We start from the raw sequence: 72,089 nt of genomic DNA, 5'->3' as shown, positions 1-72,089 counted from the left end.
AAGAATATAATTTTTTTTAGCATACATGTAACATCCACAGAAATAGACCTTGTATTAAGCCATAAAGGAAACCTCAATAAATTTGTTCATTCAGTCATTCTTTCAGTCAACAAATATTTGTTGAGCACCTACCATGTGACTTGGCATTCTTCTAGCCGTAGGAATACAGTCAAGGCGCTATGTGGCACAAGTTCTAGGACAACCCTTCACACAGTGGTCTAACAGGAGTACAGCCAGGAATGCCACATAGCACCACACCAGGGCTTGGTGGTATCAGAAGGGATACCTGGAAGTTTTGCAGTGCACAGCCTACATGCCATTAATGACAGTCTTGAGTACAACAGTGAATAAAATAGACAAAAATCCTACCCTCCTGGAACTTATATTCTAATAGACTCAGAAAATGAACAAAATAAATAAGGAATGTGTCTAGTATTATAGAAGGTGGTAAGTGATATGAACAAGAATAAAGCAGACAATGAAGATACAAGTACCAGAAATCAGAGGTGAGGAAGGAGTAGTAATTTTAAACAGAGTGGTCAGGATAGGTCTACTGAGAAGGTTTCATTTGAGCAAAGATTTAAATGAGGAAAAGAAGTGAGACATCTGGAGAAAAGCATACCAGGCAGAGGGAACAGCCATTGAAAAGGCTCAGGCGTGGGACTTTACCTGGCATATTTAAGTAAAAGCAAAAAAGTCGCTGAGTTCAGAGAAGGAGAGAGAAAGCAGTAGGTGACAAGGTCAGGAAAGTAAAATTGGCCAGATGGCGTTGACCCTTATCAGACATTGTATGGACACTGGCTTTTACACTGAAGGAGACTGGGGGCCTCTAGAGAATTTTTAATAGAGGAATGACATCATCTGACATGTTTTAAATGATCACTTGGGCTGCAGTGTTGAGAACAGATTGTAGGGACACAAGGTTACCCAAAAAGAAACCTTAGGAGGCTGTTGTGATAATAGAGATGAAGGTGGTTTTGATCAAGGATGAAGGAGGTTGCAGTGTAGATGGTAAAAATGGTCAAATTCTGGATCTATTTTGAAGGTAGACCCAAAATTACTTTCTTTTTCTTTTCTTTTTTTAACAGGGTTGAATGCTCAAGTTACAAAGTTGTTTTTGGTTTTGTTGTTTTTGGTGAGGAGATTGGCCCTGAGCTAACATCTGCTGTCAACCTTCCTCTTTTTCTTTCCTCCCCAAAGCCCCAGTAGGTAGTCGTATACCCTAGTTGTAGGTAAAATTACTTTCTGACATTGAATGTGGAATGTGGGAGACAGAACGAAATCTTAGGTGACCCCCAAGGATTTTTATCTGGGAACTGAAACACTGAAGTTGTCATTAACTGAGATGCAGAAGACTGAGAGTAAAGGAGGTTTTCCCGCAGAAGAATTGTTCCGAGCACGTTAAATTTAAAATGTCTGTTAGACATCCAAGTAGAGAGATTTATGCTGGCTCTTGGATATACAAATATGCAGTTCAGGGCAGAGGTCTACACAGGAAATAAAACCTGTGAGTCACCAGTATAGAGATTGTATTTTAATACACGAACTGGAAAATCATGAAGAGGGTGAGTATGAAAGAGGAGAGGTCCAAGGACTGAGTTCTGGGGTGCCCCGGCATCCAGAGGTTGGACATTGAAAGGACACTGAAGAAAAGTCAGTGAGGCTGGAAACAAATCAGACTGTGGGGTTCTGGAAATCAAGTGGGAAAAAAAAAAGCACTTCAAGGGGGATGCCGATAATAGATTGAGTAAGACAAAGACGAAAACTGACCATAGGATTCAGAAAATAATTTCTTATACTGCCTTCTTGTTAACTGGTTTAGGAGAGAATGGGAGGAGAGAAATGAAGAGAGTACAGAAAAACTATTTCAAGGAGTTTTGCCGTTCAGGGAATCCGAGAAATGGGGCTATATCTGAAGGGCGAACGGGGGTCAAAAGAAGGTTTGAAAACCAACCCGCTTGTATGCTAAGGAGAATGATCCAGGGACAGAATCATGAGGATGTCGGAGCTGGACTGGAAAGGAAGGAGAAGCTCAGAAGCAGCCGCCGAGCAGCAGCGAGGAGACAGCTAGACCGCGCCCGCGGCCACGGTTAGGAGCCCGAGAAGCAACGCGAGTCACAGGGAGGAGGATGACGGAGCAGAAGGGGCCAGCAGGAGGGTGGCTGTGGCCGTGGGTGCAGGAGTTCTCCTCCAGTTGCTTCAGTTGTCTCACAGACAGGAAGGGAGGCCTTTAACTCAGTGTGAGGAGGCAGTGGCGCAGGTTGCAGCATGGAGCTAACAAGGACAGGCAGGGCACCGGCCGAGGGGAGGTGCGGTGGCGGCCCGCGCGGCCCTCAGGCCCGGCCCTGCCGAGCTGGAGCCGGAGCCGGAGCAGTCGACGCTGCCCGCACGTTACCGCCGCTTATTCACGACGATGCCCCCCTCCGCGCAGAGAACGGGATCCCCGGCTCCACCGAGCGCGGCCGCAGGCCCTCACCGCACAGGCCGCGGCCGCCCCTCACGGGCCGCGCGCTTCCGGTCGGACGTCCCGGTGAGGCCCGCGCGGCTCCGGGAAGTACCAGCGGAGGACGCTGTGTGCTGGCAAGTCTGGCCCTCCGCACCCGCCGTCCACCTCAGAAGATGAGGACTCTGTACGCGACCCGGCCGACTCACCTCCACTCGGCTCCACAGCCATTCCAACGTGGCGCCCGGGCTCGACCGGTGCACTCAGGTCTCGTCCACCTCAGCCTCGAGTCCTCCACCTCGGCTCCCCAAAGGGAGACCCCGCCCTCGAGGCAGCGGCCCACGGAGACCTGCCCCCGCCGCTCCGGCCGCGCCCACGGGCCCGGCGGGCGCTCGCACTGGGGCGGCCGCGGCTGCTGGCGTCGGGGCGTTCCCGGGGTTCCCCACGGCACCGCGGCTGGGGAGCGCACCTGTCTGTCTCCTGAAACAGCGGGGCGCAGGGTCTCCTCAGGTCTGGAACATCACTTCAGGGTGTTCGCTGTAGCAACCCTGAGCCAGTCATCGGTTCTCATCGTTCAGCGCCATAAAGTGAGAGCAGTGTGTGCAGTGAGCGCTGTTGCAGAAAGCGTCACGTGGAGGAATAATCCGGAGTATCTGTGGAATTGGTCAGACTGGGACAAGGAGAGTAGGGAGAAAACCTCCGCCTTTAAGTTCGATGCAAAAGGAGTTTGGATCTACAATACAGTAGCAAAATGAGAAGCCGTGGGAAGGTTCTTTATTTGGGCTCAGTGTGGCCGAATGAGCAGGCCGCAGTGAGAGTGCGCCCCCGCGCCTGGGACACAACAGTCCCCTGCGCGCTCCAGCCTCGGCAGCCTGCCAAGCGGGTACCACAGCAGTCATGCTTTCCAGTGTGCAGGCCCACAGATGTCAGCGTGATTTTCAGTTTATACCATTTTCTTTTGAAACAGTTTCCAAGGCTTTTTACCAAAATCATGTGAAATTTTATTTCCAGTGTACCCAATTTAAATTGTAGAAAAATCCAGAGGATCTCAGATCTAAGACTTTAACGTGTATTTCAATACTCCTAAGCAGTAGGTCAAATTTTATCAAGGTCTTGCAGCTCTTAGTCCAGATGCAAAAGGAAAATACTGAGTGAACATGAAGCAGGCTTTACGTTGGTTAGATAGATTTTTAAATTTGATTTATTACCCTTTATGTTTAAAAAAATTTACAGCCTAGTTGAGGTATAGTTGACATGTAATCAACTGCACATATTTAAGGTGTAAAATTTTATGTTTTAAGATATGTGTTCATCCATGACACCATCCGTACAATCAAGATAGTGAACAAAGCCAGCATTTCTAAAAGTTTCCTCCTGTCCTTTGTAATACCTCCCTTCTCCCCTTTTGGCTTCCCCCCGAACCCTCAGGCAACCACTGATTTACTTTCTGACCCTATAGGTTAGTTTGTACTTTCTAGAATTTTATATAAATAGAATCATACAGTATGTACTCTGTGTTGTCTGGCTTCTACCACTCTGCCTAATTATTTTGAAATTCATTCATGTTCATGCATGCATCAATAGTTCATTCCTGTTATTGATGAGTAGTATTTCATTGTATGAATGCACCACAGTTTATCCATTTACCTATTGATGGATATTTTGGTTGTTTCCAGTTTTGGATTATTATAAATAAAGCTGCTATGAATATTCTTTTAAAATGTTAGTAATAGAAAAATATGAACAAAATATCGCCTATGAAAGTGGAAGACAGCAAATGGACTATGAAAGTATAGCAGGACTGCTGAGCGGGAGCACCAACTCTGTTGAAGTTTGTAGTATTGAATTTAGAGTTAGACCAATCAGCATGGTTTTGTGTGTTTTTCAAGCCATCTTTGGCTGCATGAGTACAGACTTAGAGAAGACAGAGAATTACATTTAACATGGTTAGAGTTTTGCTCTGAAAATACCGCAAAGCAAAAGAGAGGCAAGATATTTGAGAGTACAGGCAAGAGAATAAGAAGGCTGATTGGCCATGAAGTTTGCAGAAGGGCGTGAGGGAGGTGAGTCAGCTAAGGCTGATTGTGTTTGTGTTTGAGTGTATGTATAAATGTGTAGGTAATTTTGTAATTATAATCTCAGTAAATATAGATGATGAATTCTTTTCCTCTTAAGATTTCAATCCTTTTCTGTACCAAACTGCTATCCTAAGAAACTCCCAGCTCATGCTAAAAGAGAGAAATGAAGAAAAGAGAATGGGTGGTTTATTTGCGGCCTCTGGGGGCATTCCAGAGAGGCTGTTCAAACATAGTTGAAGGGGATTCGGCAAAGAAATAAAAGGGATTCACTCGCATTCACCCTTTGTCAGCCACTCTCCACCACTCATCCCCAGGCTGTAAGAGAATGGGTTTGTGTGTGCTTTTGCACTGTTAACACACACTAGGGGGACCTGTTTGTGTTTGAACTAAGTATATTTCCACAATCAAAAGTCACAGCAGATCCAAATATGGATACAGTCTGCATGGAATACTAGAAGGAGCACTGGTCCCTTGAGCAAGTAAACCTAGGTTCAGGTCCTAGTTCACCATACACTAGCAGGCAAGTCTTCTAACCTTGCTGAGCTATTCATTCCCCATCTGGAAAATGGGGTCATATTTGATCTGCCCACTTCACAGAGTTGTAATGATGACTGTAAGCTCTAGGAAAGCAGAGGGATGTCTATCTCGTTCCTTATTTGAACCCCTGCATCTTGCACAGTGCTGGACTCATAGTAAACTCAACCCACATTGATGGTTAAATGACAGCTCAAATGATGTATGTGAAAGAACTTTTTTAAACTAGCAAGTACTACACAAATGTTAAAGACAATCTATCTTCCCTTTCTGACTCATGCACCCTCCTTTCCCCACACTGTTATTGCTCCAGCAATGCCCCTGGAACAAGCTGACCTTTCAACCTAAAAGTTTCCTCCAGGCCTCCTCAGCCAATATGGTATCCCCGAATAGTCAACCAACCCATAGTCAACGACCACAGTGGTTCCAACATCCCCCAGCACAGTGAAGATCTCCTAGACCACCTAACTCACAGTACTCCCTTTAGTCTACCAGCATCTCCCAGGGCCACCTCTCACAGAGAAGCCTCCCCTTTGCAGGCCTCTGGGAATATCTAAAAGGGCTGATCTCACAAAAGCCCTCCACAGTCAGACAAGTATCACTCAAGATCTCACCTTCTCCGGCTTCTCCAGCTCAGCCCAGATCCTCAGCCCCTTTCAGCCCAGGACTCAAATCTCTTCAGACAACCCCTACTTCGCACTCCTAGCAGATGGTGGAGGAAGAAGTGGAACCTGGTGGGCAGCAGGCAAATCATTAGTCCCTTCACCTTTGCCTTTTAGCAGACTCTAAATCTGATGTCATGGGGTAACCTACGAGTAAACCAGGATGAATTCGGCAGAATACTATCCTTGCCAACACTCATCAGGTGAATGTAACAAAGGGGGGGAAAAAAGGTAGATGAATTCAAAACCTGACAAGCTCCCATTTTACCACCTATAAAGTACGGATTATAGTGCCTTCTGCACAGGGTTATTGGAGGGCAGCCAACATTTCAGTACCTAGCACAGTACTTGGCACTTTATACACTAGTAAATGTCCATTCCCCTCTTCCTCTGACTCAGTGCATCCAGTTTCAGCCATGACCCCCAAACTCACATAGAAGTCTTTCTCCTGATACTCCACATGTGGACCCTCTTTCCTTCATCACTGCAGGAAGGAAACTAACATTTCCCGGGCACTTTCCTCTTGCCTGGCCCTTCTTGGAATCACCCTGGGATGACCCCCTTTTTCACAGGGGCTCAGAGATATCAGGTGACTTTCTCAAGGTCACATAGCTCCTACAAGGCTTAGCTGAGATTCAATCCTAATTCTCTGAAACTCCAAAGTCTACTTTTTATGCTTCCCACAGCATCCTCCTTCTAAAGGATGCATATGAATCAAAATCACAAACTGGCTAAAATGATTATACAACATCAAGAAAAGAAAGTCATCATCCAGGAAGGGCAGTTTACTCAGGGGACATCTTTATCATATTTTCGAATCTCCTTCTGTCCTTGAGTCTCCTGCTCTCATCTGATTTTCCCTCTCACTCCACAAGGTGGCAATATTCAACAAAGTTAGGTGTAAAGCAACTCTAGCAGGGATGACTGAGGGTGTCAACCACTCAGCCTTATTCATGCCCCTGCAAGGAGACACTCAGGGATAAGGACCCTGAATAGCTGGGCAGAACAAACATGAGAATCACTACAGAAGAGCATCCTTCAACTCCCCTACCCCCTGAGGACAAAAAGGTATACTCTCAGGGGCTTCCCTGATACTTTCTTCCTACATTAAAAGGCAAGTCAGAAAAACAAAAAGAAATAAAGAGTGAAAATGGGAAAAGAAGAAAAGGAAAGAAGGAAAAGAAAGACAAAAGAAAAGGGCAAATAATAAGGAATAGGGCCGGGGTTAATGGTAAAGGAAAGCAAGAAGGAAAGAGAAAAGAATGTTCTGAATTTGAGGACCCTACATTTTTAGCAACCCAGGTCAGAGTATGTAGGAAATCAGGATCAGAGAGAGACAGTCACTTGGCCAGGGTTACACAGCAGTCAGGGCAGAGTCATCATTTGGGCCGAACTACCTTTCAGCCACTAGGCACCACTGGGGTACTGAATCCATGATTAACTCCACAGGGCCCCAGGGTCAGAGACTCATATATTGCTAGAATTAAAACTGACCCCTTCTGAACTACCACTTCTAGGAAGATGGAGTAGACATATTTTTCCCTTTTTCCTGCTAAGTACAGATAAAAACCCTAGACTTTAAAATAAAAGTTAGAAGAAGGCAGACAGACTAAGGACCAAAGGACCCAAGAAACTACACAAGGGTGAGTTATCTGAGTTTTCTTTTTTGCTCAAGACTGAGTGCTGGTGGCCGGCCCCGTGGCCGAGTGGTTAATTTCACGCACTAGCTTTGGCAGCCCAGGGTTTTGCAGGTTCGGATCCAGGACGCGGACATGGCATAGCTCATCAGGTCATGCTGAGGCGGCGTCCCACATGCCACAACTAGAAGGACCCACAACTAAATATACAACTATGTACCGGGGGGATTTGGGGAGAAAAAGAAAAAAAATAAAGAAGATTGGCAACAGTTGTTAGCTCAGGTGCCAATCTTAAAAAAAAAAAAAAAGACTGAGTGCAAGAGAAGTTGGCAACCTGGAAATGCCAATAAGCACAGCCAAAAAAAGAAAAGAGCTCCAAGAAAAGTTCTGTTTTCTCTCACCAAAGGATCAGGAGAGGGACAGTCCAAAAAACAGAAAAGCTTTACACAAAAACTACTCAACTCTGGACAAATATCACAAAAGAAGTTGCAGCCCCACACCTACTAGTAAAGGCTAAACAGAGGGAGCCCAGATTTTTTCTTGTGCCAGGCTGTAGTAAGTCATTCTCATTTCCCTTCCCCCCAAAACCCCAACTGGTGTGGTGACAGAGAAGGCAAATTGGGAAGCTGGGATTTTCATTCTTGTTTATCAATAACCAGTGCCCCGTGACCACGTGGAGTGGTCAGTGGAGATCACAAGGGAGTCCTGGATTTCTACCTCCACCAGGTGGTAGCAAGGCACCAGCCCTGTCCCTGCTGGGGTGAGGTTAGAGCATCAGAGGAAGCCCAGGGGAGAGCTGGGACTTACACCACCACTCAGTGATAATGAGCCAACATTTACCCCACATCCCCACAGTGTCATTGGGCACCACGTGGGGAACTTTAACTCCCACCACTGCGCAGCAGTAATAAGGAGTCTCTCTCCCCCGCAGGTATCCACTGAGGCCCAGAGGAGAAATTGAACTTCCATCCCCACCTGGCAATAACAAGGCAATGTCCCCCTTCCTCCATCAAAGCAGTGTCAGAGAAGACCTGCCAGCACACAATATTTCAATATGATCCAGAGTCTCATAACATAATACTCAAAATGTCCTAGTTTCAATCAAAAGTTATTCAACATACCAAGAACCAGGAAGATCTCAACTTAATTGAGAAAAGACACTCAACAGATACCAACACCAAGATGACACCAATAAAGATATTAAACCAGTCATTATAAAAATCCAGATAGTGTTGGAGCTGAATTAGAACCTACCTCTGTTGCCTTTGCCTGAAGGAAGAGCTTTCACACTGGGAGAAAGAGCTGACTTATCAGAAAGGCTACTGCTCTATTCCTTTACTTTGTTTTTATGAGAATAGGAGGTTGTGATCAAAGTCATGCTTCTCATCCACAAGTTAATTTTATAAATATCTGTACAAGCTAAATTGGCACCCCGAGCAATAAATTGCCTTAGTCTGAAGAACTTTGAATTGATTTGGAATTAAAAAATAAAATAGACAACCTTCATAGAAATGTTTCCTTTCTAGAAAAAAATGTAAGGGATCTTTGGCCTAATCCAACCTAAACTTTCTCCTGAACCATTAGCCTATGAAATAGCTATGATTAAAATATTATTTCTTTAATCCACTTCACTGCCTGAAGAATAGTCCATTTTCCTTCAAAGTAAAACAGCATCCAAAAGACCAAAATTTAATACTTATTTTAATGCAGTTTGCTTCCTACAGATATACATTGTAGCTTAAGACAAGTAAAAATACAAGTATATACATTTGTAAGAACAAAATAATTGCCTGATTTTTATCTTTACAACTAAAAATATCAACTTGGGCCAGCCTCAGTGGCCTAGTGGTTAAGTTCGGCACACTCTGCTTTGGCCACCCAGGTTGTGTTCCCAAGCACGGACCTACACTGCTCTGTTAGTGGCCATGCTATGCTGTCAGCCCACTAATAAAAAACAGAGGAAGATTGGCACAGATGTTAGCTCAGGGAGAATCTTCCTCAGGAAAAAAAAAAAAAAGATAATATAGGGGACATGACACCAAAGCATAAAATTACATTACAAATTGGAAGACTCTAGTTTATCAATCTCTGTTTCCAATCAGGTTGACCCCTGAGAAAATCTCTTTCTATGTTTCTGTCTCCTCATCTATGAAATGGAGAAAATAATTATTCTCTACTTTTCTCAGAAGGTTGTTGTTTCAAAGGAACGATGTGCATGAAAGTGCAAGATGCACAGAATGTTACATTAATGTTATTTCGTTTCCTTATTTATGCTGCCCTTATTCTACAAAGGAAGAACTAATATTAAATATTTGCTGCTTCAAAGTTTATTGAATAAATCTTCCTTCTTAAAGAAAGTCTATCAGAGAAAGTATGCCAGTCAGTAAGATGTTTCCTTTCACCTTCAAACTCGTCTTTCTTTCCTGCTTTGTGATGCTGGGGCTGGGACTCTGCTTTGCCATTAGTCTCTGGTAGTGCGGGACTCCAGAGGGAATCTGCAAGACTGGGGGAGGAGAAGACCCCTCCTTCCTGGCTGCTTCTTGTTTGTGTGAGCATCACCCTGCCGTGCTTCTCCCAAGGGCAGCAGCAATTACCTGCAATAGCTGCAGCTGAATCCAGTTTGCAGCGCTTCCAGCACTTGGAGAACCAGCCTCGTCACGCTGCCTCAGAGACACCAGCACCGGCCAGCGGCACACCCTTCTCAGAGATGTGGGTCCTGGGTCCATGGGGCAGCGCCTCCGAGCTCAGAGACACCAGCACCAGTTGAGCAGTGCCCCTTCCTCTAAGCTTCTCAATTTTAATCATCCTTCTCTTTTCAGTTTTTGTCTCCCTTCTCTTGCCCCCAAGACTGAAGAGTGATAAGTCCTCCCTCCGTGTTTATACCCTTTTTCCTTTTCAGTTCTTTTATACCTAGTAAATAATTATTCATAATAAACGTTCTCTCTTAAATGAACTGGTGTAGTTTCATCTCTTGACAAACCAATACTGCAAGTTCCACATTGGATGCCTTGAGACCTCCTAGCCTTCCACCAGCTCTGTGTGGTTGTCACTAACGTGCCTGGGCCCCATTAGGAGCTAGGAGGCACCCTTAAGACACCATGGGATGAGAGCCTTACAAGCAATCAGTTCAAAGAAAGTTCACCTGAGCAAGGCAGCAGGTGGTGATCTGGCCCTTGTTCAGACCCCCTTCCACCTGGCTGTGCTGTCTCTGGGTCCTGCTGCCTGCCTGGCTCTGGATTATGAAATTCCTTCTCAAAGCCTCCGGGTGAACTCCTTTTCGGGCTCTTGCTACTCACACCTGATCTTTCCTCCAATCATGGTCTGGCCCTGCCTGTTATGTGACGCATGCCTGCTGTGAACCCTAGGTTTCCTTTCTGCCCACCTGCCATGTTGGAATGAGTAGAGCATATACATCACTTGGGAATTCTGTATGTTGTTTTCTTTTTGTATCCATGTCTACCGTGATAACCGTTAGTGTTGTATTTCAAGTTCTCCTCCTGCCTGGCACACAGTAGGATTATAGGTCCCTGTCCCTCATATGACTCATTTTGGTCAGTAAAATGTGATTGAAAATGATGTGTGTCATTTCCAAGTGGAAGCATTTAAGAGTTGGTGCACAATTCTCCATTTTCCCACTTTCCTTGCTGCTGGCAACCAGGGATGCTCCAGAAGTTCAAGCTTCCATCCACCTTGTCCCTGAGGGAAGTGACATGGAACAGAAGCCCCCACCAACTTCAGTGAACAAGAAACAAAAGCAAAAAATAAACCTTTGCTTTAAATCACTGGAATTTTGGTCTTTTTTGTTTTTAACTGTAGCACAGCCCAGCCTATCCTAACTAATACTTAAGATGGCTGAGAGCACTCATGTCTTACTAGTAATTTAGAGTTTGATGCTTTCTAGTTAAATTCAGCTTTGAAGATTAGGGGATGGTTAAACACTACTTTCATGAGATGGTCCATACCAGTACAGTGTGATGGCACCTCTGGGAAAACGACGCTCCCCTGGGAAACGAGTTAATGCTCTTGTAGGCTTGAGGAGGCGATAATGAGGCTTCTCAGAACTTGGATAGGGTAGTAACTTCCCCCTTCCAGAGTTAAAGTGTAAACCAACACATGATAAATAGGAGCAGAGATAAGCAGTCACCTTAAAAGACAGAATGACTCCTGAGACAGAAAAACTAGTACTATCATTTGTTTTATTCCATTAGCATGCCTAAGGAAAGAATGTAAATTGAAAAAGGAGTGTTCAGAAAAGGGAGCGTAGAAAGGAGAGTCAGAGAGACAACCCCATTCAACAAATCTTTATTAAGCACTCACCTGCTTCGCCCACCACTAGATGCTAAGGATATGGCAGTGAGGTTGACATTCAAGGCCCTAGCCTTCAAGGGGCTTACAGTCAGAAGAGAAGACAATGCTTTCACGTGTACTTTAAAGCAAGTAAATGTAATAAAGTAGGACATTGACCATAACAGAGAAGTACTGAAAGCTGGAGAGGGATAGGAGGTAAACAAGATGAGTGGGATGGGCTCAGGGGATCCAGATATAAAGTTTCAGTCATGCAACATGAATAAGTTCCAGAGATCTGCTGTACGACATTGTGCCCATAGTTAAAAAATATCATATTGTGTGCTTAAAAACTTGAGGGTAAATCTCATGTTAAGTGTACTTATCACAATAAAGTAAAAAAACGGAAATACATATGTGTGAAAAAAGAAGAGTGTTCTAAGCAGAGAGACCAGTATGTTCAAACTTTCAAAGACTAAACACAACAGTTCCAAAAATGGCAAGACAGGGAATTCAGCATGACCAACGCCTCGGCTGTGAGAGGAGAGCGGCTGGAGGAAAGGCTGAGACACAAGAAAGGTCCCGATCTTGCATGGTTTGGAAAGCTGGATTAGGAAGTTTGGACTTTGAAGTAACAGAGTCAGATTTACTTTTGAAAATAGTTAATCTGACCATTGGGAGGAGAACTGACCAGAGGTGACCAGGTAGGAGATATAGGAACAACATCTCTCTTAGGAGAGAGATGATGGGTAGTAACAGCTGGCTGGAAATAAGTGATAAATAGGCAATGGAGATGGCAGGACTTGGTGACTGATTGATAAGGGAGAAGAAAGACATAAGCATGATTCCCAGGTAGATGGCGATGCCAAATGTTGAATTGGGGAACCCAGGAGGAGGAGGAGGCTGGGTATAGATAATGAGTTCTGATTCAGGTGTGATGACTTTGAGGTTCTTGCAAGATACCCAAGTGGCTCTATGGGTCCAGAGCTCAAGAGAGGGGTCTGAGCTCACTTAAGCACTGCCCAGATAAGAAGGTGCCCAATTTAGACAGAAACAAAATCCAGTCTGCAGGTGTTGCAACTGTGATTGTCTTGGTCAGCTTGGGCTGCCATAACAAAATACCATAGGCTGGGTGGCTTAAACAACCGACATTTATTTCTCACAGATCTGAAGGCTGGAAGCCCAAGATCAGGGTGCCAGCATGATCGAATTCTGGTGAGGATTCTCTTCCTGGCTTGCAGGTGGCTGCCTTGTTGCTGTGTCCTCACATGGCAGAGCAAAGGTGAAAGACAGAGATCTTCCTCTTCTCATAAGGCCGTATTCCTGTTGGATGAGGACCGCACTCTAATGACCTCATTTAACCTTAATTACCTCTTAAAGACGCTATCTCCAGATACAGTCACATTGGGATTGGGGGTTATGACTTTGACATATAAATTGGGGGATGGGAGAGTGCACACTTCAATCCATAGCAGTGATAGAATGGTGGATTGTGTTATCTCAGCCTAATATCATTCAGCATTCAAATGAGACAACTAGTTTTCTGTGTCTGGCGTCCATGCTCTCCAAGCCATCTTCTGATAATCTTGCTTCCTGGGGTCTTTAAGGAAAGAATGCACTGGTCTGGCCAACATGAAAGCTTGCATACTTTGTGTACATTAAGTATTGTGGCTTAATCAGTGTGGGTCAGAATGCTCAAGATTGAAAATTTAAGGCCCATTGAAAGATCAGTTTTGGACCTACAAAACTGAGAACCAGATTTTGGGCCTTGGTGAATTCACTGCAATACATACAACCACATGAGACTTCCTAATGGGTCAGCCAGCCTCTCCTAGGGAATATTCTTCTGTACCAATAGTTCTGATCTTGCCTGGGTCATTTAAAAGGAGGGAAAACCACTTTCACTTATGTAGGCAAAGTAACAGAGCACAAAGAGAAAGGGCTTTGATGCGAGCCATTGCAATCCACGTGAATGAGACCCCCCTGGAGTTGTGCAGTACCCAACCTGTGCTGCTGCATACGGAGGCAATGTTTGCAGTCACCAAAGCAAAGTTCAAATGCCAGGGCCTCTACTTACCAACTGTGGGGCAGTAGACAAATCACTAACTTCTCTGTTAATATCTACTACAGAAAGAGTAGGTTGAGAAAAAATATCCACCTCAGAAGAGTGAACTCAGTGGAAAATGGCATGTGGAGCCTTTAGCCCAGTATCTTGCGTTTGGTAGGCAATCAAAAATGACAGCTATTTTTATTTTTAGTGGGGAAGAAGAATAAGGATAAATAAAAGGCACAGGCGGGGCATGGCACATTTTGTGTCAGTGTATAATTGCCACTGTTGCCAACCTAATGTTGGGATGAAATGGTTATTTGGAACTACTCCCTAAGTTCTGCAGGGGCTGTGAGAGGTAAAGGAGAGAGAGTGGTAGATGGAATTCCTCATGAAATGGCATGGAGTCCGTGTTTCTGCCCAGAGGGGATCCATTTTCTGTTCTGATCACCACTTCCCTGTCAGGAAGATATTCTTCCTGCAAAATGCAGCTAAAAATTCCCCCTAACTGGCATGAGGAAACTTCCAGGGATAATGTATATGTTCATTATCTTGATTGTGGTGATGGTTCTATATATATATGTCAAAACATCAAATTATACACTTTAAATATGTGCAATCTATTGTATATCAATTATACTTCAATAAAGCTGTTAAAAAAAAAAAAAAAAAGCTCTCCAATAATTTCCACAGTTTGCCAAACACTGATTTAGGGAGAAAATGCCACACATGGGGGAAGTGGGGGCTGAGATGCAGGATAAAAGGTACATAGGTTAGAAAGAGATTGTCAGCATTTTGAAGCACATGTTAAAAGGAACAAACCTCCTGAGAAAGTGACTGATTAAGACTGCAATTAAAATAAACCTGGAGCTGTTGTTATATAGGATTAAAGGTCCTGAAAAGCAAAGCGCCACCCCTCCCTCCACCGCAGAATGGGATAGAAATGACATGGGACACAGCAAAGCCTTAAGAGAAGTCCTCTCGCAGTCTCTGGTCTCCCTAACCCATCCTGCGTGCTGCTGTCAGAATAATCTTTCTCAGAGATCATTTTCATCCCAAGCGCTCACTCTCCCATTTCTTGTAGTCCCCCATGACTTACATGGACAAATACAATACCCACCTTTTCTTCTCTCCAACTTTTCTGATGGGTCTCACGGGCCCACTGGCTGCTCTCCCAGGGCTTCCTCAGCTCTCCTCAGGTTGCACGTTCCTTTCCAGCCCCGCTGCCCTCCCCCTTCTCCCTCAGAAGCCAAGTCCTGCCCATCCTTTTAGACACAGCTTAATTTTACATCCTCTGCAAGTCCTTTCTTGGCTTCACCACTAGATGATAATTTATCTTTCCTTTCATTAAAAACCTATCTATAGAGACTATATTTCTGAACCCCAAATTGGGACATGTAAATGTAGAATTTTGTGCTGTTGACAGATGTGAAAGACAGTCTGGGAAACATTGCTTGAATGCTCAAAAATTGGACTTCGGAGGGCATCTTGATGGTGTACGGAACCAGGAAACAAAATATCTGAAATGGTGATTATATAGGGCATCCAGGATACATGGCTGTGCCTGCCATTTGGTTTTTGGCATGAGCTATAAACAGTGTATTATTAAATTCTTTTATTCATATATTGCTTTTCTAAAACTAAACTTTAATTACCTTGGGAACAGGAACTGTGTCAATACCTACGATATACTCCCAACATGCAGGCAGGTCCTAGCAAATGCTATAAAGCAAATAAATGGCTATGATTTAACAATTTCAAATCCATAATCTCCCTCGGTAGATGACTCCCATACAGTGTTACCATCATCCATACATCCCTATCCGTTCCCCTGTGAACAGCACCCCACACCTGGGATGCAGCTCACATGAGTCATAAAGTGGAGACACAGAGTCAGGAGTTGACCTTCAGGATCCTGTGTCTTTTGCATCATCCTCTAACCAATACTTTAGGGAGGGTAAGAAAAAATGAGGCACTGCTATAATGTAGATTGAGTTTCTCAAATTTATCATGCATAAGAATCTCCTGGAGAGCTTGTTAAAACATGATTCCAGGTCCCCACCCCTACATATTCAGTAGGTTTGGAATGGTGCCTAGAAATTTGCATTTCTCAGAATCTCTCAATTAAGGCTGATGCTGCTGATCTTTGCACCACACCTTGAATAGAAATGATGTAGCACACATTCTGAAGGAAACAAGCATATTAAGATCTCTTCATGAAAGTGGTGGTAGAACCCAAATCAAACTATCTCAAGTAAGAAAGTGATTTGTTGGAAGGAAGCCTGGGTAGGTAGCTCACGGTGTGAGTGGAAAAGCTGCAGAAGCAGATCTGAGGCCTTCAGGGACTGAATTTGGAGACACAATCATCATTGGAATTCTGTCTCTCTTTTTTCACTTTTATCTCTGCTTGGCATTGTTCTCCCCTACCACCAATAAGTTTTCTTCATATAGCAGACGTGGCTGCTGGAAATTCCAAATTCTTAATACCAAGTTCCATGTGTCAGTTATTTATTGCTGTACTACATACCATCCCAAACTTGGTGGCTTAATACAATAACTATTATTTACTTTGCTCATGAATCTATAATACTTATTACTATTATAATTTGGGCAGAACTCTCATCTTTAGTCTTTGTGGCACCAGCTGGGTCTCAAAGACTAGGAGTGATGGCAGCTGGGATCTAGAATGATCTGAGGGATCCCTCACCCATTTGTCTGGTGATCAATGTTAGCTGTTGACTAGGAACCTCAGCTGGGAATATTAGACAGAACACCTATCCATGCCTCTCCACGTGGCTGCTTGGGCTTCTTCATAGCATGGTGGCTAGGTTTCAAGAGCAAGTATCCCAAGAGAACCAGGTGGAAAGTGCCTTATCTTTTATTACATAGCCTCAGATATCACAAAACATGATTTCTACCATAATCCCAAAGTCACCCATATTCAAGGAGAGGGATCATAAACCCCACTTCTCAATAGGAGGACTGAAAAAGTCACATCATAAAAAGAGCTGTAGTCTGGGAGATGTTGTTGTGAACATCTTTGAAAAATACCATCTACCACACTCCATAACCTGAGATGTAAGATTTTCTTAATTATTGTGTGAAAAGTCCCAGGGAAGAACTGACTAACCTGGCCTTAGTCAATGCTCATTCCATTGACCAATTATTGCAGTGAAGAGGGTGAAATACAAGGAGGAGCTTAGCCTGAGTCATGTGCTCATTCTGTGACTGACTAGGAAGAACAGTCAAAATGACATACGACCACTATAAAATAGAGCTTCCCAGGTTTTGGTCATTCTGGACACCAGAGTCTTAACTATAATAATCATGAAGGGTTCTCAGAGATCAGATATCTATATGTGAAAACATAGGGAGAGGAATATTCTCAGAAATGTGTAAGTGTTATGGGATGAATGTCTGTGTCCCCCCCAGATTTATTTGTTGAAATCTAACCCCTAGTGTGATGGTATTAGGAGGTTGGGCCTTTGAGAGGTAATTAAGTCATGAGGGTAGCACCCTCAGGAATGGGATTAGTGGCCTCATAAGAAGAGACCAGAGAGCTAGCTCTCTCTCTTTCCGCCATGCAAGGACACAATGAGAAGTTGGCAGGCTGCAACCAGGAAGAGGACTGTCACCAGAACTCGACCCTGATCTCAGATTTCCAGCCTCCAGGACTGTAAGAAACAAATGTTTGTTGTTTGTAAACCACCCAGTCTGTAGTACTTTGTTATAGCAGCCTGAACTGACTACATCGATCATAACAAGAAAGACAGTGAAGGAGGAACTATGACTAGGTGTTGGGTCAATGAGAAGAGTTCTGACAGACCTGTAAGTTAGGGGTGTCAGGCCAAGTCTTGGAAGAGGCTACAGGACCAGAAGGAATCAGCCACAACAGATAGGGACAGACATACGCATTGGGGTGGCAGGTGAGAGACAGAGTTCAGAGATGTCAGGAAGGAGAGATTGGTGGGTTCTGTGGCAGGGGAGGGGAGGCTTGAGGCAAGCAGACACTGTGCAATATGCTTCTCCTTATATTATCTCATTAATTCTCTCTGCAACCCTGTGTTTTAGATATCATTTCCATTTTCAAGTGAGAAAATGGATGTTCTGAGAGACTGAGAAGCTCTTCCCAGGTCATCCAAGAGGCAAGCAGTAGGGTTGTTTGAACAGAGACAAGTCCGTGTTCTAGGAACAAATTGGAGATCACACCAGGAAACAGGTGACCCAGGTGTGTGCTCCAGTCCCAGCGCAGCCCTTGACCACTCTCATTCCAGCATTGCTCGCAGTGTGTGGTCCCCAGACCCACGTACAAACCTCTGGGCACCACCCCAGACCTACTGAGTCAGAATCTCTTGAGGTGGGGTCTATGGACTTTTTAACAGTCTTCCAGCTGATCTTGAGCACGCTCAAGTTTGAGCAGCTCTGCTCTACTCCATGTTATACCCACAAATTGCCACGGTCAATCCATACAAACTGAACCCAAAATAGGAGAGACCTGCAGGAAACCTGAGTAAACAAGGACCAGATGTTGGGATTACCCCTGAGTTACCCTACATGGTTGCCTTGATGGGGACAAAAAACTCAAATGTATGGACATATAATTGGCTTTGCAAAAAATCTTCCTGCTCTGCTCCCTGCCCCTAGCTTGAAGTTACTTCTCTCCTTGCTCTAAATTCCTTAAAATATATAAAGTTTGGATCACTAACTTGTTATTTTTTACTGACTGCCTCATGTTAGTGATCTGCCCATCTTGATGTCTTACCTCCCAATTAGGTGGCAAACACTTCAAGGGCAGACACAGGCACAATGTCCTATTGATGTTAATATATCCCTAGTGACTGGGACAGAAACTCAACAGAAGTTCACATAAAAGTATCCTTTTTAATCTGATATTTGTAAGCAATTGATAAGCAATTTTGCTAAATGGTTTATATGCATTATCTTGTTTAATCTGTACAACCGCAGTCCTATAAGCCCTTGAGGAAACTGAAATTCAGAGGCGTTAAGTAACCCATTCAGCCTCACACAATGGTGGGAACTGTCAGAGAGAGGATCAAACCCAGGTCTTGGTGATACCAAAGTTCCAGCTCTTAGCTAGTACAATGTAGGACTCCCACATTCATTGTGTTAAGGTGTCATTGCTCATTACAGGTCCTTCTGTGAGAACTGGCCGTGGTAAAGTGCTTAAGATAGTAAGTGCTCAAAAATTGTCAGCTACTTATTTTTTTTAACTGGATGTTTTTAATGCTTTTCCCTTTTCCTTTTTCTTTTTTTGGTGAGGAAGATTGGCCCTGAGCTAACATCTGTTGCCAATCTTCCTCTTTTCTTTAATTCCCCAAAGCCCCAGTATGTAGTTGTATATCCTGGTTGTAAGTCATTCTAGTTCTTCTACATGGGATGCCACCACAGCATGGCTTTATAAGCAGTGTTTAGGTCCGTGCCCAGGATTCTAACTGGCAAACCCTGGGCTGCTGAAGTGGAGTGTGCAAACTTAACCACTCGGTCATGGGGCCAGTCCCTGTCAGCTACTTTTAATATTCAACTTTCTATTTTAAAACACCTGGTCACATGTATAATTTGATTTGTGTCTCAAAACAACCCTAAGTGGTAGGTAGAATCCCTATTATTATCACTAATGTTTCGGGTGAAGAAACTGAGTCTCAGAGGTATTAAGGGGTCCAGGTCTCTTTTCCTTCTGTTCAGCGCACCTTCCACTCTACTACCCTCACGACTTACATCACATTTCTATCCAGTCTGGGACATTCCCAACAGTCCTGCAGTTCAGGGCTGTCCTCAGCTCATGGCTATCAGACTCCCACCTGCAGGGCACAAGAGTGAAATCCTTCCTCTAGTGCCGAAGAGTCTAAGAAAAAGCAGATACAACCTCTTTAGGTATCGAACTCGCAATCTCTGAAGGATGAGGTTATCGTCAACGTCTGAGCTGCAGCACATTTGGTGACGCCTCTCCAGAGTTCTCTCCTCAAAATTTCCTCATCACCGACACTGGTGACTCCACTCCAGGCTCATAACTTTGGAGACCTCTTTTGACTTGTTCCTCTGAATTCAAAGGACTTGGGATGCAGGACAGGAAATGTGTATCTTCTGATTAGGCTCTGCCAGGAACAACCATGTCCACTTGGGTTTACTCACCCTGCATCATCAGCTCTAGGGAAAGCCGTTCTTTGATTTCATCCCTCTGGGCCTAAAAAATTGATCTGTGGGCTTCAAATTTGTATGTTTAACAAGAGATTTTTTTCAAACCAAATTTTTCCAGAGCCCATAATAAAAGTGATAGTTTCTTGAGACATTTTAAATATTCTATGTGCAGAATCAAATGCATCACTGTCTAAGGTTACCCCTGGGTAACCCTGTGGAGAGCTAGGACTCTCCAACAGTTTGAAAAGCCCCTGGACCGCTGGGCCAGTGAGGGCCAGTCCAGCTCCATCATTCTCTGAGTTAACGAGTATGGCGTGTGAAGGGCAGTGTGCTCATCCTTAACTCAAGTTTTGATGGGGGGTGGGCAGTAGCATAATTTCTGGGCTTCATACATTCAATGTTAGTATTTCCTGGGATTTAAGGGGGTGGGGGGCAGATGCTTAAAGACAAAACTAGAGTTGTTCAGATACTACTTTCTCCATAAAACATCCCTTGGCCTCGCTCACGAATCCCTCATCATGTGATTCCGTTTAAAATCAGCCGGGACTCACCCCAAGATGATGCCATTTTCCTTTCCCATCTCCTCCCTGCTCCCTCCCGCCAGCTCCAGCACCACAGTGTTCTTTTCTCAGAATGTAAATTTAGCTCCTTGAGGAGGATGAGCAAGCTCATGGCAACTGTGCTCTCTGCAGGTGGTATGAGTCATTCAGCCTCACAAGGGGCCTCTGCTGCAAGCTTTGTCAGCCTGTCTTCAACCAGTCAGCCCAGCCTGGTTAAACACACCTGAAGGGATCGATGTCTTCTCTACTATGCTGTTCACTCACCCAGAGAACCGAAGCTGTAATTAAATCGACCCAGAAGGTCTTCTGTTCCATGCGTTTGGCTTCTCTAACTCCAGTTAGCTTTTTTCCTCCTTTACACAATTTATTCACAATGGATGTGTTATTTGGATCAGATGGTGAAATTAGACCCACTTGCAGTGAAACAGCATGCCTTTCTTGCCATCCTAAATTCTAAATGCTTGAATTTTAAGCCAAATCTGACATTTTTTGCTTTTTATCACTTGCCATTTCACTAATCTGCTTATTCCAGTCTGTCCCACAAATACATATATTTCACATCTCTCTCTCTCTTTTAATCCTCTGGCCCATGGTTTTCCCAGATGGCTAGCACTTCCAAAAGGCCCGTTGAGTGATACTGGTCCTCTTTCTTTAAACCAGGGGGGAGAGGCCGCCATCTAGTGTCCAAAAGGGGACATGCGGGCACGAAACAAGTCAACTATGAACAAGTAAATTTTTCGCTCTTAACCTGCTAATTTCTGGGACGTTGGTGAAAGTTTGCCACACAATCAGACAGGCTGCATACATTGAGAGCTAAAGAAATGGTATCTGGATAAGAAAAAATATTCCTCTGCCCTCTTCTGGTGTAGAGTGGCCACCTGTCCAGGTTGACTTGGATGGAATGGGGACCTAAGACAAAGGGTTTCCAGTGCTAAAACCAGGAAAGTCTCAGGCAAACAGGGATGAGTTGGTCACCATATCTGGAGAGATGGAATGGCTCAGGAAGAAGAAACTGCAGGAAAGAATAGACCTTGGGCATGTGACTGCGGCAGAAGGCTCAGCTTGAGAAAGAGAATTTTTACTTTTATAGAAGAGGCTGAGATTTGTGGATATCAGAGGGAGGAGGCTCAGCCAGGGAGCAGAGAAATTACTTGGGGCACTAGCCCCAAATGTCTTCGATTCAAGAGACCAGGCTGAGCTCAAGGAATTCTCTGGTGGCCTCCAGACTGAGGGATCTCAGTTAAAATTGTCTGTCTTTTATTGGGACAAAGTCAGGTTCTGCACTGCCCTTACAGACTTAGACTTGCTGATCTGGGTGGTGTATCATTTGTATAAATCCCTAACACAGCCTCAGTGCTTCAAGTAAATGCATTCGGCTACACCCAAGAAGTGAACTAGAACTTGGTGCTTCACTGACCATCTTGGAATGCCCCAGTGAGCAAGCGGACTTTGGGGTTGTTTTGGACTGAATGTTCATGTCCCCTAAGATTCATATGTTGAAGCCCTAATCACCAGTGTGATGGTATTTGGAGATAAGTCCTTTGGGAGGTAACTGGATTCAGATGAGGTCATGAAGGTAAGGCCCCCTCACTGGGACTATACAAGTGTCCTTATAAGAAGAAGAAGAGACCAGTGTTCTCAGTCTCTCCACCATGTGAGGACACAGCAAGAAGGCACGAAGGCAGCTGTCTGCAAGCCAGGAAAAGGGCTGTCACTAAGCGTGACCATGTCAGCACCCTGATCTCAAACTTCTCAGACCCCAAAACTGTGAGAAATAAATGTCTATTGTTTAAGTGACCCAGCCTAGGGTAGTTTGTTATAGCAGCTCCAGACTAAGTCAGGAGTCAATTTGGGCTCCAGGTGCAGCTCTGCCACTTACCAGCTGGGTGACACTGAGCAGGTGACCTAACTGTGCTGAAGTTCCTTTTCCTCAGTGAGCTGTCGTGCAGATGAGATGAGGTATGCATATAAAGCACTATTAGCCCAACACCCAGCATTTGACTAGCGCCACGTAAACCCTATCTGTTGTTAACAAAGCAACCAGAAGCACTTCCCAGCCTGGACGCCAGCGTCCTGGGGCCCTTTCCCTTTCTTGGAGCAGACCCCCAGATTGAGCCTGCTTTTCTTTTTACTTCAAGTTCCCACCATCTTCTTGATTTTCTTCCCACCTAATACTCATTGCTCACCCCACCCCAAGACTGACTGCAGAGTGAAAATAATAATAGCAATTGTGGGGCTTAAATGAGATCATTTACGTAAAGAGCCTAGAGCAGAGCCTGACATAGGTAAGAGCTTAAAAATATTTCTGTCATAGTTACTGTTATCTCACCTTCCCCTTCCTAGCCACAGGCCCTGTTCAGTTCAACAATTACCAGAGTCAAAGAAACAAGTTAGGGGTCGGTCCCATGGCCTAGTGGTTAAGTTGGCACACTCCACATCAGTCGACTGAGGTTTCACTGATTTGGATCCTGGGCACAGACATGGTACCGAACATCAGGCCATGCTGAGTCGGCGTCCCACATAGCACAACCAGAGGCACTCATAACTAGAATATACAACTATGTACTGGGGGGCGGGGGGAAGCTTTGGGGAGAAGAAGAAAGAAAAAAGAAACAAGTTAAAGAGATCCCCTAAATTTCACTCTAAAATCTAAGCAGAAAGGCCACCATGTGCACAAGACAGACACAGCCCCCGCCCGCAGGGAGGCCAGGCATTAAAAGCACATTACAACGAGGTGCAAGAGTTAGGGGGACTTGGAGGGCTCAGGGAATGTGAACAGAAGAAGCCCTGTCCCAGGTAGGATCTCCAAGAGTCAATCATAGTTAAACTGAGACATGAGAGATGACGATAGGAACGCGTTCACCTGCCAAAGACCGGGGCAAGGGGAAGGGAGGAGAGAACTCCCAGCCCTGGGAGAGAGTCCCAGATGGCCAACACCAGGGACCAAGAGAAGGTGGGAAGATAGAGCGAGAGAAACAGAATGGTCGGGGTAACACTGGGAAAGGAGGCAGGAGCTAGGACTGTGGGGACTTAAAAGGCTTCATAAGGACATTGGACTTCCTTCTGAGGATGGGGAGCCCCAGGGCGGGGGGCAGGGGAGGCAACCTGGGAGTGAATGCTCAGATTTGAATTTGGAAAGCTCCTTCTTCTATTCCTAGGGTTGAAGCTGAGCAAACATCATCTACTCCTTCTTTTACTAATTTCTTCAGAGAAGATGTAGTTAGGGCAGAACCATAAATATTAAACATGGGCTGTTCAGGCAGGTAAATTTCATTCCAGAAAGACTTCCAGACTTGGGGCTGCCCCGTAGCCGAGTGGTTAAATTCACACACTCTGCTTCAGCAGCCCGGGGTCCGCAGGTTCGGATCCTGGTCACAGATGTACACACTGCTCATCAAGCCATGCTGTGACCACATCCCACTTAGAAGAACTAGAATGACCTATAACTGGGAAATACAACTATGTACTGGGGCTTTGGGGAGGAAAAAACACAAAGAGGAAGATTGGCAACAGATGTTAGCTCAGGGCCAATCATCCTCACCAAAAAGCATACTTTAAAAAAAAGACTTGTAGACCAGGAGGCCTGACTTTCAAAGAGCCTATCAGGCAAGACAGCACATTTCTTCCCAGCAACTCACCCCTGAGGAAGGGAGTGGATAAGCTGGTGGAGCTCCGCCCCAGGCCCCAGATGGTGCGGCTGGCTGGGAGCTAGCACAAGCCAGCTGCAGTGCCTACACGTGCCTCTTTTCCTTTTTATAGCTAATTTAATTGCTAGTTTCTAGAATTGGTCAACAAATCCAGCTTATTTTAACCTCTGTGTATCTCTTAAATCCCTATCTTCTGTACCAGTTGATCTGTCCTGATTTAACAAAAATGGCCTCAATGTTTTTGGGTGTGGGTGGATGGATGGATTGGGAGTGTGTGTGGAGAAGTTGGATATAAAACAAAAACCTCATTCCAGTCTTCACAGAGCTTACAATCTCCTGAGGAAGGGAAAAAAAATGAAGTCAGTAGGAGAGAAGGACAGTGACAACCTCTGCACTACACGGGTGCGGAAGCTGAGGCTGAGAAACGGACAAGGAGCCGTTTGTCCAAGAATGGGATGCAATCAGGGCCAGGGCAAGGGCCAGGGCCAGGGCCAGGTCTGGAGCCCACCAGACCACACTGGCGGTGGCTCACACAAAAGCCCCTGGGAAGAACCTGGTGCCCCTTCCCTGCTCTGTGGGAGGCTGAAAGTCAGTCATGGGGAAATTCTTAGCCATAGTCCACCAGCCCTACAAGAGCCCCCAGTCCAGTCATACAGACCTTGCTATGGTTCCTACAACAAACCAAGTCCATTCTTGCCACCTCAGGACATTTGCTCTTCTGGCTCCCTCTTACAGGAATGCTCTAATTCCCCAGTCATTACTGGCTCCCTCCTCCAGGTACAGCCCAAATACCACTCCCTCAGAAAGCCCCCGGAAGACCCCTCCTGAAGAAACCCCGTACCCCTGCACCCATGAGCCTCCCTCTGCCCTAGCATCACACTTGTCACTATCATGCTCAGCCACCATCTGACATGATCCTGTTCAGTTGGTTTTCTCTCCCACGACCCCAAGCCGTGGTCCCCAGGCTCTACATTCAAGAGACTAGGATCCTGTCTGTTTCATGTCCCCCCTCAAGGGAGGAGGCCTGGCACATTGCAGGCACTCAATAGCTCTAGAATAGATTAATGAAAGAAATGCTTTATAAACAAATTCACGTCAAGTAGACGTGGAAATTATTATTTATAAGATAAATAAATTCAAGGCTGGTATAGTGGGAAGATGGCCAGGTTGAGCCGTCATAAGACATGAATTTAAGTCCTAGATGGAATTTTTTCTAGCTGTAATGATCAGTGTACTGAAAATTCTGAATCTCAGGCTGGTTTGGTGCCTGTAAAAAGAAGAAAGCAAGCAATGTCTTGCACATCGATGTTGGGAGGGTCAAACTAGAGGGTATATATTAAAATGCTCTGTAAACTGTGAAGTCCAGATAAATGTATTATAACTTTACAAAGGAAATTACTACAATATTTACTTATGTAAGTACTTTCCCTATCCTATTTTAAAATAGGTTTCACGTTAGGAAAAACTAATTTAGAATCCACATTTCAGAAACTCATCCAGTACATAAATGGAATCTTTTCTACAAATGAGGGCAGAGTTTATAAATCGAGTCTATTCTTGGACCCCGTTGCTTTTCTTTCACACTTTGCCCACTGACAGGTGGCTCCATTTTTGAAAATCTTTTTTGTCTGACTGTTTATTTTCTTATTTAAAGGCTTTTTCCTATTTTTACATGTAATATATGTTCTTATAAAATTTTTAGAAAACACTGAAAAGTATAGAAGAAAACAAAATCACCTGTAACCCTAGAAATCTATAGATAACCACAGTAAATATTTTGAAATGTTTTCTTCCAAATTCTCTTTTAAAACTGAAATTACACGTGCCAGTCTCATTTTGTACAGAGCATAGAGGGAACACGCTACATAACAATGTCTCCGTTAAGCTGCCTGAGACCCTAGTGAACAGAGGCAGATGGCACGGTGTGGTGGATAAGGCACAAGAGTTGGATTCTGACTCTGCTTGTAGATTTGGGGCCAGTTATTTAATCTCTTTAAGCCACAGTTTCCCCATCTGCAAAATGAGGAATAATAATTCCTACCCCATAGAGTGGTTGTGAGCACTCAATGAAATAAAATTGAGAGAAACACAGTGATGCTTGGTAAATTATAGTCATATTATTAGTAACGTTAATGTTTTTAAAGGTGGCAGCTCAGTCTTTTCTTTCTATTTTTTTTATTGAGGTAACGTTGGTTTATAATGTTATATAAATTTCATGTATACATCATTACATTTCTATTTCTGTGTAGACTACATCGTGTTCACCACCCAAAGACTGATTACAATTCATCACCATATACATGTGCCATTTTACTCCTTTCATCCTCTTCCCTCCCTCCTTCCCCCTGGTAATCACCAATCTAATCTCTGTATCTATGTATTTGTTTGTTGTTGTTGCTTTTATCTTCTACTTAGTGAAATCATATGGTATTTGACTTTCTCCCTCTGACTTATTTCACTTAGCATAATACCTTCAAGGTCCATCCATGTTGTCACAAATGGCAAGATTTCATCTTTTTATGGCTGAGTAGTATTCCATTGTGTATATATACCACATCTTCTTTATCCATTCATCCATTGATGGGCACTTAGGTTGTTTCAAAATCTTGGCTATTATGAAAAATGCTGCAATGAACAGAGAGGTGCAAATATCTTTTGACTTAGTACTTTTGTGTTCTTTGGATAAATACACAGAAGTGGAATGGCTGGATCACATGGTAGTTCTATTCTTAATTTTCTTAGGAATCTCCAGACTGTTTTCCATAGTATCTGCACCAGTTTACATTCCCGTTAAAGACAGCAGCTCAGTCTTGAAGAAAGAGAGTTTAAATTGAAGCAAAGCTGACCGGAGCCAGACATGATAGGGTAGGACCGGGTTAGAACACTGCACCCTTTGCTACAATCTAGTCTTATGTAGCCAGAGAAAACTGCCCACATCCAAGGCTTATCCCTTCCTTGAAAACAGTAATCAAGAACATAGAAAATCAGTAGGGAACCGAGAACCCCCAGGTCTGGCCACAACTTAAGGATAGCAATCAGAGCTCTCTGTCACTAGTCCATTGCAGAAAGGCATGTGTGGCAAAAGCTGTGATGTGTCACACAGAGCACCCTTCAGGATGACAAACTTATTCTCCAGATGCTGGAAGAACTGCTGGCAGACCACCCTCAGCTGTCAGCCCCCTCTGGGGATGACCTTGGTGAAGAAAACTGCCTTGCCAAAGTTCACATCCCTCTTCAGGATGACCCACATCCTGTGACTGATGATGTGGGAGTATAAAAGGTTTGACCCTCTCTTACCAGCTCAGGACGGCTCTGAAAGCTCATGCCACCTTCAGAATGCCCTGTAGGGTCAGCTGAGGCTTCCATGGACACTTGACATCTCCCTATCCACAATCATGCTTCCACCCCTTCCCTTCTCTTCCGGGGTGTTGATCCCACAAGCGCTCCTTACTGAACTTCCTCCATGCTAGCTCCATCTGAGAGTCTGCTTCCAGGAGGAGCCAGCCTGTGACAGGAGCCTCACCGGGCTCCCCCTCCTCACTTCTTCTGGTGTGGTGACTCCTTCGGGGCCTGGGGGGCTTCTTGAGAAAACAAAGGACTGAGCTGACATTAGATTTTATTCTTACAATTTACCTTTGCGAAAATGTTACAAAAGGACTTCCAGGAGGCTAGAGTAGATGTACTTTTCCCTATTTGTCCTGCTAAATACAACTAAAAACCCTGGGCATTGTATATAATACAAACAAAAGAAGACTCTGAAGGTGGAGAGAAGGAATACAGGCTAGGGGCCTTGGAACACAAGGAATGACACAGTGCTGAGTTCCTTGAGTTTCCTTTTGCCTCATATATCCCAGACTTGGTGCTGAAGAAGCCAGCAACTCAGAAACGGCAACAAAAAAAAGCCAGCAACGAAAGCCTGCTTTCTCTATCCAAAGAATCAAGAAAAGTGCAGTCTAGCAAATGAGAAAATTTTAGACACCAAACACTCAACTTCAGCCAAATACCAGGAAAAAAATCCCCATCCCCACCCTCACCAGCTGAGGGAGCCTACACTTCCACCCTCACCAGGCTGTAACAAGGTGACCCAAGCCCCCTGCCAGAGTGGTGTCAATGAAGGTTTACTGGGGAGCTAGAACTTACCTTCTCCCCCTCCACTACCAGACATGTAGTGTCAGTGGAGGCCACATAGTGATCTTGGACTTACATCCCCATCCTGCACTAATGAAGTGTCTCTCCTTCTCTCCACTGGGCTGCTGTCAGAGGCTCAGAGGAGGCCTCCTGGAGAGTCAGGACTTTCACCACCAGTAATAATGAAGCCACTCCTCCTATAGTCTTAGTGGAAGCCACATGAGGAGCAGAAACACTCCTACCTCTCCCAAGCAAGGTGTATAGTACAAGCCATGAGGGGATCAAGAACACCCACTCCACCCCTCTAGCCTCTGCAGGTGTTTCCTGCATTAACTCTCTGTACATCTAATCCTATCTTGGCATCTGCTCCTTGGAAGACCTGAACTGACCCACAGAGAGAATCTGTGACTGTATGATGGAGCAAGAGCCTGGCTGGGGCTCAGCATGTGTGACCCACGCCCTCTGCTATGTGTTGGGGAGATTTGATCCATCCTCCCCAGAGCTTAGGTAGGACATTCCCCACACCAGCCCCCATATTTCAATCCTGTTGAAGAATTCAACTACCATGGTACCTTGATGATGAGAAGGGACCACGGGGGTCTGACTGATTGCAAAGTGGCAGCATGCTTCATCAGACTGTGCTATTGCCCTTATAACCCACCTGCGATGAAGACAAAATCATTTGTTCTTGCAGAACCTTGATTTTCTCACCTGTAAAATGAGAGAGTTGGGCTACACAATCTCCAGGTCCCTTCAGCTCTATGGTTCCACAAACTGAATTTGTTAAGATTTCAAATTTGTGGATGTGGTCTTTATTTTCAAAGAGAAAGATGGATTTTCTTTATTAACCACTAATATTAAACAGAAGAATGAGTCTTTCTCACAAACAGTGTAGCTATTAATCCCAGGCAGAGGAGAGCAGAAGTGGATAAGAAATGGACAAGAAAGGAGAGGCACTGAGGCCTCAGGGTACAGGAAGGAGACAGGTGCCTGGGGTTTCTGCTGGAAGCAGAGGTGGTATAGAGACCACAAGCTGCCCTTACTTGCACTGACTTCTTTATTGAAACTAGAAAGGCTCTTTATTTAATTTTTAAAAAGAAGCCAATAAATACATAAGTGTAAAAGTTAAACTGCTTATGGGTTATCATTGTTCACAGTTTGGTGTTTCTCTTTCCAGACCTTTCTCTATTTTACACAAATGCATATATTTCCACTTACATACATTTTTCTCTTTTGAATTTTAAAAATTATCAAAGAGGGGCTGGCCTGGTGGTGTAGTGGTTAAGTGCACATGCTCTGCTTCGGCAGCCGGGGGTTTACAGGGTCAGAACTGGGGTGCGGACCTAGCACCGCTCATCAAGCCATGCTGTGGCAGCATCCCACATAAAATAGAGGAAGATTGGTACAGACGTTAGCTCAGGGCCAATCTTCCTCATACACAAAAAAATTATCAATGAAACAGAAGCTTACTGTAAAAAACAAAATTTCTTTAGAAGATCCAGAAGCTTGTGAAGAAAAAGTATAAATTCTGCTTCACCTCTCTGCCATTCTAGTCAACTCCCAGCTGGTAACGCATACATGTGGATATACAACCACCTCCCATATTTTTACTTGTATTCCAAATAAGCAGCTCAAATTTACCAAGTCCAAAGCAGGCCTCTTGACTCTTGTCCACCCCTCCTGCCCAAACCCATTCCTTGAGGCCCCAGTGCTTTCCTATCACTAAAGGCCCCAACATTCATCTCATTGCTCAGGCTAAAATCTGAGTGTCAGCCTTGGTTTCTCTTTCCCCCACATCCCACATCCAACGCATCAGTAAAGCCTGTTTACTCTCTTTTCAAAATATATCCCAAATTGTGCTGTTTCTCACTGTGTCTGTTAGCCCTGCCCTAGCGTAAGCCACTGTCTACTCTCACCCAGATTACCGCATTCGCTTTTTGACTGATCTTCATGCTTCCAACAGCAGTCAGAGGAATTGTTTAAAATGCAAAATGAAGAACGAGGTTTAAAGGACTGACTTTCCATTACGTTTGGAATCAAATCCAATCCCTTTGGTCCTACCAGATCTGCCCCACTTTCAAACCCCTTCCTTTCAGTCCCTGAGCCCCAGGCTCACTAGCCTTTCTAGGCTACGTGGAGCTCCTTCCACGCAGGCACCTTCAATTTTCTGTCCCCTTTGTCTGGGACACTCTTCCCTAGCATCTTCATGTGGTGTTCCTTCTCAAATATCTCCTCCTACACAACCACAAATAGCTGTCTCACCCCTACCCTAGACACTACTTAGGTTTTCTTCAAGGCCCCTAGCAATAATCTGCGGGTGTTTACTTACTTCCTCGTTCAGTTTCTCTCTCACCAGAGTCCATCACTCATGATCTTATTCGGCACTGCGTCCCCAGTTTCTAAAGCAGTGCTCGCTACATAGTAAGTGTTCAGTAAATATTTACTGAATGAAAGAATGAAAACATGTACGTATCCAGGATTTGAAAAATAATGATTTTGTGCTATGGTTACCCTTTTCGACTTGCTCTTTTCACTTTAAAAATAATACACAAGCACCATTCTATGGCAGTGCCTATGAACCCACTTCCTAACACAAGATACCATGGTAAGTTTGTACTGTATTTTACTGAACCACTTCCCTACTGATAGGCATTTAGATCATTTCATGATTGTTTGTTTTTTGTATCACTAATAGTGCTTGAAAGAACTCTCTTTTACATATATTCTTGCACTGTTGGATAAGTGTTTTCACAGTCTAAGTTCCAGAAACTGGAACTGTTGGTTTAGAGTCTTACTTGACTTTAAAGAGAGAAGTGTGGACTAGGAGAATGAGTGTGGGCTTGGTTTCAGAAGCTCTGTATTTGAATCCAGTCTTTGCCACGCACTTACTCTGTGACATTTGAAGTCATTTTGAGACTCAATATCCTGAACCGTAAAATTCACCTACTATTTATTCATAAGGGTAATGAGTATACAAGTATCTTCTAGAATGCAAACTTCTGTACAAATGGAAAAATTATTAATCAGGTATTGTGGCATAGCAGTTAAGAGCACAGGTTCTGGAGCCAGGCTGCGTGAGGGCTAGAGTAAGCACTACTGTTTACTGTGGGCCATGGGCCAAATGCTTAACCTTTCTATGCCTCAGTATTGCTATCTTTTTATAAGATGGGGGTAATAATGGTATCCATCCCATAGAGTTGTTGTGAGGATTACATAAATTAAAATCTGGATAAATACTTAGAATACTCAGTAGCACATGGTAAATACTATATAAGTACTAACTATCATTGTTATTATTGTTGTGATTTATTTGGGAGCACATAAAGCAAAACTTTGTGAAGCACGGGGTAACTAAATACCTCTTGATACAATTTTTGGTTTAAAAAACCAAAATTTTTAAATTATAAAAATCTCTCTTTTACCATTTCCTTCCCTTTACCTGAGTTCCTCACCCTTTATTAAATTTGTCAGCCTTTTCAACTTGTTCACACGTCACACAGAATACTACGAATGGTCTACTCTACATTCTGCATACGTCACTCAAAAACTGGATTAAAAAATTACAACATGACTGACAAACATTAATGTACAATTGAAATTTCACAAGATTGTAACCTATCAATAACTCAATAAAAAAAAACTGAAAAAGAAAAAAAAATATGTATTTCACCACATTAAAGTATTGAACTATGAAAAAAAAAACTGGATTAAAAAAATAAAGTCCTAAAATTTCTCAATAATTTCTAGGAAATAAACACAATGACATAGTGCAGCTCTGATAAAAATTTTTTTTTAAAAAGGCTTCCAGTGTATTGTACTGCCATGTACCATCCCCAAAAGGCACTGGTTATTATTCATGGTGTGTTCATCTTGAAATTCAGAAGGCACATCCACGAAAGACAAAGCTCAGCTCTGCTTGAAGTCTTTCTGCAGAATTCTTACTGAGCTAAGCTGCACGAGTGAAACAGAGCTGTTAAAGTGGGTCCAGTTAACCCTACTTGCCTGGTACATGTTAAATGACGTGAGGTTTCCCAGGAACACAATGGAACACAATGGCCACGACACTGGGGAAATAGAAGGCTATTTATAATTTGATAAACAAGGATTGATCTATGTTTCTATCTACTATGTGGTCATTATCTTTGTATCTTTGAAATCCTGTCTCTCTCTCTGTGTCTTTTTTCCCCCCAAGAAGTGATCAGTTTGTTCATTCTCCAAAGTCCATTTTGGAGCCAGAGAACACATCTGCAGAGGTCAAAAATGTGCTAGCCATGAGTCACCTCCAAGATTACTGAAATAATTACAATCTTTTTCAAAATGAAGTTCTTTCTGTGAACTCTATAACACGAAATCTTTTCAGATCAAAGTTTATTCAGCTGGCACGAGTTAAAATTCAGAATTATAGTAAGGATGTAAAGGTATTGTGATAGTTAATTTTATGTGTCAATTTGGCTGAATCATGGGATGCCCAGATATCTGGTTAAACATTATTTCTGGGTAGGTCTGTGAGGGTGTTTCCGGAAGAGATTAGCATTTGAATCAGTAGACTGAGTAAAGCAGATTGCACTCCCTGAATCCAATTTATTGAGGGCCTGAATAAAACAATGAGGCGGAGGAAGGTTGGATTCAACCTCTCTCTGCCTGACTGTTTGAGCTGGGACATGGATCTTCTCCTGCTCTCCGCACTCCTGGTTCTCAGGCCTTCAGATTCACACTGCAATCTATACCGTCAGCGCTCTGCCTCCAGGCCTCTGAACTACATCACTAGCTTTCCTGGGTCTCAAGCTCGCAGACAGCAAATGTGGGAAGTCTAGAGATTTACATATATATATATATATTCTATTGGTTATGTGTCTTTGGAGAACCATGACTAATACAGTAACTTGATAAAACTCCTAAATTCATCAGTCCTGTCACTATATATGTTTAACAGACTCAATTGATATTCAATAAAAATTTGCATATAGTATTCCCTTTCTAGTAGTGAGGCTTCTGCTCCTAAAAACATAGGTTTTGAAAAACTTGAAATTGAGGATCTTAAGACCTTAAAGTCTTTGGGATTAAAAACAAACTTACCTGTAATTAAACTTTAAAAGAAATGTATTGGTCCAGTCAAATTTCTTAGACTGGCCCTTATGGTCTGTCTACGATCTATTATCAGCCAGGGCTTCCAACCTTGTCTATGGCCACTACCCATTATTATAGATGCTATTCTTTTAAAGAGTCCCTCAGTCTTCCTGTCTTCCCCAAGCAAACTGACACTTCCTATCTCTGAGCCTTTGCTTAAGGGCTAATTGGTTACCAAGGAACTTTTAAAACAGATGCTGGAATGCATCCTGGCAACCTCTTGAGCAATAAAAATATATGGCTCTGTCTGCCCAGAACCACCCTTCTTTTGGGGAATGCCATTGTTATGGACTGAATGCTTGTGTCTCTCCACCAAAATTCATATCTTGAAGCCCTTATCCCCAATACTACGATATTTGAATGTAGTGCCTTTGGGAGGTAATTAGGCCATGAGGATAGAGCCCTTATTAATGGGAGTAGTGCCCTTGAAAGAATAGGCCAAAGAGCTAGCTCGCTCTCATGTGAGGATACAAGATGTCAGCAGTCTACAACCTGGAAGAGGGCTGTCACCAGAAACGAACCCTGCTGGCACCCTCATCTTGGACTTCCAGCCTCAAGAACTGTGAGAAACAAATTGCTGTTGTTTATAAGCCACCAAGTCTATGTGGCTTGCTATAGTAGCCCATATTGACTAAGATAGCCATTCTGCCAACTCCAACCTACGGTACTGGGGAGGTACCAGGGCTGCCAATCACAAGACCCTACACATCTGACCATGGTGACTGGTCTCTGATCCAGCCAGGCCAATCAGAATCCTTCTCTGGGACTTTCCTAACTGGAGATTGCAGGGAAATGACTTTCCTTTTTGGTCAGGTAGCCATTATGATGTAAGCACAGAGCTTGTTCGAGGCCATGGCAGGAAAGTGTAAGGAGTCAACTTGCAAAGAGAAACAGAAATGGAGACAGAATCAGCTATTCTTGACTGCATCTACATTTCCTAAGGCCAAATCAAACCACCCTTCCTGTTCTTTGGTAATGTGGACCAATAAATTTCCTTCTTATGCTTTAGTTACTTCAGGCTGGATTTCTGCTACTCACAACCTACCAGTGTTGACTGATACTGATATTTTTGCAGAAGGTGCAAATTCTTCACACGATCATTTTTTTGTATCAATCCTCAATAACAGTTCAGAGCAAAGTAGACTTAAAAATGCTTGTGGCAATAAAATTTGTCACTAGCTGTCTAACCACGGATAAGAACTTCAATTTAATTACTCAAAATAGTGATAGTCTTACTGTTATTTTGAGAATTAAATCATGCAACTGCTGTCAAGGGCTGAGCTGTTGTCCCTGGCACCTATTAAGCGCTTGATAAAAGTTGCTGTTGCGTTGGTTCTTGTTATTATTTCCATGACTCTTGATTATGAAGCTGAGTCTTGAGTGAGCAGGTTTTGCTGTTTTCCCTGTACCACCCACATTACAGAATGTTAAGGTCACCTCGTAGACTGCAAATGCCTGATAGCTCTCTTGTGTGGTTCAACCCTGAATCGCGAGAGTACTTGAAATACTGCCAATGTCTGACATGATTTATATCATGGAGGTGAAAAATGAGCCATTCAACTCCTTTCAAAACCTACCTGCACACAAAAAGTCAGTAGCAAAGGTCTCTGGGCTCTAAGCTATCAGGCATTCTTATCCATGGTTAGACAGCTAGGAAGCAGCAGTGCTGGGGGTCAGCTCAGACTAAACAAGTGTGAAGCCCCTGTTCCTCACCACTATTTACTCTGCTCTCCAAATTGCCCCGCCTGACTTGGGACCTTTATCTATCCTTACCCCAAGACTCAGAGTTTGATATGTAAAAGTTTTTATTGTGGGGAAAGTCTGTAGAAATTTTACTAACATTTTTGTTGTTGGTTTTAAGTAAACTTAGGGAGGATATTACCATATCCTCTTGGTTGGTGCAACCTGATGCAAGTAAGGCCCAGGGGTTTGTTGGCCGAGGTTCTGTTCCCTGACGTCGACGAAAATAACCCATAACCAATCTATAAATGAAAATTTGGGATGAGTTTATTCTGAGCTAAAATCTGAGGACCATGGCCTGGGGCCTTTCTTCCCGAAGGAAGAAAGGGCACTGAAGAAGTGGGGTGCACAGAGTGGTTATATACCCCCAAACAGGATGTTTCACATATGATTGAAATGTCCCTTTTACAATAGTCGCGAGACTGCTCTGTCGGCACAGTGATTGATGGACGCAGCAGGTAGATAGCTATCTCAGTGAACACACAGGGTGGCAGGTCTGTGAGCTGGGTGGTCACAGGTGAGCACAGCAATCAGTTCCTAGCCTAAGGAAAGATGCTTATCCTTAAGGAAATGCCAATGTGGGGGGAAGCTGCACCTTTATCTTAAGGCTATTTGTTTTTGCCATAGGAAATGTTTAAAGCAGATATACAATGTGTGCTCAATGGCCACATCAGGCCCTTTTGGAAAAAGCAGTCAGGCCGAACTAGGTTTACACCAAATGGCTTCCTCATGTACTCCAATATATCCTATTGCTTGCCATTTCTATTTGTCACCGACCACTTGAGTGTTTGCTAAGTCAGACTTATGGAAATAATATACACTAGGAAGAGTACAGTTATGTGTGGTAACCGAATTAAAACTAATTATAAATAGCACAAAGTAATTAATAAGAAAACAATATAAAATATGACTTTCGGAAAATCAGGTGATATATTAGTTTCCTTTTGCTGCTGTAACAAATTACCTCAAATTTAGTGGCTTAAAATAACATAAATGTATTATCTTACAGTTCTGGTGGTCACAAGTGCAAAGTTAGTCTTACAAGGCTAAAGCTGAGGTGTCTGTAGAGTTGTGTTCCTTCAGGAGGCTCCAGGGAAGAATCTGTTTCCTTGCCTTTTCCAGCTTCCAGAGGCTGCCTGCATTCCTAGCTTGTGGCCGTGCATCACTCCAATCTCTGCTTTCATCCTTACACTTCCTTCCCTGATTCTGACTCTCCTACTTCCCTTTTCTTGTTTGTTTTTTTGTTAGAAAACCCAGTTTAGTTTTTAAATTATAACAAGATACACATAACATAAAATCTATCATCTTAACCATTTTGGAGGGTACAGCTCAGTATTACTAAGCATGTGCACATTGTTGCACAACCAATTCCCAGAACATTTTCATCCTTCAAAACTGAAACTTCATACCCATTACACAACAGCTCCTCACTTCCCCTTTGCCCCTGGCAACCACAATTTTATTTTTTGTTTGTATGAATTTGACTACTCTAGATACCTCATATAAGTGGAATCATAAAATATTCGTCCTTTTCTGTCTGGTTTATTTCACTTAGCATAATATCTTGAAGGTTTATCCATGTTGTAGCATGTATCAGAATTTCTTTCCTTTTAAGGCTGAATAATATTCGATTGAATGCATATACCACATTTTGCGTATTCATTCACCTGTTGATGAAGACTCAGAATACGTCTACTGTTTGGCTATTGTGAATAATGTTCCTCTGAACTTGGGTGTACAAATATCTCTTCTAGACATTGATTTCACGTTGAGCATCTTTTCATATGCTTGTTGGTCATCCTACCTCCCTTTTATAAAGACCCTTGTCATTACATTGGGCCCACCCCAGATAATCTCCCCATTTTAAACTCCTTAATTTAATCCCACCTGCAGCGTCCCCTTTGCCATGTAAGATAACATATTCACAGGTTCTGGAGATTAGGACATAGACATATTGCCCTGGGCGGGGGGTAGGGAGGCGCATTATTCTGTCTACCACAGGTGACTGCTATACTGCCAAAGCCAAGAGAATAAAAAGTTTGAAGAATGAATGTCTGGTTGATGAATTCAAAAACAAAAAAGATCTGGCTGAATTTTATGATCAGTGACCTTTGAGATAGCTTTTAGTAAAGTGGCAGGGCATTTCAGAATAAGTTATTAATATTTTTTTGTTTACTAATTTGTGATTATGACTGCATATATCTGATTCTCCCTAAAGGAGCTATTCTGTTTAGATTACCCAGAGTTTTCATAAGCTCAGGTTAAAGTAAAAATACCTAGGCTAGTATGGCAGCTCTACTCTATGCAGCCTTCAGGATCCAGCTTCCTTCCAACTCACTGCTCCACCATCCCCAGAATGGAGTCCTGGTCCTTGTGGTCCAGGCAGCATCCACATTCGAGGCAGCAGGACGGAGGGAAAAAAATGAATGCAATGTTAATATAAAGCAAGGGAAAAGAGAGATAAGTTATTATAAGAGATTATATGGGTCTAAACCAGAGTGTTGGATGTGTGAGGGCAGATCACTTGTATGTAGGGCCCAAACATGACAAAGACGATAAACACTTGTAGCAACTCAAGGAGTTGGGGGGATTGTGGTCCATTAACAGACATGAGAAGGGAGTGACAATCCTAGGTCTAGGGAAATGTTTGTTGTTTGTCTCTGCTATTGAGAGAAGATATGTATTCTCTTAAGGACTGACTGAGTTTCAAGATCCAGAGTGTTCTCCAGGTATAGGTGTCCATCAGGTTTTGGAAAAAAAGAAAGACTGTCTTTCATACAATACTGGAGAAAGTAACAATAGGTGATATAGGAAGAAATATTGAGATAGAGGAAATTTGAGGTAGCTCATTTCCAGCAGTCTTAATCTCACTCTAAGTTATGAGGCAGGCCTGTCTGCAGAGAGTGAGATAGATGGGTGGAGGCCCGAGTGTTTCAGGGCTTGGGAGCAAGGAGGTTTAGTAGGCCGTGGGAAGCGTGAGGACACAACAGGGCACTTATAGCTGATTGCACATGAAGCACTCACTTGAAAGGTGGTCTTACCTCTAAAGGAGCAGCTCCAGCGTGAGTCCTCCAAAGCAAGAGAAGGAAAGTCAGAGCAAAGGTGAGGCCCATGGAAGCACCAACAGAAGGGCATTCTGAAAGTGTGACCCAGGGTTTGTAGTTACTAGACTGAATCACCTATTTGGGGTATATCAGATAGTTACAGCCAGAAAGTATAGTCAACAACCAGAATAAAGCACCAGGCTATGTTGATATATGTTGGTACACTCATGTTTCTGATTTTATGCACTCAAATAATGTCAGAGTTAGCACATGTCAAATGATAAAGGAGTTTTTATGCCAAAAATGCAATGCTGGGTTAATGTTGAATGGGTTATGTCATACAGCATATAAAGAAATAGAATGGGGGGGGGTAATGTTTATCTCAGTAGATGCTAAAAAGGTATTGATAAAATTTCATACCCATTATTTACTTTTTAAAAAAGAAATTTTACAAACTAGCAAAACTTCTAGGAATTTGTTTGACAGAAATATTCACATGTACTCAAAGATACACGTGCAAGGATATTTAAACAGAAATAAAAGGCAAATGACTGGAAAGAAGTAGGCAACATTATGATCATTTGCAGACAGAAAATTCTTCTGTAAAAGTTAAGTAAACTACAAAATGATTATCTTTCCTACAAAATAACAAGTACTCAATTAAGGTATAACGTATAATAAGAAAATTTCCCCTTCACAGTAACCCCACGTGTTAGTGTGCAAGGGCTGCCACAACAAAATACCACAGATTGTGTGGCTTAAACAACAGAAATGTATTTCTCACGGTTCTAGAGGCTGGAAGTCCAAGATCAAGAGTCAGCAGGTTTGGTTTCTACTGAGGCCTCACTCCTTGGCATGCAGATGGCCATCTTCTCTCTGTGCCCTCACATGGTCTTTTGTCTGTGTGAACACATCCCTGGTGTCTCTTTGTATATCTTAACATCTTCTTTTTATGAGGACACCAGTCAGATTGTTTCAGGGCCCACCCTGACGACCTTATTTTAACATAATCATCTCTTTAACAGCCCTATCTCCAAATACAGTCACATTTTGAGGTACTGGGGGTTAGGACTTCAACATATGAATTGGCTTGGGGGGGGCAGCGAGGGACAGGGGACAATTCAGCCCATAACACCCCCAGAAAATATGCAATACCTAAATATAAATCCTAAGAGATAGATAAACAACCTAAAGGAAGGCGGCTATACCATAAAACTTTACTGAAAGACATAAAAGAGCCCTTGAATAAATGGAGAAACATACCATGTTCTCGGTGGGAAAGTCTCAGTATTATGAAGTGTCAATTTATTCCAAATTAAATTAATAGGTTTAACACAACTCTAACCAAAAGCCCAACAAAGTATTTTTCAAATCTCTCGCCCTTTCTTTTTCATTTCTTTTCCATTTTTGTTATATTATCTTCAATCATATATTCTTTATTTCTAATGGTCATGCCACTGTCATCTCAGACCCATCATCTTTCACCCTAAATCAACCTTCCCAACCACCCTATATCTAGCAAAGAGAAATCATCACCCTACCAGTCACGTAGGATAAAATCTCTGGTTTATCTTTGAAAATTCCCTCTTCTTATCCACCTGTAAACAATCAGTCCAGCACAGCCATTCTTGTTAAAGTTAAACCTGCCCCTTCAGTTACATTCCTATCTGCCCTCCTTACCTCATATTTGGATCTAACTCTGCACATCACCATCATCTAGATTAATTCTTTAAAAATACGATTCTTATCATTGTCTTCCAAGTTTACAAATATTTTATTCAAGAACTCGACTGAGTGACCTTGGACAAGTTGGTTAATCACTGTGCCTCAGTATATTCATCTGTAAAATGGGAATAACAGTATCTACCTCACAGGGTTGCTATGAAAATTAAGTGAGTTAATAATTTTAAAGCACTTAGAACAGTAAGAATTTTATATGTATTTGTTAAGTTAATAAATATCTTCCCCATTGTTTCACCTGGTACTTAAAGCACTCACTTTGAGAAAAACTCATTCCTGTGGGTTTGGGCATTGCACGCCCTTTTCAAATGATTATATTCAGAAATACTTGACAAATATTTTATCAACGAACACAGGTGTTCATTCCAGTAATATTTTTAATAGCAAAAGATTGAAGGCAACCTACATGTCTATTAGTAGAAAAAATAAGATTTAATAAAAGATGAGGTCATACTATGAAAAACTGTGGAGACAAAGGTAAATTTGTAGATAAAAGGCATATTTAACATGGAACTATGGCCATAACATATTGAGTGAAAAAAGCAAGCTGAAGAATAAGAAGTACAACATGCTTTAATGCACATTTGTTTCGGGAAGCAGAGAAGGATACACATGAAGCTGTAAGAAGAGGACAGAGGTCTCTGTTACGAAATGAGGCTCTATGACCATCCTACAATGAACAAGTGTTACTTCTGTAATTAGAGCTAAAGTAAAAACAAGGAATAATAAAGAGGAAAAAACTAAAATATGTTCAAAACTTCCTTATATCTTGCAAAACTCACTTATCAAAAGATCGTCAGTCCTTTTGCATTTGATATTCAGGTTTTTATCCAAATTGAGTGAAAATGCTGGTGAATTTGGCGTTGACCAGGAGTCAAAGGCTGGGATTTGCTTCAAAACCTCTACCCCACTAAAGATGCTTTAAACACCTTGAAGATAACCTCAAATGTTAGTCTTTATTTTTTTTACCTGAGAAATAGGCATCATCAAATATAGATGCTTTATCTTGAAAGTTGGCCAAAGATCATCAATGTAATTACCTGGGAAATTCCAATGGAGGGAAACACAAAACCTTCCATCTTAAGCATTGATTAAGGTTAAAGGAACAGCTACCCTTTTCAACAAACAAATCTCAGACTCTCTAAGGCAGAAAACCTGCACGTAGAAGACTCTAAATTTTCTCATCTTTTTGATACTCACTTCCACTACCAAAAGAAAACTCAGGGGGGCTGGCCCCCTGCTGGAGTGATTAAGTTCCTCCGCTCTGCTTTGGGGGCCCAGGGTTTCCGCAGTTCAAGCACGGACATGGCACTGCTCATCAGGCCATGCTGAGGGGGGATCCCACATAGCACAACCAGAAGGACGTACAACCAGAATATACAACTGCGTACTGGGGGGCTTTGGAGAGAAGAAGAAGAAAAGAAGATTGGCAACAGATGTTAGCTCAGTTGCCAGTCTTAAAAAAGAAGAGACTTAGGGAGTTGTAAATAAGTCAGGCATACTTGAAAAATCCTTTCTTCAGGAGTTCCTATATGCCTAGACTCAAAGGGTTTGAGGTTTGTAAATAAAGCGTGGCCCTCTATAAGGAGTGGCAAGTGTAAGCAAACTCAGAGAAATTCATTACATGGTGCATTTTAACTATCTAGGCACCTGCTTTGCCTAGAAAAACGGCTTGTTTTCATTTGTCATCACTAGGCCTCAGAAAGCTAGGCCTTAGCCACCACCTGGTGACGCTGATGACGCGCGATGTCTCACAGCAGCCTTAATTAGAAAGGCTCAGCCGGCTCCTTTAAGAAGCAGACTCACGTGGACGCTGTGTTGTATGCTCTCAGCTGGGTGGGGGGGTGTATCCTAAGCCTCCCCACATTGGCCGTCTTGGGAGAGGGAGGAGAGTTAGCCTCTTTCATTGGCTGTACGAGCCCGAGGTGTTGGGTCAGGGGCGGGGCGAGCGGCCGGGAGCTTACCCTGGGTCTGCGGCTTCTGGAAGGGGTGGGCCGCGACGCGAAAGGGAACGGGAGTGGGGGAGGGTGAGCCAGGAGAGGGGCGGGGCCCAGCTGAAGGGGGAGGGCGCCAGGGAGGGGGGCGGGGCCTAGAAATGAAGGGCGTTCGCAGCCAACCGAGAGAGCCGACTGTTCGAGGGGCGGAGCTACGCTCGATGATTGACGCTGAGGCCCTACCAGGGAGAGGCGGGGCCAAAGCCGGGGCCTGACTCAACCTGGAGACTCGGGTGACCGAGGGGCTTCATCCTAGCTGAGGAGCGAAGAGCCGCTGGCGGCCGCGGATCTCACAGCCGTTCGGGGTGAGTGCAGCGGGCGGGGGCTGGGCTCGGAACCCGCTGGGGACTGAGGAGCCCTCTGGGTCGGCGGCTTCGAAGCACTCGGGGATCGGCCTGGGGCTGGGGGCCCAGGAAGGAAGTGCCTCTTCCTTGCCGCGCTCCCCCGGGGTCCCAGCGCGGCGCCCCCGGCCCCTCTGGGCGGGCCCCGGCGCCGGGGCGGCTGGCGGACGAGCTGGCCTGTTTCCTCTTTGTGAGGCCCAGGCGCGGCGGCCGTCGTCGGCCCGCCCCCGCCGCACAGCCGGGGGACCGGCGACCGCAGCAACCGCGACCCCTCATTCGGCGCCCGCGCCTCCCGCCGCAGTCACCCACCGCGGCGGGACCCCAGGCGCCGTCTCGGAGGCCCTGCGTGTCGCGGCGAGGCCTCGGGCGCCCCCTCGGCGGGCAGTTTGGCCGGCGACCCCCCGCCTTGGCTGCCCCGCCCCCACGGGCCGCGTCCCCGCCGCAGTGTCGGGGGCGCGCCCGGGGTTCCGCGCCGCCGTGGTCGCCCCGGAGGCCTGGCCGCCTCGCCGCGACCTCGGCCCCCCCAAGTGAAGTCCGAACTCGACGCCGAGGTGTGGGGCCGTGATTACGCCACGGCGGGGCCCGTGCTCAAAAAGGGCCACATCTCCGGCCCACTGGCACTTGCCACGGGCGGGGGGCGGCGCTGGCTTTTGTTTTCTGCCCCGTAGGCCCCCTACCCTCCTGCTCTCCAGCTGACCCCTGGCCCGAAGGAGGGGGTCCCTGCCTCCCGGGCAGCGTCGGGCGTCCCGGGCCGGGGGCCGCCCGCTCAGCTGTTTCCGGCCCGTGTTTGTTGTGCGGGAGGAGGCCCCGCCGCGCCGCGCCCGGCCCCTCCCGATTGGCCCGAGGCGTCACGTGCCCGCAATCAGCTGGGGGCAGGCGGGGCGGGCGGGGCCTGGGCGGCTGCGGGCCCAGCGGACGGGGCGCGGGGGTCGTGCGGCCGCCCGCTGCCCCGCGGCGGGGCGCGTCCTTCCGCTCCTCGCTGCTGGGGAAGGAGGCGTGCTCTTGCCGCTCCTTTATTCTACGCTCCCGCGTGGATAGGTAGGACAATGAGGATTACGAACAGCGGGAATGGAAAACTGAACTGCTACAAAGACGTGTTTAATCCTGACGCCTGTTAATCCCCCCTTCCAGGGCGAGTCTGGGAAGGTGTACAGCTCATTTATTTTTAAACTTTTTCTGTTTACAGAGCCCGTTGGTAATCTGAGGATTTTTATTCTAGATCTCCTTGACAGATGGAAAACCTGAAGTAACCTCAGGCTAACCTTGTGATTTTGGAAAACTAAACTTGCTGGTGAATTAACTGGGGGTAACAGGCTCTTAGCTAACTTTGTACAGCCGCATTTGCAGTGTTTCAGCTGCATGCCAACAAAGATGAACCAGAATGCGTGAAGTGTTTCCAAGGTACATATTTGTGCCAGATGTGAAGTGTCGTGGTGGATTATTTTCCTAAAAGTTTATTGCATAATTGTACTGTGTTAGGTAAGAAGGAAATTACAAGAACTTAACGATCTTTTCTCTAGAAGGTTACCGTTTAGTGAAAAGTCATAGACAAGTGAAATTGAGTAACAATATAAAGTTAAATATTAGTAGGTTATGAAATGAGTGTTAGAAGAATTCAAAAATGGAGCCGTGAGAAATAAGAGTGAAGTAGGAAGCCTTCTGAAGTGGCCTGGTATTGATTAGACCTAGAAAATGGACAGGCTTTGGGTTGCCATTGGGCAGGCAGAAGCCTGGGAGGAAAACCAGAGGCCTGGATCATTTACAAATAGTGAGAAGTGGAGCTTGCGGAATTTGGCACGCAAAATATTTTCCACATATCCCATTATCTTTCTGGGTATGTAGTGGAACACCAGGTAAAATGAATGCTCCTCAGAAAGGACACCCTCACTCAGCTCAGTGCCGAATACAGGCCTCCTGGTTGGCTTTTTTTAGTTTGTCTCTAGCAACCATCTTATCTATAGGAGAGGGAGGTGATGAAACTTCCTCAAGTAAATTATTTAACTCTATAGGGGAACTAAGTAAATTGGATTTTAATAAATTTTCTCAAAAAGTAAAGTACATGCAGCGTCTTTTAAAATATCTGGATCATTGAGAACTTTTCCCTAGACTTATTTGCCTTTTGCTGTGCTTAAGTGGTGGGAGAGAGTAAAAGGTTTAGAAACAATAAGAAGGGAAAGAAAATAAGGCCAAAATTAAGTCTAAAAAGAAGAGATTGAACTAGCTACCACCCTCCAAAAAAACAGCCTTTGAGACATGAAGCTAGTCCTAAATATATTCATTAGATGTGAAGATAGTCGTAATTATATTCATGGCCAGAATATCATTTTAGGTTTTATAGTGCCTAAATGGCTATATAAATCAGTACTGTCAGTTTCTCTGGTAGTTCTTTGTGGTAATGTCAGAACTGAACCTGGGCTATGCCTTGAACTTGCTACTTGACACCAGAATCAGGAAACTAGTCAGTTAAATTGTACTTGGCTTCATCCAATTAGAGGCTTTTTTGAGTCATGGTATTGCATCACAACAAATGAGAGACCTTGAATTTGTCTTACCAGAAGTTGTTTTGGGGAGACTACCAACTCAGATTGTTTTAGCTGACTCACAGAGTTATCTGACTGGTCGCCTTATCTAGTAATTGCTAAACCATAAGTATTATAGAAATATAGTAAACTTGAAAAACGTTTAAGAACAACAAAGGCATTATTTGAGGGGCAAGAACAAAAATATAAAAGTTACTGGCAAATGAAGACCTGATTCCACAACCAGAACATCATTTGACACACCAGTAACTGGTCAGGTCTTGCAAGGGAATTCATAAGAGGAAAGAACAGCTTTCTTGTGTTACCGAGAAACCTTGGCTTAGTGAAAATTTTGTACAAAAACTGGAAAATTGGCTTTTAGGGATCAAACTTAGTTTATTATTTTCCTTTGTAGGTTTTCAGTAGAATTTAATCACAAATCAGTATGAAAATAGTTGATGAAATTACAATAGCACTAAATGTTAATTATAGTAATCAACCCAGCGCTGTTAAAAGTTCTTTGAGTTTTGTTCCTTTGTTTTGGAAAGGGCAGATACTGAAAACCAGATATACAGGCATGCTTCTGCATGTTTCCATTTTAGTAGGACCATTGCAATATACACCCTCCTCTGCAAGGGTAGACTGCTTTAACCCTTTCTGCACAGTCAGTTCCCTGCAGAACAGGGAACCCACCATCCACCACCTTCTGGTGTGGTGGAAAAGCCCCTCTCACCTGTCCAAGGATAGATAGAGTTCTGGTGGCCTGTGTGTTCTGTGGTCTATGGAGATGCCCTGAGGAAATAGTTCCTTTTCAAAGGGAAAGTCTGTCTGTGAACTGGGTGTTTTCCCATCAGAGGGTCCATAGAGATGCAAAGCAATACCTACTATTCTTCTCCCTGGTATTTTTAGGGCTGGGAAGTGTGACGCCTCCTTTGGGCAAATTCTGCTTGCCAGGGTTGAATCTTAACTGGATTATTAATTATAGGGAGTGCAAGTACCTATTTTAAAACCTAGAACTGTGACACTAAGAATTTGAGATGCTTTAGAAGGTTTCTAACCTTCCTCTTGTAATTTCTGTCACGTGGTCACTTAGCTTTGCAGTAATTAACAGGAGGTGAAGCCAACAATTAATTATTGTTTATTTCATACCCTTTCTGAGCCTAGCTTTCTTCACCTGTAATAGGAGGGGGAAGTTGTGGTGGGGAATGTTGAAGAAGGTAATCTAATTTTACTAGATTTACCTTTATTTAGCATTTACTGTGTGCTGGGCACTGTTCTCAGAATGTATTATCTCGATTTAATTCTCTCAACTCAGAGGTGGATACTGCTATTCCCATTTTACAGATGGAGAAGTGGAGGATACCTTCCCCAAAGTTTACACAGCTTTTAAGGGGCAGAGCTAAGAGTTGAATCCAGGCAGTCTGGCTGTGTACTGAGTTCAAGTATCTGGGCTACATTGTTTAAATCCTGGGGGTCAGGAGAGAAGGAGGCAGCGGCTGGGTATATATTATCTGTTTTTATGATCTTTTCATTGTTGATCTTCAGCATGCTGAACTGATTACAGAAAGTTAAAGATTTTAACTAGAAAATCCATGGAGAAAAGGAGAATGGGATTAAATTGATCTTGTCCTGTACTCCTATTGATCCTTAAACATGAACACTGACCAAGTTTACTTTTTCTCTGAGAAAACTGTCTACTTTCTAAATGAAAAGCTCTTTCACTGTCTGAACAAGTTTTAAGCAGGGGTTGTCACACTTTCTGTCAAGGGCCAGATAGTGAATATTGTGAACTTTGCAAGCCACAAAGTTTCAGTCGGAACTACTCAAACTCTGCCATTGTAGTGAGAGAGCAGCCTAGTATAAACAAATGGGCGTGGCTGTGTCCCAGTAAAACATTATTTATGGACACTGAAATTTGTATTTCATGTAATTTTCATGTGTCACAAAATATTCTCTTCTTGATGTTTTTTTCCTACCACTGATAAGTGTAAAAACCATTTTTAGCTTGTGGGCCATACCAAGAACACGTGGTGAGCTGAATTTTGCCCATAGGCCTTAGTTTTCGGACCCCTGCTTTTAAGGACAATATTTAGCAATGAGTCAGACTATTGAACAGGATACCATATTTAATTTATAAGTGTATGTATATATACACACACATATATATGTATGTAAGTCAGTCTACATATACATACACACCAGTGCCAGCAATGAATAAGTGGAATTTGAAATTAAAAACACAATACCATCTACATTAGCATCCAAAAAAATGGAATAATTAGGTATAAATCTAACAAAATGTGTACAAGATATTTATAAGGAAGAGTACAAAACTCATGAATGAAGTCAAGTAAGTGGAGAGAGATAACATGTTCATGGGTAAGAAGACTCAGTGTCAAGACATCAGTTCTCCCACAACTAGAAGGACCTGCAACTAAGATATACAACTGTGTACGGGGGCGGGTTGGGGAGATAAAAGAAGAAAAAAAAGACATCAGTTCTTCCCACCTTGATCTGTAGACTCAGTGCAATCACAATCCCAGCAGGTTACTTTGTGAATATCTACAAGCTGATTAAAATCTGTAGAAAGGCAAAAGACCCAGAATACCCAACACAGTAGTATTGAAGGAAAAGAATAATGTCAGAAGACTGACACTACCTGACTTTAAGACTTACTATAAAGCTACAGTAATCAAGACAGTATGGTACTGGCAAAAGAATAGACAGATCAATGAAACAGGATAGAGAGCCCAGAAATAGACCTACATCAATAAAGACAACTGATCTTTGACAGAGGAGCAAAGGCAATACAGTGAAGCAAAGATAGTCTTTTCAGTAAATGGTGCTAGTACAACTGGACATCTATGCAAAAAAATGAACCTAAACATAGACCTTACACCCCATTTGCAAAAATTAACTCAAATCACATACCTTAATGTAAAATGCAAAACTATAAAACTAGAAGATACGTAGGAGGAAAACTAGATGACCTTGGGTATGGCAGTCACTTTAAATACAACACCAAAGACATGATCCATGAAAGAAATAATTGATAAGGTGACTTCATTAAAATTAAAAACTTCTCTCTGAAAGACAACATCAAGAGAATGAGAAGGCAAACCACAGGCTGGGAGGAAATATCTGCAAAAGACGTACCTGATAAAGGACTGTTATCCAAAATATACAAAGAACTCTTAAAAATCAATGATAGGAAAACAACCTGATTAAAAAATGGGCCAAAAACCTTAAAACACCTCACAAAAGAAGATATACTGATGGCAAATAGCATATGAAAAGATGCTCCACCTCATATGTTATCAGGGAAATGCAAATTAAAACAACAATTAGATACCACTACACACCTATTTGAATAGCCAAAATCCAGAACACTGACACCACCAAATGCTGACAAGAATGTAGAGCAACAGAAACTCTCATTCATTGTTGATGGGAATGCAAAATGGTATGGCCACTTTGGAAGATAGTGTGGTGGTTTTTTATAAAACTAAGCATATCATATGATCGAGCAATTGCAGTCCTTGGTATTTACCCCAAAGGAGTTGAAAACTTGAGTCCACTAAAAAACCTGCACATGGATGTTTGTAGCAGCTTTATTCATGGTTGCCAAAACTTGGAGGCAACCACAGTAGGTGAATGGATAAATGAACTGGTACATCCAGACAATTGAATAATATTCAACACTAAAAAGAAATGAGCTATCAAGCCATTAAAAAGCATGGAGGAACCTTAAATGCATATCACTGAGTGAAAGAAGCCAATCTGAAAAAGCTACATACTATATGATTTCAACTACATGATGTTCTGAAAAAGGCAAAACTATGGAGAGCAAAGAAGATTGGGGTTCCCAGGGGTTGGTAGAGGGGAGGGATGAACAGACGGGGCACAAAGGATTTTTAGGACAGTGAAAATACTCTGTAATAATATAATGATATGTGTTGTTATACCTTTGTCCAAACCCATAGAATGTCCGACACTGAGAGTGCACCCTAATGTGAACTGTGGACTTTAGGTGATGATGATGTATCAGTGTAGTTTTGTCACTTGTAACAAATGGTGGGGGATGTTGATAATGAGGGAGGCTATGCATGTGTGGGAGCAGGGGATATCTGGGAAATCTCTAACTTATTTTGTTGTGCACCTAAAACTGCTCTAAAAAACCCTCAATTTAGAAAAATATCTTTTTTAGAAAGTTGTTTTATTGACCTGGACTCAAACTAGGAAATTATATGGTCCATAATGTCTAATTTTTAAAATACATTCCTGGAAACTTTGTTTTTCATGGATTTCTGAAAGAGAAAAACTTTTTTTCTCTTACAGATTCTGTAAATCCTGTAAATGTTTTGAAAATTCTGTAGAAAAGAATGAGGTCCTAAGAGTGTGATTGCTTCACCAAAGTCTCCTATTAAAATAGAAATTGAAAATTCTAGGTAGCTAAATGTGCTGTTTCTTGAAGGGGGTAGGAATTGAAAACAATTACTGAAGTAAGAGGGACATAACATCTAAATGAGTTTCACTTACGTTTTCAACCTGGCCCTCACTGTTTCCAGTAATTTCAGATAAACTGATAAATAAGCTCCTAGTTCAACAACCAAGTTTGGTACTTTTCTTATTTCAACCTTTTAAGGATTTTAATAACCTGGAACTAAGAAAAGCTAGTACCAAAAAGGCCTTAATTATAAAATTATCTAGGGAATGGTACTTACAAAAATTAAGATTATTCAGTTACTGCTTTTTGCTTGAAATGTTGAAAAGGAAGAAAGTGTCTTAAAGCTTTAGCTATGATGAGTTTGGCCCTAGTTATGGTTATAAACTTGAACTTCAACACTATCAGATACTAAAGCACACATTTTATTACTTAGGGACACAGTAAGATGCCCCCAGAATCAACACAGAGGATATTAGTCATCTTTGAAAGCAGCTCATTCTTAGGGTGTTTTAGAAATATGTGAGATTTGGGAGCCTTCTAAGTCCCGAGCAAGGTGATTAGCATATCTGGGAAATATTTTGGATGTGAAGACAATCAGAAAGTGGATCAGTGTTTGCCTGTGGCTGGGATGGGAGGAGAGCATGACTGCAGAAGGGGTTGTGGGAGGTGGTGGAAATCTTCTGAAGCTGGTTTGTGGTGATGGTAGCACAACTTAGTAAATTTACAAAAAATCATTCAGTTGTACTCTGACAGTGGCTAAATTTTATGGTATGTAAATTATTCCTTTAAAAAAATTTTCTTTTTTTTAAAGAATCAGCTATACTCTATCCTGTCAGGAAAAAAGTTTCAAAGTTTGTAGAGGGGTGGTCTGTGTGAGCTCTTTGAATGGGATGGCTGGAGTACATGCCTTTGACCTTATTTTTGTAGCACTGTCTGGCACAGATGGAGTAGTACCTGTGAATTTATGTTGCATTTAGTAATAATAGACACTCCCTGACCACAAGAGGTTTATCTAGAAGTGATGAGAATTTGAATTAAGACGTTAATGAGGGGGAGGGAGGAAAGACCTCCAAAAGTGATTTAGAAGGTATTATTGATTTTGCATTTTCTTTAAGAAGTTGCCAGGGTTTCTCGTTTAGGAGAGTGTGTGATTGGAATTGCCACCAACCAAGATAGGGAATATAGGAGGATCAGCACAGAGGCGGGAAGGATACATGATAAATCTGAGGGAGAAAGACTCTGAATCTGGAGCCGTCTGGTCATTAGAGAGTGAGTGGAGTGAAAAGAACTGGAGCAAGATTTAGTTCAGATCCCAGCTTGGCTGGTTTCAGAAAGTCACACAATCTTTATTTCTTCCTCTAAAAATACTTACTGTAGAAATTGTCAAGATTAAATGTGCTAAGTAAAGTACCAAGTATGGTATCCTATACAGTGTAGACACTAAATAATTATTAGATCTAAGGCAGAGTTCAGTATATCATCCAGATCCAGAGAAGCCTGATTCACATGTTCTGTCTTAGCATTTTAATGACCTTCCCCCTTCAAATAGAATGCCACTGTGTTATTTATGTCAGCCTCTTGAGAGTTTGGATAGTGTCAGTATTAGGTTGCGTTTCTAGCCCCTACAACGCCCAGGCTTAACACATGGAACCTAATGACCCTGCAGAAGTTTTTCTGCTTCCTAAAGACCTTTGACAGCAAGTGATGTTTTGCTTGCTTTTGCTAGATTCCCTGGCATTCTAGCTTATCTCTTGTGGCAAATAAGAACTACATTTTACAGTTTTATATACATTTATAGTACTCTATAAATGGTAACCACAACTAGGAATAGTGGTTCTGCACAGATATTTTTGGTCCTGGTAATGAATCATAATTGAATCCAGTAAAAATACTTGAGTAAAAGACTAAAAATAGACTGAACTTGAAGCAGGGAAGAGAAAGCGTGTTAAATCTATTTACCCATTTAGGAATAAAGAGCTTGCTTGTATCCAGTAGCAAATGGTCACAGCTGTATTGTAATTTTGAACCAAAGATAGAATGATGTAGGCAGAAAGTATAGGGAGAGTTCATTTTGAAGTTCAGTACATTTTCCATGATAACATTGTATCTGCCACGGTCAATTCAAAACATCCAGTTACTCCAACGTTATGATTGGAATAAATTACAGTATGAATATTTTTTTTCAAGTTTGAAGGAAAATTGGCTTTAAAATAACGAGTCCCAGAATCCCAATCTAGAGGCTAAATGACTGCACAAATACTAGTTTGTAGAGAAATATAGAATCCGAGGACTATGTTTTAAGAGGTGAGACTGTTGATTCCTTTCTGTAAATGACCAGTATTAGGAGAGATGACCAGAATCAACTCACAGGGTTGTTGAATGTTTTATTTATTTTGAGAGTGGTAAACTCAGATGTCTTACAGGTAAAGTAATTATGTGCAGCAGAGTAGACAGAGCAGATGGCACGGCCTTCCGGGGGAAGTTGCAGCCACCACTCAGCTCTAGTCAGTTGTTGCCGTAGGAGAACACATGCCTCCTGTTGCCAGATCCCCGTTGTTAAAAAAGCCCAACATACAGGCTCTTTAATGAAATCTCTCAAATTTTAAGTGGCGGCTTAACTTTTTTATTAAGGATGAAAAAGTGTGTGGGACAAATAAAACATCTCCACCTATGTTTTGCGAGGGAAGGGTCATTTGTTTTGTTCACGCTGTGTCCCTGCACTACCAAATGAGAGCATCTGGAAAAAGTAATGCTCTCTTAAAGACTGAGTAGGCTGTGAGTCTTACCTTTTGTTGTTATTTTGCAGAAATGTAATCAGAAAGCTAAATATCATTTCTTAAGTCTTTTTTTTACCTATGGTTTATTCATTGACAGTCTTGTTAATGCACTGGTTTTCCTTTTACTAGCTACAAATTTGTAATTATGTTCACTTGTGTTTATACATATAAATATTATATATTATAAATATATTGTATTTATATACAAGTAAATATATATAATTCAGTTGTGATTATATTCATTTGTTTTCATTCCTTATTAAACTTCCATATCATATTGTTTAATGGGAATCATTGTGATCTTCATGACAATGACATTTCGACTGCCTAATGTCTGAAGAATTTCACAGATGTAAGAAGGAATAGAATTTTCTTTTTAATTTGTTACGGAATTCCCCCAATTTAAGATGGCGATGAATTCTTATTACAGACATAGATTCTAGGGGTTTTTTTCATAGTAGCAGCTCTGTCAGCTCTGCATGCCGTTTTAAAGACATGTAATATTAAATTTTTAAAACATAGCTGCTGATAACTATACCCAGGAGTAAATTCTTTTTTAACTGAAAGCTATAGTATATTCTTGACTCCATATAGATATTTAAAAATATTGTTTTTTAGGGAATTAATTGCTGTGAATTTAAGGAGTTACATATATTAACTCTCCCAACTTTTGAAATATTGAAGTGTGATTATGCTTGTTTCAAAAGTTGGATTCAAAGCTTTTTTCCCCAAATGTTTCAGCACTTCTGTGATTTATTGAATCAGTACGATTTCTTAAATATAAGTTATGTAATAATGGCTCATGTTTCCCTTCTCTGTTCTTGTTTTCCTAACCTTATGCCAGGCCTAGACCGTCTTGTGTGTCCTCTTCTTAGAGGAGGCAGTGTACGGTAATGGAAGGATTTTGGCCTAGAGTTGGGTGAACTGCATTCCAGTCATGATTTTCTGTACTTGAAAACAGTTAATAACCTTGGATAATCTATGAAATGGGGGTGATAACCTCACACAGTTGCCATGATGATTTTGAAATAAGTAAAGCGCCACAGACTCAAACTTACTAATGTTGGTGCCATCACCTGTACACAGTTGTAGATGCACCTGATGACCAGAGACCTGCTCACCCATGCTCTCAAACCAGACTACCCTCTTCTAGTTTTCTGATTGCCCCTTTTTCTACTCTTATCTGCTCATCCCACTCATGCCCCACAAGCCTTCTCTCACATTATACGTACTCAGAATGTGTACTTAACACTTAGGCTAGACCTTTTTTCTCACCTTTTTGCATGTACTTTTCATCATTCACTTTCTGATATTCCACTTTCTTCCTATTTTTTTCATAGCAATCAAAAGAGAGGTGATAACATTCCTTGGCCTTGCCTAAGCATGTTTACTTCCTTGGCTCACTGCTTCTAAAATATTCTTAGCTTGGGTATGCCTGTTTATTTGTTCAGTGTGTGAATTTGGATCCTTTTGTTCAGAGTCAGCTGTTTCACATATTGAGTACTACAAAGTAGAGATCACATATATAGAAAAGGTTCTCTGTGACCCCTACCAAATAGTAACACATTTTTTTAAATCATAATGCATTTCTTCTCCTTTTCCCTTTGCTCCTAGGTTTTTAGAACTTCAACTGTAAAAATGGGCAGAATTTTCCTTGATCACATCGGTGGTACCCGTCTGTTTTCTTGTGCAAACTGTGATACGATCCTGACCAACCGCTCAGAACTCATCTCCACTCGGTTCACAGGCGCCACTGGCAGAGCATTTCTTTTTAACAAGGTTGGTGGGATAACCAGTTTCATTTCCTAAGTGGGTTTAGTAGATATATTTGACAGCAGTATCAGAATACTCCTCAGAGCTTAGAAATAACAGGAAGAGTTAGAATGAGAGCTGTAGTCTATAGAAATGATTGCTCACTAGCTTGTCTTTGATGGGACCTCAGGAAGGCAATACTAGAATGTGATTTTTAACCTTGGAAGTTTAAAGACTTATAATGAGAAGGGTCATCTCCATTGCTTCAGAAAACATTCTGTGTAAGAATTTGGTAGTGACTTCACAGACTTTGGAAGAAGGGGCTGAGACACTGATTTATCCTTATAGGAAGGTAGCTGTATTAAACTTGACATACACATAACTTGACATAGCTTGACAATGCAGATGAATAAAGATCATCTAACCAACTTCCCTTGCTCTAATTTCTGCTCACCAATCATCCTCCTAATTATGATTTGGATTGTCACATAAGGTTGCCGGCAGGAAGAACGTTTTCCTGATTTATAAATGTGTGTCTTGTCTGCCTGCTTCTATAGTTTCCGGCTTGCTTTGAAATTGGTTGATGTGATTATGCCTCCTGGAGTCTAATGTGTACTGACAAAGTTGAATTTCTGAATCTTTTAGGCAAAGGAACAGAACTAGTCCAAGGTCCTGCTCTTAGAAGGCCAACGAAACTTCCCCTGTGGACACCCCTCTGTTTATTTAGAAACAAGTTTTTCTCTCAGGGAATTGATATATACCCCTTGATCTCTATTTAGGTATAGAGCAGGGGTTAGCACACTACGGCAGACCAACTGCCTTGTTTTGTAAATAAAAGTTAATGCAGTACAGCCATGCTCATTCATTATGCATTGTGTATGGCTGCTTTTGCGATAGCAAGCTAAATAGTTAGAACAAAGACTGTATAGGGGGCTGGACCGTGGCCGAGTGGTTAAGTTCACACTCTGTTTTGGTGGACCAGGCTTCACCAGTTTGGATTCAGGGCACGGACCTACACACCACTCATCAGGCCATGCTGTGGTGGCATCCCACATAGAAGAACTAGAATGACCTATAAGTAGGATATGCAACTATGTACTGGGGCTTTGGGGAGGGAAAAAAAAAGGAAGATTAGTTAACAGCTGTTAACTCAGGGCCAATCTTCCTCAACAAAAAGGAAAAAAATGACCATATAGCCCTCAAAGCCAGAAATATTTCCTATCTGGCCCTTTACAGAAAAGTAAATTGTAGAAGATTATTGGGTATTCTGAATCATTGGAAATTCTTGATAGATTGTTTGAACCCACTTGACAACTATATATTACAATGTGTGGTCTGTAGTAGGCTTAGTCTCTCCCAGCCTATGTATAAAATGTATTTTCAGAAACAGATTTGGCAGACTTTTTATGAGATTACCTGGTCTAGTTTTTTATGGAAAACTTGGTCCAGGTTCTTTTACGTTGGTAGCCTTATTTGCACTTATCACTTAATGATGAATAACAGTTAGACCCAATCCTACGTTTTTTTGACTCCAGGTCAAGGACTCTCCACTACAACCCAGAAACATAACTAGTATGTATGAACAGTGTGGCTTGGACTAGTACGATAACTCATGATTGTGTTAGATGTCCAATGTGGTGCAATTTCCAGATGTTTACCTCTCCCAGCAGCTTCTAAAAATAGCTCTTGGGTAGGATATTGTGGATTTGACTGAAGTAACTACTGCTTTTTGCTTTTCTGAAGTTGCTGTTATTGCACCAGCCAAAAATTGTGTATTTTTTTGACAAATAACTTACATGCCTTTGCAATTTTGTATTCACACGTTCCTTAGGTGGTTAACCTGCAGTACAGTGAAGTTCAAGACCGGGTCATGCTCACTGGCCGCCACATGGTTCGAGATGTGAGCTGCAAAAACTGCAATAGCAAACTGGGATGGATCTATGAGTTTGCCACTGAAGACAGCCAGCGTTATAAGGAAGGCCGTGTGATCCTGGAACGTGCTCTAGTTCGAGAGAGTGAGGGCTTTGAGGAGCATGTACCATCTGATAACTCTTGAAGAAAAAGAGAGAACTCCATCTTTTCCCAGGTCTCCTTCACTGAAAACAAAAATCTACTTACATACACTGTCACCTTAGCATCAGAGTCGGATTCATGAACTGAGGAACAAGAGGTTGTGAGAATCTAAGATGGAACCTTTCTTTCTTTCTTTCTTTTTTTAAAATTTTCTATTTTCCATCCAACAGCAGTGTGTAGAAAGAATATTATGCAGATGCCGATAATTTTTTTTCCCTATGTTTACATCTTGAGGCAGAATAGTCTGTCTGCGGCTACATGGTGGGCTATGTGAGGAAAAAAATCTGGGCTATTAGAGTGAAAAAGTGTGTTTTCTGTAAATTTTGAAAGGAAAATGTGTCAAGAGCATGGTTTTTAAACTTATTTGAGCTTCATTTTAAGACTTTTTTTAAAAACCCAATTATTTCATTTGATTTGTTAGCTTCAGAGAAGAGATCCGAATTTGTGACCAGCGCTAAAGGTTCAGTGTTAGTATGGCTTGTGCTGGCCATTGTGCCATATTCTTGTTGGAGATGAACCGTAGCACCAGAGCCCATTCTTCCTTGTCAGTCTTGACCCAAAGATGTCAGCATTCCTAGTTATTTGTCACCACATAATTGGTGTTGATTGGAAACTTCCTGAAGTGGGGCAGAACTGCTTGGTTGTCTTTTCCATGTAACTTAAGCATAGTAATATAAATAAAGTAATAGTTGGATGTTTTTGGTCCTGTGTTGCTTTTAAAAACACCTTTAAAAAGAGCAGGGTATTTGACAAGTAATTTTCATAGTAGTGTTTCTTTTCATCTCTTAAGCTAAATTGACTGTGTATAAGGTATTACTTTGTTTAAATTAAAGCATACTGTTTAAACGCACAATATTGCATTTAGAAAACAGTTGAACAGAACATCAATGTGCATTCATGCAGAAAGCATTTCATCTGCATCTCTTTTAAAAGAAGGGGGAAAATGCAGCAACCTAACTAAAAACACTGCTTCATGAAGTGTTTCTGCCTCCTCAATTTTGCATTGATTTTGACAAGTCTGTAGAGCCTAATAGTTTCATCAAAGGATTAGATCTCTTAGCATTATTTTCTCAGATCTTCCCTCAGAAGTTCAGCTGTCGAAATAGAAACTGTACTTTCCACTTGAAGGGATCAAATTTGACTCAGGGTGTTATTTTAGCCCCAAATTTACAACATTATGAAGTGTTAAAATGTAAATGTTTCTTTATCCAAACTATTTCTAGATATTCTAGTATTTGCTTCTGGTGGAAAAGTGACATTTAAAATTGGCTAATTATTTAAATGAGTGAATGGATGTTTGAGTGCTCAATTTCTAGGTCTTTGTCTAGAAAGGAAATTTGCTTCAATTAACAAAATCTGTCTCTGATATTAGAGGTAACTCCTGAGTACAGTTAAGATTGTTTCTCTTATTTGCCTTTGGGCTCTTGGTTAGAGGCATAGGTCTCTGATTAAGTAGGTGTATATTACTGCATTTGAGATAAGTGGACACAAATTCTTCTCTATCCTTCTTTTACCATGGACTAAATCTTCAAGCATTAAGAAACAGCCTTCATTCCCATTCATTTCCATACTTGCCTTTGATTATATGCAGATTCCTAGTAGCATGCCTACCTACAGCACTATGTGCATTTGCTGTCACAATAAAGTATATTTTGTCTTGCATTGGTGCAATACTGCTACTTATTTTCCACTGATCCTTGTCTAGTGATCATCTTGTCTTAATTTTTATCTATGAACATATGTTATACCTTTGAGTAGCTGTAGCTTTCTTCACTTGTCAGTAATAAGGTGACAGTCTGGCTTAGTTAACTCTACCTAATTTTACACCTGGAGATAACTGAATTTGCCAATATTAACTTCTCTGAGATTCTTTTGCCTTAGACACTGACAACTATAGTATATATGAACAAATAAAGTACAATTGTGTTGCTTAACTACAGGTACATTCTGAGAAGTGCATCATTAGGCAATTTCATCCTTGTGTGAACATCACAGTGTATTTACACAGACCTGCTCCGTATAGCCTACGACACACCTAGGCTATATGGCACTAATCTTATGGGGCCACCGTTGTATATGTGGTCTGTTGTTGACTGAAACGTTGTTATGCAGTGAGCGACTAAATGTCACATCACTAGGTTAGCTTTCAGGTGACTGTGGCATGTACCACAGCAACAGGTTCCTTTATGCCTTCCTTTTAAACACTATTCCATTTGCCCAAAAAAAGGCAATATGGAAGATCCAGTCAGATTGGATTATTTTTTTTTTTTTTTAAAGATTTTATTTTTTCCTTTTTCTCCCCAAAGCCCCCCGGTACATAGTTGTGTATTCTTCGTTGTGGGTTCTTCTAGTTGTGGCATGTGGGACGCTGCCTCAGCATGGTCCGACGAGCAATGGCATGTCCGCGCCCAGGATTCGAACCAACGAAACACTGGGCCGCCTGCAGCAGAGCGCGCGAACCCAACCACTCGGCCACGGGGCCAGCCCCCAGATTGGATTATTTACAGAAAAGCAAACACACTGTTCACTAGAGATGGGAAACCACTAATGGGGATGGTTTTGCTTTGGGGTGTGAAGGAAGGTGAATATACTGCATAGTAAGTGGATTACTGAAGAGTATAGAGATTAAGCCTTGGAAGACTTGAGAATCCTTTCTCTTAGTTTTAGGTGACAGTGACCATAAGTTGTGATCTTAAGAAACTTGAGTGCTTTTACTTAAAGACACTAAATTTGTTAGTAATTATGTAATGCTTTAAGTTACAATTGTGAGTGGCTGCTTTGGGATTGGAGGGGAAAATAGCAGTGCCATATCTGTTTTCTAAATTTACCTATTCATGAAAGTCATATGGGATGTTTAAATGCGGAGTCTGGGCCCCAGGCTAGGGTGGAATCAGTCCACAGGTAATTTTTGATCAGGCAGGAATGGGAAGCTACCGATTATAAAATATTCAGGGACATGTTTATGATGGTTCATTTCCACAACAGTTACAAAAATATCTCACAGTTTAAACAGATATCCACTAATTGCGTGTCTGTTTTTAACACCAGCTTCTCACCAGGAGCCATATAAAACCAAAACTGTTTCTTCTAGGGAAGATGTGAATTGGGAATAGAGCAAGATTAAACTGAAAAACTCCTGTTAGGCCAGCTCTTTGCATTGATATGAAGATATCTATTATAGAAATAAAGCAGAACTAAGGAGAAGTTGGGATACTCATCTTTAATTGGGTGCGAATTTTATGGCTGCTTCATTCTAAAATATTGGGGCTTCCCAAATTGAGACTTCTATGTTAAGGCATAAAATATACATTCCAAAGCCCCATTAAGGGTTTTGTGATCCTGGGCATCACTTTACATATTTAGGTTTTTGAAATCATCAGCAATTTGAACACTTGGGAGGTTTGTTAAACAGTGATTTATGTCCCCATGACTGCTTGCCCCCTGCCAATACTGGATTGGTCTCTGAGGTGGAACCCAGAAATCCAGATTTTTTACCAAGCTGCAAAGATAACCTGTCTGCTAGTATGTGAGAATCACTACTCAAAGGGTTATTCAAGCTCAAAATTATGGTTGTGGTGTGTTACCGCCTGGTAAAAGCAGGTGTTTTTTCACAAGAGGCCCACAGCCTTAGAAGTGTCAATAAGCAACAGATTGATATGATTTCCACCTGCTTAAAAACTGACTTAAAATTGGATAAGTGCAACAGCTAGATAAACTGACTTTAAGGAGACGAGAAGTCTCCGGGAAAAAGATTTCCTCGAAGGATCACTAGACTTTAAAGACCTGTCATCAATGCTGACTCTGATTTATTACCTGTGTGACTTTGGGAAGTGTGTGACGTCACCTCTGAACCTTAGTTTTCTCAAGTAAGAATTGGAAAAAACAAGCCCTATCTTAACTGATTCTTGTTGGAATATAGTGAAATATATGCCCTAAAAACCTGTTAAGCATTGAGCAGTGTATGGAATAACTACTCTGAGTAATACTGAACAAACCACAATTTGATTTTGCTCTAAATTAGAGAATGACTAGATGCTTTCAAAGTTCTTTAAATCCTTCCTGGTTTTGATGTATGCTACTAAACCATTAAGCAAATTAGGGCCTGAAATCTGTTTATCAAATGTTGCTAACTTGACCTTAGTCATGAGGAATCTTTCATAATCTGCTATAATAGACATTTTACTTCGCTTTCAAAAATCATCAAAACTTCTGTTTTTCTCCTACCGTGGAGCAGAAGGAAGAAAAGTTAAAAAAAGGTTCATTGAATACAACCTCAATGATAAAGAAAATAAAAATGTAAAAGCTTCCATTTTTTCCCTCCCAGACAAGATGACTTTTGAGAAGAATCCTACAAGGATTTCCACTAATAGGTACCGACTAGTTACTTTTCAAACCCAGTTTTCTTTCTCCTGTGTTTATCTCAGCCTGTTTCACACTACTGCTGTAATGGTGTTAGTCTGGTTTTTAAGGAATCCTAAGGCTGTGAGAGAAATGGTTTATATACATAACAAATCATCTCATTTTAACCCTCCTCTACCAATTTGCCCCAGAGATGAAGTCATCTGAATTTAAAGCAAAGTACAAAAACAAATTCCTTCCAGTAATTCAAAAATCTCAGATCCAGAGCAAATTTGAAAGCCCAGCTTTGAAGAAGGTGGTGTTTGTGTTCCCGAGGATTGACCAGAGGTTTTCAGGGGCTGGTGCAGCTTGAGAAAGCCCCCTGGTGTGCCCCTGAGTCAGGAGGTTGGCTTCAGCTGTTCTTCAGTGTCACTCTTCCGCCAACTGTTGCCACACCATGGAGTGAGCTGTCAGTCTCGGGCTACCACCTTCTCAGCTAAGCCACTCTACCCACACCCCTCGGGAAATACTGGGCAGAGGGGAAGCATTACCACGAAAGTGTGAAGCTTCCGTGAGTGCTCTCTGTCCTTAGCTAAGCCGTCTCCCTTCCCCCAGTTTCGAAGCCAATTGGAAGGTGCTCAGAGGCACTTCTAAAGCCTGTCAGTATGCCAAAAGGAATAAAAGTATTTCAATCCCTTTCCTAAGTAAGATTTAGGTCCAGTTTCAGAGTAGCCTCCTTACAAAAAGAGTTTCAAAGATTGTGATGGCAGGGAGGGTCTTTTTAAGGACTTGAGTTAGAAGGCGTGAAACATTTGAGTGGTCTCGCTGAAGTTTACAGTGAAGAAAAAATGTTTTTTAATATAAAATCAGTTGCAACCCATGGTACCAGAAAAGTACCAGTAGATGGCATGAGTGTGCAAGAAATTGAATATTTAACTGCCACTCTGACCTGACCCATCTTTTGGAAAAGAATAGTATCTGAGGTAGTCTGTCACCTAACCTGAAGCAAGAAACGATTTTACTCCAATGGAGTAGAGGTGTCGTGGGGTTCAAATGAAATCATATGAGAAAATGCTTTGGAAACTATAAAGTACCATATAAATAATAGTACTCTTTCCAGTTTTTGTGGTAAGTCATTTTTTTCCTCCTATGTTTTAGTATCTAAGGCTTTAGCTTACACAACTTCAAAAAATACTTTTTTCAACAACTGTTTTTTAATATTGGCTTTTATTTTGATAATGACAACTTGAAGTCACAGAAAATTGAAGTCACATATGACTTTGAAGTTAGCTAACCTCTTGAAGCGTCATTTCCTCAACCTTAAAATATGGAAAGTAATTTCTAGAGAAAGTGTGTGAAAACCCTTTATAAGCTATACAGTATCTAAAAATAAAATATAATCCTATAAATTGAGTGTCAAGGAGTTATTTAACTAATGTAGGCTCCAGTTGCTAGAAAGCATTTAAAATGTTCATTCATTTATCCATTCAGCAATATTTGAGTGCCGATTATGTGTCAGGCAATACACTAATAGTCAGCAACACCTGGTACCTCCTTCCCAGCGGCCAGATGAAGGATGTTTGCAAAGCCCAGTAAAAATCCTCAAAGCCACTGTATCAATACTGAATATATTCTTGCTGCAGGAAATGAAAGGAATGCAACGTAGGGGTGTGTAAGCTCATGAAGCAGAATAAAAGGGCTTCGTTCTTCCAGCTATTGATTAATTTCTAAGTTTGGAAAGAAGAAACCTTCCAGATTAAATGAAAACAACAGGAAACATCTTTCCATGTGCAGTGGATTCTGAGATTGGATTAACCTTACATTCTACAACAAGCTTCATCTGTCTCCCTTCCAGAAGCAAATAGAAAATCAGCATTTTCATGGTCCATGGCAATAAGAAATCGGCTCACATCTGACAGCCCTGCCAAGTAGAAGACTTCTGTAACAAAGGTGGGAGTCAAGGCTCAGAGCATTATTTGCACAAGAAAAATCTCAGATAAAGTGCTCTTTAAGTTGGAGTTAGGGAAAGAAGAAAGGTGAAGGTAAAGGAAGAGTATATTCATAGGTCCTCAGATTTAAGCATTGTCTGATCAGCGATCTCAAAGTTAAATGCCTTTGGATGCTAGAGAGTTCATTAAAATAAGGGAAGTGGGCCTGGTGTAAGGCTACTGAAAGTGGTGGTTACAGCGTGAAGAGGGTGAGCATACACCACTTAAAGACAGTCACTTTCAACTTAAAATAGCTAGTCAAACACAGTTTATTCTTTGGGCCTTAGGGGCTCCAGCTTACATCCCTCATTTAGTCCACTCTCTCATTTTAAACATTTGGAAACTAAAGCCAAGGGATGTGAAGTGACTAAGCCAAGTTATTGTAAGTAGCAGAGCAAAGACTGCTCAGGGTGAGGTGTTTCAACACAACAAAGAGCACAGCAGAGTACGCTAAAGGTTGTACATATGAACATTTTCAAAGCAGCCTTGGGAGGCAGACTGGCTAATAGCATGACTCTGTGCATGGAAGGCCTGTGCCTGAATCCCAGCTCTAACACTTAATAACTATGCCCTTGCCCAAGTTTTTTAACCTTTCTGTACCTTGGCTCTCTCATCTCTAAAACAGGGATAATAATAGTACTAACTTCATAGTGCTGTGGTGAGGATAATATGAGCTAATGTGTAGTAAGTGCTTAGATCAGTGACTGGCCTGTGAGTATTATCACTCCCATTCACAGATGAAGTGCACGCTTGGAGGTCACACAGCTTTACTTAGAGGTCAAGCATCTGTGCACGTACACATACACACACAGCTGGTATGGAACTCCCTCTCAGACTCTGATTTCAAAGCCTGGGCCCCCTAAGCCTTACATCTGCAATGACCAACTTGGGAAGGAAAGCAAAAGGAGGGACTTGGAACAGAGGCCAGAGCCAGGTGGCCAGTTGGAATTTTCCTGTTTTTAATAGTATAGCCTTCCAGAAAAGCAAGTATAGGGATGAAGCAGTTTACATGCACCAGTCTTTCTCAAACTTTAGCATGCATTAGAATCAGCTGGAGGGTGTGTTAAAACAGATTGCTGGCTCCACTCTCAGTTTGATTCAGCAATTCTGGGGTGAGACCCGAGAATTTGCATTTCTAACAAGGTCCCAGGTGGATGCTGAAGCTGATGGTCCAGGGACAACACTTTGAGAAACACTGTGGTCCCTGGATTACAAACGAGTTTTTCCCAATCCTCAAAGTTCTCTTATGAGTTTGGCATTTTCTCCATTTTATAGTGGAGAAAACCAAGATCAGAGAACCTGGCTGACTTACCCTACATCACACCATTTGTAAGGAGTGGAACTGGGTGTTGAATCAAATTGACCTGACTGTGAAGCCTGTGCTTTTTCTGCCTCACCATGTGGCATGAGGCATGAGCATTTATTCTCTGACAGGCACAGAGCTATGGGCCAGAGGCAAAAAGATGGTTAGGATCTCTGTTGGAGTGTGTAGGTGGAGAATATGTGAGGGAGACTTACCTGGAGAAGGAAAGGCCTTCCTACCAGTTCTTACTATCTCCCCTCCCAGTTCACCAACCGCCCTACCTCTCCTGCATTCACAGCCACTAAGTCTGGCCAGGTCCCATCCCTGACACCTACTCCCTGCAAGTTCCTGTCTGCCTCTGCAGGCTCACTGCCCCCAAAGCTTCAGTCACCCTAAGTTCTTGTCCAGCCGCGAAAGTGACATGCTCTGTCCAGCTCACTGTGCTGCATTCAGTATTCCCTCTGACTGGGATGCCCACCCCCTTCTTTGCCTGGAACACTCCTGCTTGTTCTTGAAGACTCAGCAGCTCTGACCACCCATGCCTCAGTCCCACAAGTTTAGGTTATGTGCTCCTCCTGTACCTGCCCAAGAATACCCTGGCTTACCTCTTTCATAGCACTTGCATACATTGTTGGGTAATTATATACTTACTGATCTGTTTCTCCTCTATACTAAATTCCTAGTCTAGACCAATTTTTATCTCTAAGTCCTCAGGGGCTATTCAATATCTGGTATAGAGTGGGGCAGTGGTCCCAAAACTTGTCTGCACATTAGAATCACCTGGGGATCTGGAAATTCCAAAGCCACACTCCAGACCAATTAAGTCACAATCTCTGATGGTGAGACAGGACATTAGTGTTTTTTAAATCTCCCTAAGTGATTCCAATGTGAAAGCAAGCTTGAGAAGCACTGAAGTAGAGTTTCAGGATGCAGGATGGATGGTTGGTTGGATGGATAGATAGGTGGATAATCAGGTTGAAGATTGAATAGGAGAGTACCAAGCAGAGAGAGGGAGAAATATTTTCAATAAAAAGTAACAGCATAAGCAAAGCCCAGAGGTAACAAGGTACACAGGAACTGATCGAAGATAAAGCTAAAAAGGTAGTAAGGGGCTGACAATGAAGAGCTTGACTCGCCATGCTCAGGAATTTGAATTTTATGCTATGGGTAGATGGAAACCACTCTTCTTCTTATAAGCAGAAGAGTGAAATAAACAAATAGATTTTTTTAGAATGCCAATTCGCAACTGTGAGATAGCATTGGAGTAAGGAGAGGCTAGAGGCAGGAAAAAAGTGATTTTTTTTGCTTCACCCTCCTGCTATGGACTGGCCTCTGGGAGGCTGCTGAACTCTCAGGACTGGGAGCTCTTAAGGCTAACAGGGTGGGTAGGGATTCCTCATCTACAGCTACTGGTAAAAAGAGGATTCAAATCCGGGTCTTTCTGCTTCTGAATCTCATAATTCTTCATACTTACTTTAAATTATCAGCTCCTCCAGATGTTTTTTTTCCTCCATATCCTTGAGTGAAAAGTAAAGCTTAAATTCAGACACAAAGGCAAGTAGACATTAATCCATCATTGGCCCGTAACAATTGTTGGCTGAACCTGACAGTCAAACAGCTCTGGGGATCAAACTGCAAAGAGAAGCACAATGGTGAAGCCACCAATTATACTTCCCAGTTTTCTCTTCTAGTTAATCAATCTGTCAGTCAGCTCTCTGATACTCTAGTGATTATCCTCTGGATTGGGTTTCCCTGGGTCCCCCAGGAAGCTGCTCACCCTGCTGCCACCCCATTTTACCTGAGACTAGGTTGTCCTCTGGCCAGTTTGTGCTGGAGTGGTTTTTCTTCTCCCTATTGCCCAGACTAGTAATGGAGGTGGGGAAGAGGGCAGGGAGGAACGTGTGAACTGGCCACCCAGGACTCCGTGCACTTGGTCTTCTGCTTCCCCGGCCTTGCTGGAGCTGCCAGCCACATGTAGAGAAGGTCCCAGGCGTAGGCCTGAGAGGACTAATCAGACCCCACACACTTGGTCTGATTTTCATCCTTTCTTCCTCCTCCCTTTCCTCATCTCCTAATTTTCTCTCTCCCTTCTCCTTTTTTCTGTTTATTAATTTTTTCTCTCCTCTTTCTCTTTCCCCTGCAACCGTCCTCTTATGCTTATGATCACCTTTCTCCCATTTGTCTACGTGTTAACTTCCTACCCTAGGGCTACAACACTCAGATTTTGCCCTGGCCAGGAGACCCCGGCTGAGGAAGAAAGTGGAGACTGAGCCCACCAAGCCCAGCGCCTGCAGAGCTACAGCTGTCCAGAAGTGGGTGTTGTTTCTGATAGGTACAAAGGCGCTGGATGAGCTGGCTACCCTGTTTTTTGAATTCTGGTCTCCTTTCTGTGTCTCTCTCCTCTGTTCTGGACCAATGCCACGAGGTAGACAGAGCATGGGTTCTGGAGTTGCCTCTGTTCAAATCCTGGCTCTGCCATTTACTGATTCTGTAACTTTGACTATATTATTTGACCTCTCTGAGCTTCAGTTCCCTCATCTGTGCCCACCTCCTTGGTTACTAGCGCCAAATGCCTAGAGAGACATTCATCATGGTGACCACAGAACAAAACCTTGAATGCTGATTCAACCACTTAAACTGGCTGTATGGCCTCAGTAACCTAACCTCTCTAAGTCGCAATTTCCTAACCTCTTCAATGGATAATAACCAAGCTTGTAGGATTGTTGTGAAGATAAATGACATAACTCAGGGAAAGTACTTAGCATCTGGATACATCATAAGAAGCATGAAATAATTGCTAATTGTATACTATGATTGTTGTTGTTTTACATCATTTGTATACCACCTAGCATATGGTAGGTCCCTGATATAGCCAGCCTCTAAGACGGCGCCCTGGGATCCTCACCTTCTGGAATTCATACCCTCATGTATTTTCCTCCCACAATGAATCACAGCTAGTTTTTGTGTAAAGATAGTGCAAGCGACAGTGTGTGGCTTCCAAGGCCACACATAAATGCCATTTTAGCTTTCACTTCAGCTTCTTGAATCACCTGCCCTGGGGGAAGTCAGTCTCCATGTCTTGAGACTGGGTGAGCAGCTGTGGAGAGGGTCCCACGGAGAGGCACTGAGGCCTCCTGCCAAAAGCCAGCACAAACTTGTCAGCCATGTGAGTGCACCACCTCAGAAGTGGAGCCCCCAGCCCTAGTCAAGCCTTGAGATGACTGCAGGCCTGGCTGACATCTCATGACAACCTTGTGGGAGACCCAGGGCCAGAACTGCCCAGCCAAACCAAATTCCTGACCCGTAAAGGCAGGACTAGATAATAAGTGTGTATTGTTGTTTTAAGCCTCTCATTTGTGATGCAGCAATGGTTAAGTAATACAGCGCTTAAAAAAGGTTTCCTCTCCCTTCCAGGTGAGAAACAAGTTGGCTTTTCCGTCTGCAAATCCACGCAGTCTAGTGTGTGAACAGCAGGGAGCACCATTGAACCATTTTCTGGTCTGGCTGTGTGGGCATTTTCTTCCCTCAAGCAGTGGGCACACTGAGGTTGGGCCAGAGGAAATGCCAGACCCACCAGAAAACAGGCCAGCCACCTCAGGCCCCTGCTTCTGGTAGACAGAGCTGACGGTGGTCCCAGGGTAACAGCCAGCCCCAAGAATCAGCTCAGAGTAGGCCCCTTGCCCCTGTAGCTAGAAAGCCTAGAGAACAGCTCAGAGTCCTGCTTCATGGCTTTAAAGCAAGTTCTGGGCAGACTTGAATACAACTCACCAGTGGCCAGAGAAGCTCCTGTTCTTGGGTTTGAGCAAAGACCTTGATCAGGGGTGCTGTGGCCATGAGGTACCATTTGGGGAAGGGTTTCTGTTTCTCTTCCCAGTGACTCATTTGCCCCTGAGAAGAAAGGGCTAAAGAGAGCCTGTCCAAATGACAGGTCTTGCTCCCTCTGCTGTCCTGGTGTACCCCAGCCCCCCAAGCTGTCAGTGAGCGCCCTTGTGGTTGCCTCATGGTCAGCATGTGAGACAGTCCTGCTGCAGGAGGGCAGTTGACACTCCCCATCTCATGCCTGAGGCTTTGGGGTCCCTCATCACTTACTTGCAGACCCAGGCCTAGCCTCAAGGAGCCAAGCCCTGTCAATTAAGTGTGCCCAAACATAGAAAAGCTGGGAAATCAGGGAACATACCTAAGGACCAGACAGCCAGCCCAAACGAGGGCCACCCAACAAGCTAGAGACAGCTAGATTCAGAGTATGGGGCTTTAGTTCCTCCTGGGAGGTGAGGGAGTTGAGTGAGACAGCTGAGCGTACCTCCCCGGTCTTCTTCTGTGTCCTCCAGAAAGAACAGAGAGTCTGGATGGCCCTCATCTCCTCTGAGCCTCAGACCCAGGGCATCAAAGTCCTTCTAGGACCTTCTGCTATGTCTTCCTGGCCCAGGAGAGGCAGAGCTTTACAGGGGAGGGGGTAAAGGGGTGGAATATATCCTGGATGCTTCGCCTCATTCCTTGCGGGTGTATGGGGTCAGGGTAGGGGCTGGGGGTGGGAGGTCACCCAAAGCAGTGAGAGGGCAAAGATTAATGCCCGGGGAGTTGGCTGATCCCTGGCCCTAGGAATGGTCCCTGCTATCTGCTCCCCTTTCCCACAGAACTGGATGGGAGGCAGAACCACCCTCCAGAGGACTTATGGAAATTGGGGAAGGCATGTTTTATCTTCTGATGTGGTGTGCTCAAGCATTTACACATTGAAATATACACATTAAGTAGTATTATAAATTGCTTTTCATTTCTCTTTTATATTGCAGAGCATTATTTTTAATTCTTTGAAATTATGCATATAGGTAGGTTTTAATAATTTTGCATTTCAACACTGGAAAGGGGCATGTGATGGTTAATTTTATGCATCAATTTGGCTGAGGGATGCCCAGATAGCTGGTAAAACATTGTTTTTGGGTGTGTCTGTGAGGGTGTTTCTGGAAGAGTCTAGCACTTGAATCAGCACACTGAGTAAAGAAGATCCACCCTCACCAATGTGGGTGGGCAGCATCCAGTCCCTTGAGGGCCTGAATAGAACGAAAAGGAAAAGAAGGACAATTTCTTCTCTCTCTTCTTGAGCTGGGATATCTATCTTCTCCTGTTCTCAGACATCGGAGCTCCTGTTTCTCAGGCCTTCAGACTTAGACTGAGTTATACCACCAGCTTTTCTGGTTCTCCAGCTCGCAGGTGGCGTATTGTGGCATATCTCAGCCTCCATAACTGTGTGAGGAATTCCCATAATAAATCTCCTCTTATGTATCTATAGATATCCTTTTGGTTCTGTTTCTCTGGAGAAACTTGACTAATACAAGGCGTTAAAGTAGATATCATGAAAGAGGGTCATTGGGTCTGGTTGTGTACACAAGCACTGCTGTAGAGGGATCAGTTATTGCCTCAGTTCACCCCGTGGCAGTTCTACAATAGGCCCTTAATAGGTGTCTATGAATTTAAGTAACTGCACTCCACAGGTGAAATAAGCAGAGCTCAGAGAGGTGAAATGACTTGCCCCAGAAAGCTCAGCTCATAATGGACAAGATCATCCTGTCTGATGTGTTTATCTCACTATGCCCTGGTGCTTCTAAAAACAAACTTGCACTTGACAGCTACTATAGACTGAATGTTTGTGCCCCAGCGCCGCCCCCCCATTCATATGTGAAACCTGATCCCTAATGTGATGGTATTAGGAGGCAGGACCTTTGGGAGGTACTTAAAAAAGAGACCCCAGAGAGCTCCCTTTCCCCCTCCACCTTGTGAGGACACAACAAGAAGACGACCGTCTGTGAACCAGAAGCAGGCTCTTGCCAGACACCAAAGCCACCGGCGCCTTGTTCTTGGACTTCCCAGCCTCCAGACAGTGAGAAATAAATGCCTGCTGTTTAAGCCACCCAGTCTATGCTATTTTTATTATAGCAGCCCGAATGGACTAAGTCACCAGGTTATAACTTGTTTGGGGAAGACCCCAGTTGACAACAAGACTGATTCCATAATTATCACACAAAGTATCCTAAAGCTGAACTTCTCCATCCTGTGTCTTACACTGGGACCCTCACCTTCCCAGATCTCGGTCCCAGCAGTGAGGTAAACTCCAGGCCCTGGGAAGGTCTGTCGTTAGATGACGGAACCAGCTCTTTTCTGCCGCACAAGTCACTTTCCCTCTCCAGATACGTCATGTTGTTATTGTAGAGGAGCATATATTTTAGTATTTGATAGTCACATTCGTTCATTTCGTTTTCATAATTTTCCTGTCACTTAGCAGGCACTCAAATATTTTTATAAATGAATGCTTCAAGGGGCTTATGGTCTAGATGGCAGGATAAAACTAAGTAGATGAAAGAAATGGCACCATAGAAATATATTCATTCAGCAAATAATGATTGAGCACTTACTACATGGAAGGCACTGTGCTGAGTGCTGTGAAGGATTCTAAAGTCAATGAGTAACAGAAATCCTCCTCAGGATACTACAAGTAAAAGTTCTTTATAAAACAACTCTCGTCTTTGTCTCCCACTGTCAAGGCATGTAGGATGAAGTGGAGACCTGCGTCTACCAGCTGGAAGAGGTGTTCCAAACTGTGAAGCTCAGCTCCAGTCTAGGCCATCAGGCAGAAATGCACGGCACTGTGCAAAGCAGAAAGTGCTCTGAAACCATTGGGAAGTTGGGGTGGCCCCTTCTGGCCCAGGCAAGAAAGTGGGGAGCTGTGAAGATCAAAGCGGTAGGATTTGAGAAGAAGCTGGACACAGACATTTAAGGAAAATAATCCAAAAAGGAACTCCCTGAATATCTGGGTGAGATGGATCAACGCCTCCACCTCAGGGACACTCACCTTTCAAATCCTTAGTCTAGTCAGGGTACCCTTCCCTGGAGTAGGTAAGAACAAAGAAAATCAGCGGGGGCTCCCTTAGCCTGCGATGAAGACGATCCCCAAAGAAAAATGGTTAGAAAACTATTATGGCCCCCTCTATGTGAAAAGTCTGTCAGAAATGTCTTCGCTTCCTTAAAAAGAAACAAGCTGCTCCCAGCAGATCAGAATGGCTTCACCCGCTTCCCTGCAGTCAGGAAATTGATTTTCTGTTCTCTCTTGACTCCCTCTGGACAGTGGAACTCAGTTATCAAGCTTCACTTCCTGTTCTCCCGGTAACCCTATTTGGTGAAATTAGAATTAGGAGTTTAATTCAATGTAGCGCAAAGCCCAATGAGATTAGCTTTATGGTTTCAAGACCTCCACTAGGAAACAGAATCCTGCGTTCTCTATTCCTTTTCCAAAAATTGACCGACAATCAAAACAGGGCAGGTGAGCCTGGGGGTTGGTGCCACTTTCTGGGTCCTGTGCCCCGCTCCACCTTGAATGGTTGTGCCTTTGAACCCTTCAGTGCTGGATATCTATGAACTTATTCTGTGAAGCTTGACCTGCACTTGCCTTCAAAAAAAAGGTGACTATTAGATTTATTTTCCACGTTGTATAAAAATAAGGTGGCAAACAGCTAAAACAGAAATAGCTGACATTCTTCAGGTACCTCCTAGGTGGGATGCAGTTTACCTGTTGCATTTAATGTTATCCTTACCCATGGCCAGAGTCATGGGCGTATGACCCGTGCAGTTCATAAAGGCCCGTGTTCAGAAGGGCCCACACTTGGTTTAGTGCTCTGCTGTTGCTTTGAAATTCTTAACTTAACAAGGGACCCCACAGTTTCATTTTGCACTGTACTCCGCAAATTATATAACCAGTCCTATCCTCACTGTAACTCTATCATTTGGTAGGTATTGTTGCTCCCATTTTTCAAATGGGAAACTGATATTCAGAGTGGGTTCAGCAACTCACTCAAGGTCATACAGATGGAAAACGGCAGATCTGGGATTTGAAGCCAGGTTCCTGCTGTCAATCCCAAATCCATGCTCTGTTGACTCAGTGACACCGCCCTCCTGACTTAGTTACTTAATTCAAGTCAGCGCATCTCTTTGAATTAGTATATTAATTCTGGACATATAGGTTGAAGTGCATTAGCAGGTAGGTTTTTTCCCTTAATCATCAAGATAATCATTTTAGATCTCTAAACAATTCTGCACGTGTATTATTTATTTTCTGAAAAAATGTTTTCCAGCAAACTGTAACAAATTTTGTCTTTGAAACCTAGGCAATCTTTTTATCCTCATACACTTTTAAAATGGCATTACAGACATCAACATGAAGAACATTTGCTCTATAACAAAATTACATTTCTTTCCAAGATGTAGTGATTTAATAATTAAAACAATATCTATAAAATATAAATACAAGTTATTCATAAATAAATTGAGTTAGACTGTGGCTGCCAAGAGCCAATTATCATGTAAGATATCTCTGATGGTTGAAACAATAAGAGAGCAGAATATTAATTCTGACATTCTCTATAGGCAATGATTATAAATTACTAAAATGGTCTAATAGGTTATAGAATTTATTGAGATTTGAGATGGCCCTTAAAATATTCATTGTGTGTTAGAAATTAGTTGTCTTGATTGATTTTAGTTATAATTCCATTATATGTTTACAAGACGGGAGAAGGAGGGGTTCAATGGAACTTAGAAGAAAAGTCCATTCTACTTATGAAATAATAATAGTAATTAAGACAATGGCACAATGATTGAGAAGTTCGGACAAACCTAGATTTGTATCCCAGCTTCACAAGTTTCTAGCTGTGTGACCTTGAACAATTTACTTAACTTCTCAAG

The 72,089-nt window shown here is 42.7% G+C and overlaps 1 protein-coding gene and 1 long non-coding RNA gene across 4 annotated transcripts; one reads left to right on the top strand and one right to left on the bottom strand.

Annotated features, from left to right (window-relative positions):
* Positions 1 to 37,315: 37,315 nt before the first annotated feature.
* LOC106847220 (uncharacterized) lies at positions 37,316 to 41,835 on the bottom strand. The gene is made up of 3 exons (XR_006528961.2): positions 41,792 to 41,835; positions 38,085 to 38,179; positions 37,316 to 37,413 (listed from the first exon to the last, which is right to left on the bottom strand). It is a non-coding gene; the product is annotated as an uncharacterized lncRNA (long non-coding RNA).
* Positions 41,824 to 57,392, top strand: YPEL5 (yippee like 5). 3 transcript variants are annotated; one of them, XM_070512352.1, is made up of 4 exons: positions 43,087 to 43,200; positions 43,382 to 43,563; positions 53,520 to 53,684; positions 55,489 to 57,392. In XM_070512352.1, exons 3-4 carry the CDS (start codon positions 53,544 to 53,546, stop codon positions 55,711 to 55,713), a joined length of 366 nt encoding a protein of 121 aa, XP_070368453.1. In that variant the 5' UTR covers positions 43,087 to 43,200; positions 43,382 to 43,563; positions 53,520 to 53,543; the 3' UTR covers positions 55,714 to 57,392. The 3 variants fall into 3 exon arrangements, with proteins under 3 accessions (XP_044628127.1, XP_014721930.1, XP_070368453.1); XM_044772192.2 differs by lacking the exons at positions 43,087 to 43,200; positions 43,382 to 43,563 and adding an exon at positions 41,824 to 42,126; XM_014866444.3 differs by lacking the exon at positions 43,382 to 43,563 and having other exon boundaries at positions 43,049 to 43,200.
* The last annotated feature ends 14,697 nt before the right edge of the window (positions 57,393 to 72,089 follow it).

Source organism: Equus asinus, chromosome 6 (assembly GCF_041296235.1).
Source record: "Equus asinus isolate D_3611 breed Donkey chromosome 6, EquAss-T2T_v2, whole genome shotgun sequence".
Classification (NCBI taxonomy): Eukaryota; Metazoa; Chordata; class Mammalia; order Perissodactyla; family Equidae; genus Equus; species Equus asinus.
Note: the sequence above shows the minus strand (reverse complement) of the source record. Positions and strands in the feature narration are given on the sequence as shown.

Bases quoted from the DNA above. Each gene is read 5' to 3' on its own strand.
- YPEL5 (XM_044772192.2), top strand. From the start codon at position 53,544: ATGGGCAGAATTTTCCTTGATCACATCGGTGGTACCCGTCTGTTTTCT. The intron at 53,685-55,488 runs GTTGGTGGGATA...CACGTTCCTTAG, and splicing joins GAGCATTTCTTTTTAACAAG to GTGGTTAACCTGCAGTACAG.